This window comes from Syngnathoides biaculeatus, chromosome 6 (genome assembly GCF_019802595.1).
Source record: "Syngnathoides biaculeatus isolate LvHL_M chromosome 6, ASM1980259v1, whole genome shotgun sequence".
Lineage (NCBI taxonomy): Eukaryota > Metazoa > Chordata > Actinopteri > Syngnathiformes > Syngnathidae > Syngnathoides > Syngnathoides biaculeatus.
In genome coordinates this window covers 17,909,665-17,970,612 of record NC_084645.1, presented here as the reverse complement: position 1 = coordinate 17,970,612, position 60,948 = coordinate 17,909,665, and the positions used below count along the sequence as shown (strand labels likewise).

Below are 60,948 nucleotides of genomic sequence, written 5' to 3'. Positions count from 1 at the left end.
AACAGACCAAAGAGTCACTGATGGTTTTCACCTTTATGATCATGGTTTCTTAATGATTTTGTCCTACAGGATGACCTTGGCGAGAGGTTTGAGGAAGTATTTTGAGAGGAACCGCGCCCCCTGTGGCGCAGGGACAAACGGGGAAAAAAATTACTGTATAGGTGAGCACAGGTTTAAGGCTGCATGTGCTTAGATACAAAATAGACGAAACGGTCGTGCTGGTACGTGTTCGCCCGCGCCGGATCTTGTTTTCGGGGTGTAAGATGCATTTGAGCACTCTTTATCGCTCACACCTTTACGCAAACCTGAACTTCTGCCGCTCCTCCTCTTCTCTCTCCTCCTCTTCCTCCCCTCCCCCCAGCTCCCACTAACCGAGCTGCAACGGGACACTTTGAGCTCATCCAGTTTGCGGGCGCATCCTGCTGCCGTGTGCTCGCCTCGTCCGCGCGTCATGCGCCGATAGCGGACGGCTGGATGCGTCCATCCGTCGGCACGCTCTAGTTTTGGGGGGGGGTGAGCGACCGCGGGGATTGAGGAACGACACGAGGACGTTCGGAGCCCCGGGATGGTAAGTTAGGCTGATGTTTTCGGCAGTGTCACAGTGGAAGTTGGAATGTGTTCGCCGCACTTCAATGCGAGACGGTGCTTTTTATTTTTTGGGGGTTATCCTGCAATGTGCCATCATCTCAAATCTACTAAAATTTACGTTCATATCAGATGAATTAGGAATCTTTTTAAAGCTTCGATTAACTTCCTTCCTGGTTCGATGTCCACGACTGTTTTAGATCCCTCCCATTAAGAAACATTGTGTGTGCATGCACCGTTCTATGAAACGATCATTACTGCTTGATATTTTACTTTATTATGATAGCTGCATTAGGATTAATCTTTCCCCTCCCGTACTTAGATCCGGGTATTTGTCAATTAATGCATCCCAAACAGGACTGGCGTTTAAAGAGGACAATGTGGCAAAATACAAGGCAGCGACTGTCTGCAATACAGTGGACCCTCCAAAATTGAACTTAATCTCGTCAGGAAGATTCCTTGACTCTGACTTGAATTTTAAATGACGATATTATCTGTACCGTCTGTTAGAGTCAAATTGTTCTAAATTCCACAGGCAACAGTTAACCCAACATTTAACATTTTAAAACACTAAGTCTGCAGAGGGAATGATGCATGTCACCTCACATGCATATTACACACTCCCCTTTGCAGTGTTCAATTTGTTCATTGATTAGCGATATCAAAATATTGCTAATTTATCCATATTTTGATGTACATAAATTATTAGTCTTGTGGCTGATTTGCATAAGAGACTGAGGCATTTGCTGAGGGAACAGCTTTCACTCAAAGTCAACCAGAACAGGCCCCAAGACCCCATGATCCTGTACACCGAAGCGCTCTTTAAAAAAAAAAAACAAGAACAATAACGGAAGAAAGGAATGTACAATGAGTAGCCAGACACACATGTCCCACTTTCCTGTGTTTTGCATCCATTTCCGGTTCTGTCATCCTATCGGTCATGAACACGTTGAGTCTTCTCTATTGCGATAATTCAATCAATCAATAAGCATTCAACAAAAGCCCCCCTAAAAAAGCAAATCGGCTATTTTCACTAAACTGAAGTCTCCAGCGATATGTTAAAAATGTAACACATTAAAGTCTTTTTTCAGGTATTACCTCATTAGTGTTTTTATCATGTGATAGTGTGGTCTCAGGTCAGTGATTAAATGATGCAATATGGCCGTTCACATTACTATACAGATGTGCATGTGTGGAAGAGAGAAGGGGAAGTATGACTCTTAACTTGTGTTGTTTCTCTCATTTTCCATGGTGCTTTATTTAGTTTGAATTGGTTGAACTCTGTCAAGGTTTCAGAGGGTTCATGATTGATCCTATATTAACGGCCTGTGGTCAAAGTTGTTTGTGCCAGCGTGTTGTCAAAACCGCCATCATCAATTAACCTCCCTCAAGGAAATACCAGGATATCCACAGAGAATTCAAATTGATGTCTAAATAGTTGATCACGCTCTCCGTGAGGTGGTAATGAAACACCAACATTGTGACAGACGTGATTGATTGCTTTCCCCGAGAGTGAGTTGCTCTCCTGGATCTGAAAAAGTATGGAGTAACTTCTCCATGTCTGCTCTGCCCGGTTGCACATTCAGTACATAGATACACGCAAACTTGGGTAATTGGAGTGCATCGGATTGTACTGTGCGCTACTGGCTGCTTTTCCAGCCAAATTGGACTGTGTCGGTCATACAATAGAACTGCATACCATGGAGATATGGAAAACCCATACTTACATGATATGACATCTGGATGCATCAATCCATTTTCCAAACCGCTTATCCTCACTAGGGCCGCGGGTGTTCTGGGCTCTATTGCAGCTATCTTCAGGAAAGAGCTGGGTTCCACCTTGAACTGGTCACCAGCCAATCGCAGGACATATAGAAATATACTGTACAACTATTTTCTCTCAAATTCACACTTAAGGATAATTTAGATAATTGAATCGAGCTACGCGGCACGGTGGCCCAGCTGGTAAAGCGTTGGCCACACAGTTCTGATGACCAGGGTTCAAATCCGGGTCCTGCCTTTGAGGAGTTTGCTTGTTCTCCCCGTGCCTGCGTGGGTTTTCTCCGGGCACTCCAGTTTCCTTCCACATCCCAAAAACGTTCAACATTAATTGGCCACTCTAAATTGCCCCTAGCTGTGATTGTGAGTGTGGCTGTTTGTCTTGATGTGCCCTGCGATTGGCTAGCAACCAACCAGTTCATGATGTACCCCCCCACCTGCCCGTTGACAGCTGGGATAGGCTCCAGCACTCCCCGCGACCATCGTGAGGATAAGCGGCAAAGAAAATGGATGGATGGAATCAAGGTCCCACACATGTTTTCGTGATGTGGGAGGAAACCTGATTACCCGCAGAAAACCCACACAGGCACAGAGAGAACAAGCAAACTCCTCAAAGGCGGGATCAGGATTTGAACCCTGGTCCTCAGAACTGTGAGGCAGATGTGCTAATGCCAGTAGATCATAACATAAAATATACTTAAGCCACAGAAAATTGCTGTATTTTTTTAACACTGTCATTGGATTATTTTCACCTTTGAAGCTCGTCTCCATTTCTTAAATATTGTGGCGGCTTTTATCACCGATGCGTCAATGGATGAATGTCCATCCATTATCTCAGATGCTTATCCTCACAAGGGTCGGCAGAGTGCTGGAGCCTATCCCAGCTATCTTTGGGCAGGAGGCAGGGTACACCCTCAACTGGTTGCCAGCCAATAGCAGTCGATGAATGTGAGCTTCAAAATGTACAAATGGATTTGGTATTAGCACAATGATAAGTAAATTTAGCATGTACTTCATTCCTTTGAAGATGACCAGGGTAAACTTCTTATTTTGTTTTTTCGATTGAATGATAAAGATTGCAAAAACCTTGTTTCATCACGTCAGACGAGAAAAATGTCTGTTCACAAGGTGTTTTTATGTCCACTTTGATTTGTGGCTAGCTAGGGAGAAGGCGGAAACTATAATGAGAAAACAGAGTTGATAACTGTTCGGGCCTTGATACAGGGCAAGAACCATTCTGAGCCACTGCATTCACGATGTGTGCCAATAATTTTCAGAGCAATCATACTGCCAAGAAACACATTTTGAGCCTCGACTGCATTCACTCTGGGTGTGAATTACACCATTAAACCTGAATGTTCTCTTTTCCTCCTGTTCCTTAGTTTTTAAAAAGTGCCCATAATGAAACCAGTGGGATGAATGTTCGTTCTTTTTGCTGTTGTGCAAGTCCTGTATTGATCAAGGTGACATTGTTTTTTTCCCCCTTTGTTTGAACTATTCACCTAAACTGTCATTAGCCATTCAGGAAGTTTTGTGTAGAAATCAGGTCCAGTTTATTTGTAAATACCTTCATTATGAATATGCTTTACAGTTGACAAAGATTGACAACGTCCCTCGATCTATACCTCCCAAGTGGCCAAGGAAAAAACTCAATTTCGGGAGGAATAGGAAACCTTGAAAAGGAGTCACAGATGGTGGGATCCCCCTTTCAGGATGGACCAGGCTGCAGACTGCAGTGGATGCCAAGTTGTCAACATTTATCACATAGTAGGGAGCTGTACCATTTTAATTAAGGTGGCACAAGGGTGCATTAAAGAAATAAAGCGCTGCAGGTGGTACCTTCCTGAAAGTGGGCTTATCTCATGACCAACCGCAGTTGGTCAGAGCAGAATCCTCCAAAACGATGCCTTTCAGGGAAGTGGTCCTCCTCAGATCTGTTAGAAATTACTGGATGCACACTATCACAACACTGCATAAAGTTTTTGATAAATCCAGATATCTTTATAAACATTTGATTGGATGACACTAGTCACATCGACACAACAAATGCACACTATATCAACATAGGGTCCGTTGGGAAGTTCACTCCAGGCATCCTCACTATAAGTAGCCGTGTGTGTGCCACTCGGTGGAAAAAAATTTGACACATTCAACATGGTGGATGTTGTGATGCATCCCGAGCAACAGCAAACGTGTTCAGTATTAAAGTAATAGAGAGTGGAACACACTGTGCCTCTGAGCGCCGAGAATGGAACATCGGACTGAATTTCTGAACGGACCCCAAACCCTAGGCTGGAGCTAGGATTGGTCGCTGACTGCATGATGTCACGAAAGAAAGCAGTTTTGTCCATAAAAGAAACAGACAAGAACTTCTGCAGTGTCTTTTCCATGGGCATTGTTCTGAACCAACTGGAGATGAGCCCAATGTGGAACCATTTCCAATCGTATTGTTCGACTTTGCAGTTTCAAAGAAATTCTTGAACTTTTCATCTGGCCTAATCATTGAAATTTTATCTTGACCAGAATAAAAGAACCGGCCTGGGTCATAGAAATTTGTACGACCGACAGTCTTGTCATGTCTTTTCTTAACTTCTAATAGATCTTGTCCAATTCAGAGGTAGCCCTATTCCTCCAGACACAGCTTCAGATTCGGTCGTGGTCATCTAACCCTCTCTCCGAGGAGGCGGAGGTGTGGGGGACTATTGGCAGTGAAACAGGCCTTTATTTAAATGACAAAGTGTAAAAAAGTATTCTCACCTCAAGATTTAGCCATTTCTACCAAGGCAGCCGGTCTTATAACTGCAAGTAGTCCCGGAGCCCAAATAGAAAATGGTCTCAGAGTAACCAAAAGAGCAGTGTGTTGCCAACGTAGGCTTCGGGATAGAACATATGGTGCCATTAAGTCAGCGAGATGGGAAGGTGCTTATAATGTAATATTCAATGTTAATATTTCATGAGTAAGCTACAAAACCTTAAAATCACATTGATAATTACAGCAAACAAATATTAAAAACAAAACAACATTATTTTGATTGTCATTCATTGTTATCAGTGTTGCAACAATTACATTCCATTGCTGACAGCGAGCAAAATATTTACTTGGTTGTTCCATTTCACACTTGATGGGTTGTCAGGCACTTCAGCCAGGTTTTTTTTTTTTTTAATTAATATATCCTCCTACCAACATAGTTCAAAATGTGTGTGCCCTCAACTGAGTGCTATTCAATTTAGTTATTAAGATCAAGCTATGCTGAATTAATGAGAATAAATCGTGACTGTTTGTAAATCCAAATGGTAAGGTGCTTGTAATTAGTGTTGCAAAAGCCATCCCATTCCCTTTAGGTCGTCAAGATCATGAGAGTATGTATTATTGTATAATTTCGAGGCAAAAATAGTGGACAAAGAACGACAGTAATAAAAAAAAAGTTGGTTCGAGGTTGGTCCTCCTTATACTAATAGGGTAATCACTAGAACATTATTATGATAAAATTACAACGGTGAAATAAAATAAAACGCCAATTATTTGTTGTCCAATGCTGTTTCATATTTGTATTCGTATTTGTATCTCTTTTCTTGTCTGTCTGTCTCCGGTCCTCCACGATGCCACCTCAGGCCCTCACTAATCCTGCCTCGGCCTCCGAGGATCCCCATCCTTCCCTGGACACATCAGCCCCACATTTGGCTCTTTGACGTATTCTGCTCATTTTCTGCAGTTGTCAGCCAGAGCTCCATCTAAACGCACTCTTGCCTCACTCCAAGATTACCCACCGATTTGCTCCCGGCTGCTGTTAAAGCAGGTAAGTCCATTTTATCCTCTGATGGTGACATCAAAAGTCATTCAAATGTGACAACAGGCTGCCTTACACGCTCCCTCCTCCAATTTAGGGGTTTTACTTGATTAGCGTGAAGCCAAAGGACAGCCATCTTCTGCCACTGAAAAGGAGATGCCGTGAAGAGCTCTGAGGTCAAAGAGACCTTGACAAAAGCTCAAGGCTGGAATTTGCTCAACTTGTTGACCTCTGACCTGGACAAGACGATGGAGTGGGCAGGGCTGTTGTGACTCCCTCCCACACCTCAAAAAATAAACCTGGTAAAGAACCCTGTTTATCCACCTAAATTCAGCTAAGCTGCGTACGTTTTGGATGCTGCCATGCCCATCATCAGCAATGCTAACCATGACTTCAGCAACCTGTCTGTCAGTGATGACAGCAGTCTCGACCGCATCTTCACTGAAATTCCCGAGACTGAAACCATCAAGGTATGAAAAATCTGGTGTGATTATCACTGCCAATGCGGTTTAAAAAAAAAAAATTCAGACACATGCACACAAACTCAAGCAGTATTCGCAAATAGTGAGTCTGATTTTCAAAAACATTTGAAACTATTTCAAAGTTGAAGTCAACCTATCTAAAATGTGTTCTTGGAGAGCTTCTGCAGAAAACAATCTAATCCAACACTACCCAATTTAACAGGGTACAAATTGTTATTCTGTAGTATAGTTAATGGTATGTTGTCCACGTAAGAAATGAGACAGCATTACTGTAAGTGATTAATGTTTGTGTGATTAAAAAGTTTGTGAGAAAAATGCCAAAAGGTGAGGCTAAAAAAACAAATGCAGCACCCAAACCAATTACAGGCACTGCTGCAGGATATAGAAACAAATAAAAACATTATTTAGGAGAAAAAGAGAGAAGAATAAAACACAAAGACATTCCTTTTACAACGTGTCCAAAGAAAGCCAATTGCATTCATTTGAAAGGGAGAAAAAAGTATAGTTAATTTTCTTATTGACAGACAATTTACTGGAGAGGAATACACATTTTTGTTTGAATACCATTACTGGAACCACATGTGTAATCTCTGATTCTCTAGTTCTGGCCAACCAGGAGACAGTCTGTGATAAAAGATTCAAACTTCCCTCGAGAACTGCGTATTGGCACACATTAACATGCAATTAATTGTGAATAATTATGTATGGCGTTGCTCATAAACATTTTGGGAATACGCCCTTGTTTTTTGATTCTATTGTGCATGGAGAGCTTGCACCTGCCATGCTTTGAAAATTCCAATTGTTGCGATCAATGGTGCAGTGAGCGCATGCTGGTGATTGTTTGACACTGATGCGTGGGAAGCGGTGTCATCAATCTGGTGCCATGGCATGTCCTTGGATTCCTTATGGGCCATTATTATATTGCATCTACAGTAACTCCTTGTTTCAGGTGCATACCCGTGAATCTGTTATGAAGACATGTGGATATGCGAGTTGTGTGCCTCACTGGTGAAGTGCGTTACCAAATTGAAAATTGGCTCGGTGACTTACAGATGAGTGTGACATTGATGGAGTTGTAGAAGTAATGGTTCAGAGACTGGAAAGGTGTTTGTGAAGGTGTCTTAGTACGCACCTCCTAAGGGTTGGTTCTACCGATGGTGCATGACACACCAGCTAGGTGTCAACGCCTATCGTGACCTTCAGCATCTGGTTGGTGCACACTGCATACAACTGGTCTCATTCCCTTACAAAGGCAATTTAAAATGGACACAAATTAAATTAAATTGAATATTCTGCTAAATAGTCTCAGGAAAACATGCAGTAGGCCTACATGAGGGGTCACTGCCACATTCATCTTTAAAAATGATCAAGCGTGATGGTTTGTTCATGAGACCCAAGGTCAAGTTAGATCCATATTGAGAACTGCATATTTTGGGGGGTATTTGTAATGGATTTGAGTTACACAAGCATTGAACTTTTCCCCAGGGTGTCTATTACCAAAGGGCTCAGTTCATCCGTCAGCCAGAGGACCTGGTCTCCGTAGACCACCGCTTGCTGGCAGTGATCAACGTTGGGGGGAACCGTTACACCTTCCCTTGGACTACACTGCAGCAGTTCCCTCTCACTCGACTCGGCCGCCTGTGTGGCTGCAGATCACCTGAGGACATCGCCAGCGTCTGTGACGACTACGATGAAGCCCGGAAGGAATTCTTCTTTGATCGCTCGCCATCCGCCTTCAGGGTCATCCTCAACTTCCTGGCTGCAGGTAAACTTCGGTTGCTGCGGGAGATGTGCATCCTGTCCCTGCACGACGAGCTCACCTACTGGGGTGTGGAGATGGCGTACATGGAGCGCTGCTGCAAGAGGAAGATGTACACACGAATCGAGGAGGTGCACGAGCAAGAACGGCAGGAGGAGGAGCGCAGGCAAAGGAACGCCATGCAGCGTGTTCCCGTGGAGGAGACGACGTATCGAAAAGTGATGAACTGGCTCAGAGATATGGTGGAGAATCCGCAGTCTGGCTTACCGGGGAAGATCTTCGCCTGCCTGTCAGTCATCATGGTAGCGGTGACTGTGGTGAGCTTGTGTATCAGCACCATGCCTGACCTCAGAGAAGAAGAGGACAGGGTGAGTTTGCCAGACCACATTACCGTGCAGTAAATTTCCAGTCCTGTGTAAAACTCTTAGGTCACCTCTAGATTTCTCTTAGCAATGCTCTAATGACCATAAATACTCAAAATGTCACTAAGTCAAACACTTCACTGCGAACAAAAGCTGTGTTTGTGTGTTTGCGTGTGAGTACTGTCCATGAATATCCTGTGAACAGTCAACCCATAACAGCGTGGCTAACGAAGCCTCATGCTCACTGAGGCCTGTCCAGTATCTGTCAGTAAACACTGGAGAAATAATGAAATGGCTTCACTGTGTCACTGCGGCTCAGCAAAAGAACAAGCACGCATGCAAATGTGCTCATTAGCAGACACACTAAGTCACATAAAGAGCAAGTAATAAACACTCATGCGCATACAAATAGCATTTCAACAGTCCATTATTTTTTAGTTGAATTAAGTCTCTTGTTCTTTTTGATAAGATTTTACATTTTTAAAAACATGAGAGTTGAACACTTTTATAAGGTTGGCCCAGTTTTAAATACAAATTAAAAACACTAAATAAGCATTTACTCAAGATGGTGACGAAGCTTGGAGATTGTAAACGTTCTTCAATACTATTAGTGAGCAGATGTCAAATATAAAAGATGCACATTTATCATGAAATGCAAAATATGGATTGAGTGGAGTTGCATAAGTGATTTGCCTCATAGTTCTGAGATTGAGAGTTGAAATCCTTCCTGTGTGGAGTTTGCATGTTCTCCCCTTGTTTGTGCGAGCTCTCTCCAGGCACTCGAGCTTCTTTCCACATTCCAAAAGCGTCTATCGTCGTAGATCGACTTTAAATAGCCCTTGCCCAAAGATAGCTGGGATAGGCTCCACCATGCCTGCAACCCTAGTGAGGATAAGCAGTATGGGAAATGTTTGGATGGATGTTTGTCTCTGTTCTGTAAGCAAAGGGCACCCTGCCTCTCAAAGTCAGCTGGGACAGGCTCAATGCATGTTTATCCCCACGATCACAAAGAGACTCAATAATGTCGCAGTAGAAATTCTTCATGTGTCTATAAACTGGACATCGGCTCAGAAGTGTTCGACGGCATAGATTTTGGTACGAGCAGACACCAAAGCCCAAAGGGCTGAGAGCAGCAGGGTATAATGCAGAATAATTTAAAGGGACTGTGGAGCTCCTTATTATCCAAAAGCTTGAAAGAATTTTGAGTGTGGTACCAGGAGGAGCTGAATGGCTGGTCAGGAAAACAGATGAAGAAGCTCAGACAAAAAAAAAAAAAAAAAATGGATCAGATCCATAAGCCTGATTGCGGGGATCCTGGGAATCTTTGCATGATGTTGTCAGCAAGATGGAATGAATCTACATTTATTTGCAAAGTGTTGCATTGTGGTAGATGATTTTTGTGGACAAGATTGAAAAGGAGATAAAGGGGCAAGCAGGAAATCATTCCTAAAAAAAAAAAACCCCTTTTGTACACTTGCATGATGAAAATTACAATCTGTTGAGAGGAAGTGGAATTTTGTGTTTGTTGTGTCGTCTCAGGTAAACACAGCAGACGTGATTAAGACACCCTGGGAGGAATCCAGCTGTCCTCAGGGACCACTGGGCTCCACTGAGAACAGAACACCTCCCCAAACCCAACCCTTGTATACACACCGCTGTATTGATTCCTGGCAAGCTACCCAGTGTGTTAGGAGATGATTGATACCGCTGTATCTTCATACAGTTGCCTTGTAAGGATGTTGTAGATTGTGACTTGCCAATTGTTTGGAACATGAGACAGATCCGTGGATGGAGTTTTCAATGATTAATGTATTTATCTTTGTCCCTAAACTACAGCCATTTATCTGCTTACATGTTTTTTTCCGACATTCACTCAGTCCTTATATTATCCAGCCTGTCCAACTAAAGCCCGGTGGTAGCAGTGAGATTTGTGTCATCTTGACTTCGAACGGTCCATCTCTGTGCTTCTCCCTGCTGGAGGGCCCCAAATTCCCTCATACGCTCACCATTCACTTGCCTGAGTCTGTTTGTGCAAAGGGAGGAAGGAATAAAATAAAGTCCAACATGGAGGAAGACGAGAGTGAAAATGGGATACGCCCAAGAGACTGAAACAGAACTATATGAACTAAGTATGGTGCTTTAGAAAGACTGCATCATAGAAGTGAACCCCCCCCCCCCCTCCCCTCATACTGTTCCTGTACAGCCATTGTTAGCTCATCACTTCAATCACTTCATAAACTTGTGTTTTGTATTTTAGTTTTGGTAGCAGCCTTCAGTACATCCCCTGTCTGCCGTTTCTCCTGAGTGCTCCCAAAGTACACCTCTTTTGTCTGATTGCCAACATTCTATGTCCCGTAAATGAAAAGAGACACATCAAAGACTAATACCTGTCAGAAAGTCTAAACACTGCACAGAAAGTGATCATCAAGTCAAAGTAGAAAAGAAGATGGGAGAAAAATAGCTTGATGATGAGGTTTTGGAGGTCTACATTTTGTATGAAAAAACAACTTCAAGATTACTATTAATAGCATTAAAGGTTTGAAGCGTCCTTGTATGTAAAGTCACCGGCGAAAAAAAAAAAAAAAACATTTCTGCAACTTCTACCAGTGCCTTGTAAAAAATATTCAACCCAATGGCTTTTTTTAAATATACATTCTTGGGATTTCAGGATCATTCTAATTTACATTGTTTGATTTTTGGAATCTGAATTTGTGGAGGCTACATGAGATTTTTAAGTGAGATGAGATTTTTTTTTCATATAAAACTGGAAAGTTGCACGTGCCCCCTGTCACCGTTTTTGTTATGAATCCCCCAAAGTTCTGATGCAACCAGTTACCTTCAAAAGTCCTATAATTAGTGAAATGAAGTCTACCTGTGTGCAAAGTGTTACATGATTTTACAGTACATACAAACACAATTTTTGATCGGTCCCAAAGGCTGCAACACCAAAGCAAGAGGGGGCTCCCTCCCCTCTCATGTCTCACGGTTGCTCTCTGGGTTCCCACCCTCATCGTTCTTTGGTTGAGTCCCCCTATGTGCCCCCCTCTCCCAACAAATAAGGGACATTCTCACATCCTTGGGCTGGACTGGGACTGGCCCCATCATGGGCCCTGGGGTTTGTGGGTTGGACCCCTAGGATTTTCTTTTACTGGGTGTGGGATTATTCACTTATTACAACATATAACTTGTGCATATACGAAGTGCTTATGTATCCCCCACGTAAATTCTGGTTCTATAGATTTGTATAAAGCACTTAGTCATTCCCACCAGATTCCTGTTGTGTAGCCGGGTTCACGGTCCTTGTCTTCCATGCATATTCTCCTGTCCTTCTCCTCTCCTACCTGGTCCTATTCGTCCTTCACAGTCTCATGCAACAACCATATTATTCTTCTTTGTAGATATGGAATGATTTACTTTTCTCATTGTATTTACAGTTAGTGCTTTGTCTTTTTTTTCTCTCACGCCTCTACAAATTCTGTTCTATTCGAGTGATTGGCTCGGATCATCAGTAAAACTTCAATTAAAATACAAACAAATTACAGAGGAAGCCCAAAAACGTTCAGCATAAAGGTGATGCACATTCTGCATTTTGCCTGATCTGACAGACGAACAGGGCAAGCGGGCACACATGCACACACACACACACACGCACAAGCACACGCACACGCACACAAACACAAAGAAAGAGGTATCGCTAATGGCTGGATCAGACCAAACTTTTAGCCCCGATAGTAGCCCGATTAGCTATTGTGGTTGATTTTCCAGATCGGGCTCGAACTATTTTGTTAGGAACAACAAACCTCTTCTAGTTTGACATAATCCATGTCCAATGATTTGGCCCTACGACACTAAAATCCAGACACCAAAGTCTAGCATCTTTAACTTTTGGGGGGATAGCTTCCATATTAGTGTGACGTAATAACAGCAACTCTTGTTCAGTGGACCTGCAGTAGAAGTCGACCAATGGGATGCCATATTGTGACCGTGCTAGGCGTTGTCAACATGCTTGGTCACTCTTGTTAATATTTATTGATATGCACGAACCAGTTTTTACCGAAGTTTGAGAGCATAATTTTATCCTTGAAAGGATAACCCAAAACGTAATCACTTGAGTTCCTCTGATACAGTGCGTTTTTGTTTTTCCATCCAAGATTGGTGCAGCAATCAATTGTTTGACAACTTGTTGTCACCATGGCTGCCAACGGTTTCATCCGATTGGAATGATTTTCTGGTAACACTTGTTTTGTCCTGTTAAGCTGTTAGGTCAAACACCTAGGAGGATCTATACATCTTTTATGTCGGAAAAGTTTTTGACGAGATAATGCCCAGAGATCGTACAAGAAAGGGTACGGTGGTATCGGAATACACGTCTTGCCGCCGGCTGACCAAAATACAGAAATAATTTTTGACATAGGTGTGACAAAGTCCAATTGCGAAAGACCAGATCTATGTTGTAGTCTTATTCAGGCATAACTGGACACAGCCATGAAGACCAAGGCACTCTACAAACAAGTCAGGCACATCGTTTTTGAGAAGTTCAAGTCAGGGTTGTGTAAAAACAATAAAAATCCAACTCTTTGATGATCCTCACGAGCACTATCAAATCCATCGTAATCAACTGAAAAAAATATGGCACTGAAACGAACCTGCCAGGATCTTTTTGGCCATTGAAGAAAACTGTCAAGTGCACACCAAGTTTGAGTGAAAAGGGACACAATACTTTACCAGGAAACTTAAAAATGAAGCAAAATAGTGTTTATTCACAAATGGGAAAAATGTGTTTAGTTAAGAATCACGAGTCAATCTCAAACAAAAATCATGAATGCTGAATAGACCCCTTGTAGAAGAGTTAAAGAGTGAATTACAAAATGATTGTCTTCATAATTACCGAAACTGTCATTTTAAATACAGGCCCAATAAGTTTCCAACTCGATAAAAGAGTACCTGTATATAAAAAATGGAGAAGGGTATTAAGGTATTTTTCTGAGAGGAACACATGAAAGGGCAGCTGTAGCCAAAAGCAGCTTCTCCTTCTGCACCAGCAGTTCTCTGTCTGAAGGTTACATCAGCATCAGGATGGAACAACCCTCAGAATGAATCTACTTTCAGTCTAGGTCATAATAACTCAGTCTGCTGTGAAACGCTACCATAAATGAAAGTTTTAAACGTCCATAAGCGCTCCTGGTGGAGCACACATTTTGTTTTTAGACTGTGCAACTGGGATGAAGGTCAATGAACTGCTACCCAGTGATGTGTTGCGCTTGAGCCATTTTACTATTATTTTATTACTGTTTCTCCTTGATACATTGGGCATTTTCCATTTGAAGCACAATATTTGACTGATTTCTGTCTCCTTCTTCTGCCTGATGAATGTGTCAGGGTGTGTCTATCTGGATTGTAATTTATTTGATGTAGTGCAGCAGTTTCTCTAGCAGTGTCACAGATCATCGAAACAATATGTTGCCAACAGATCACAACCCTGTCCTCTTTCCAAATGTTTATCTTTTCATCAAAGGTAAATATAAATGAAAATAAAATTTCCGCGTGTGCTTGATTGGAGCATTGATTTTAACGTCTACTCTGTGTCTCAAAACTTTTCTTACATAGCCAATGAGCATCCAACTTCCTCTCAAACTAGTGTGCGTGACGCCAATATTAATGAGGTACATTTTAACTGTGACTGCTGGGCTTAACCGAGCACTGACCCCATTAATCTCTTCTAGAAAAATATCAGACACGATGTCTACACGAGATTGGAAAGAAAGAAAGTTAAACTGTCCTATGAAAGTCACAAATGGATGACCTACTTCCATACAGTGAAATCCGATGTTCTTTGTGAACATTCCATACGGTTGAGAGATGGCTGCCTAGTCGTTCCTCTCCCGAGTACTGATTGCATGTGCTAGTCTCCTGGTGAGTTCTGCTCTAATTCATGTCTTTAATATTCTCACCCCAGTGACGGAGTGTTTTAAAACAGCCCAATCACATTTGCTCTTGTTTAGGTAATTTGGTGGTATTCTGTCCCGGGGAGTAATTGAAGTGGCCATTTAAGTCCCGAATGCTGTCAAGTGAAGCGGGATTTTTTGTTCAGAAATTATGGCCCAGCATGAGAGTCAAGGACTTAGAGTATCATCCAGAGAAAACCAAGATAGGACAATAGCTGACTGTTTAAGAAAATACAGTAAATAAATGGGAGTATTAGCAAGTTCAGTCTTTATAGACAGTACAGTTCAGATTTTGGAGGGACTAATGCCTGCACCCCAAAACCTTGACTGATTTCTTCTTGTGACAGATTGAAAAAGGACCATGAGCACAGGAATAAATTCAACAAATGAGCACAGAAAAAGGGAGGATGTTAACATTAAAACACCCATGAACCCTCCTTCCTTTCTTTCTCATCTCTTCACCTAGGGAATCTGTTAAAATTTTAAAGACAGTCTGACAGTGATGACAGCAGTAAAGGTCTGAGGCAACACGCACATGACAGACTTCACACATGCCTTATATGTACTCTACATTGCTGCGGAGGTAAAATAATCAAGCCCAAGAAAGGTCAATTTCAGTCTCAACATATTTCCCCTCAGATATTGTCTACATCCGTGCAGAACTCTGATAGCACAACGCTCCCAAAAAAAATTCTGCCAAACAAGACTACGGTAAATACATGAAAACTAAATAAAACTACCAATCGCTGGAAACTCCGTTTTTAAAAAAAAAGTACCTCTCCTTTCAAAGTATTATCTGCGTTGCTACTCTACAAAGTAAGATTGTGTTGCCTGAGTACACAACATAAAGAAGCTTATCAGAGAGTCTTTATCTGCCAGGTTTGTTTTCCCCTCCTCATAATTGCTTCATTAGATTGATATGTGAGGGGTTCCACTTTGATTGTTCAGGCAAGACTGATGTGAGCAGACTGCAAATCCAAGAAATAAAATATGATGGGCACATTTTTGGCAGCTTCAAGAGAAGAAAGCTGAATGAGAAACTTATGTGCTGTCACTGAGGCATTAGTAGCCACAGTAATTTACAGTCAGAGTAACCTGACCTGTTTGTTGCTTGTTTTCAAATCAATGTCATAAACACGCTGGTTGTGTACGATTTGTATCACTTTATAAAGTGTTCCAATGCTAAGTAAATGTTTGAAAAAAAAAAACCCCACATCCTTAACTAGTATCTGAAAATATTGATGAATACTGTGATCAGTGGCACTTTGGCCGACTGATTAGCACATCTGCCTCACAGTTCTGAGGACCTGTGTTCAAATCCGGTCTTGTCTGTGTGGAGTTTGCATGTACCCTTTGTGCCTATGTGAGTTTTTTCTGGGTTCAAACATGCATGGTGGGTTAATTGGGCATTCTAAATTGTTTTTTTGGTGTAAATGGTTTGTTTGGTCCTATGTGCCCTACGATTGGCTGGCGACCAGTTCAGGGTGTATGCCGGCTCTGCCGGAGATAGTGAGGCTAGGCTCCAGCACACCCCACGACCCTTGTGAGTAGAAGTGGGATAGGAAATGGATTTATAGATGGAATACTAATATCCAGACTGTATCATATAGGGTGGAAACTCAGGACCTCCCTGTGTCTTTGATGATGTGTATAATTTCATTTTACAGTTTCAGTGTGGAACAGATTTCATGCCTATAATAGCTTACGTGGTTATGAGCCATATTCTTTCCATTCATTGCTGCATGGCTGCCAAGTGGGATTATGAGAGAGAACAGCAAAGTATGAGGTGTTTATCTTGTCTGTGCCAGAATAGCATTGGACAGTTAACCCGGCCGGCACAGATGTACAACACAATGACAGTCTTAGATCTGAATATGAAGGCAGGTGTTTTTATTTAATACTGTACATTGTGAACTCAATCACGTTTAACAAGGAAAAACTCTACTTGTGTTATGTATTTCTACTGACGTGTTTCAAAAACATGCATGGGTCATTTAAGAGTAAAAAAAAAAAACAAAACAAAAGGTATAACGTTTGTTGCCTGTTTCCAAGGCCTTGTTCATGCAGGCAGCGTGAAATCCCATTTTTGTCAGATCCACATTGATGACAAAAATCACATCAAATCAGATTTTAGCAAGAGGGATCCTGGGTGGCTGTTTGATATCCAATGCAAATCGGATTTCTGCTTATTCATCTTCAGTGCGCTCTAGTCTCTTAAAATTTAATATGTGAGCACCGTTTGCATTACTTGGACACCATCATGGAGACAGAGGAACAGAGGCCCAATTTATACACGGTGATTAACAACAACAATATTTTTACCTCCAGGATGTCAGCTCCACCTCTCATGGAACACTGAAGACCATATACAAAATGTGTTAAGTGTTCTGTAAGGGCGTTGCAAATCTCCTACCTACAGGAGAAATTAAAAGCATGCTAGTCTATTTACATAATAAAACTTAAAGCTAAGACCAGCAGTCAAAAAGCATTGAGCCCAATTGACTGTACCTTCTAATATGTTTTTGTAGTTTGCATATTTGTTTGATTTTTTTTCTTTTTTTTTCACGCTTTGTTTAAGTCCCCTCTGTCTTCTTCCTGTCAGCCGTTTTGGAAATAATGTTACTGTTTGTTGTCCATTACAAGCAGAGAGCTGTGACTGAATTTCTTGCTTTTGAAGGCGATTGCCCAGTAAACATTTTCAAAACATTACAAAATGTGTTTGAGGAATCTACAACAGGCTAGAGCACGGTAAAAAGTGGGTGCGCAGGATCAAATGAAAAGAAGAAGAACCTGCTTCATAAGTGATCAGAACCTTTGGTTGGACAAAGATAACCTAGGCACCATACTCACCTGATCTGGCAACATCTGCGAATCATTTTTTTTTACCCTTGAAAAGACGACGTTAGACAAACAGGTTAAGCAAGCTGTGAAAAAAAGGTGAAAATTTCAGTCAACTGAATTTTACAAGGCTGGCATAGACGCCCATTTTCATTGATGGAGAGTCCGGATAATATTTTCAAAGGTAGTGATGAAATCATCACATTTTCAGGTTTATTTAAATGTGTGTATTCTATTGCTATAAATAAAGTTGGACAAAAATTGGGCTCATTACTTATCGACTGCCCCTTGTAAAATTGAGAATGAGTTACCCAAAGCTCAAGTAAACTAAGAAAAGTGAACTCTAAGCAAAACCTAATGATTACAAGAGAACAACTTTGTATTATTGCACCATCATCACCACTCTTTACAAAATGGTGAATAAAATACAGTAGTATGCAGAACCTATACTAATTTAAATCATGGTTGTTTGTGAAATAGGCTGTATTCACACTGTTGTTAAATTCAACTGTGGTGCAGCTGCTCTGATAGTGCAAGTTTGGTTGTGTGAACAAATAAGTGGCCCGAGATGGCTTAAAGAGTTGGTGAGCATGTAAGCAAACTCTGTTGTGGTGTCGTTCACTTCCACTCAATTTTGATCACTTCAATTACTTACGAGATAGACTCGCATTCAACTGACAAAAAACATCACAGGAAATGGCGACTATTTTTTTTCTAAATCTGTAAAAATACAACATACAGAATGATACAGAATATACTGTATGCTGAAGGTGTTTACGTACGTTTGTGGGATTGTTGGGTTAGTTGAAGACTACAGTTTTTGGTATCAGTGTACTACAGTTAGTAGGTTATATGTGCCCTGTGATTGACTGGCGACCATTCCAGGATATACTATGTCTCTCTTCCAAAGTTAGCTGGAATAGACTCCAGCTCACCTGTGACCTCATGAGGAAGCGAAATTGGATGGATGATGTCATTCACAGAGGCACATCTTCCACGCAGTTGCAACTACACAGGAGGCCAGCCTGCAGGTGACGGATGGAGATGTCACATAATACAAGCCCTTTAGTAACCCATGACGTATGGACACAGTGCTTCTTCTTCTTCTTTGTCAATGTCATTGTTTTTTTTTCTTTTGCCTTTTTACTGGCTTAGAATGAAAATCCAAGGTGCGTATAGCAGGCTACAGCATCAGGTTCAGTGAAGTATGGTCAAGGTCCACTGCAAGGTAAAGCTGATTGATGGCCTAAATATCTTGTTCCCATGCCCCAAACCTTTGAACACAGTGGTATAACAGGATCGTGATTAATCATCTCTTTTTTTTGTGATGATTGCAATCTGGAACATGAAATAACAAGATAATAGCGAATGGTAGTTGAGCAGTATTTCAGAAGAACCATGTCAATAATATGAAACCCAAGGAAATTAGCATCTTCAAGGAACTGAACATGAATACTTTTTTAGGGAATGTGAAAGGGAAGTGGAATAGAGCACATAGGTACAGGGAGAACATGCAAAGTCCACAGGCCAGAGCCCAGATTTCAACTTGCAACCTCAGAACTGTGAGGGAGAGGCACTAAGCAGTTGGCCACTGAACCGCTCCACTTCACATTCATAGTTATTTAGGGTTTTCCGCAGCCGAGCGATGTAGTTTCTCCAGTGTCCTGGGGCATCTCCGGAGTCTGGTCCAAGTGCGACGTTCCTGGAACACCTCAATAGGGAGCTGTCTTGGAGGCATCGGAATCTTATGCCCAAGTCACTTCAACTGTGTCCTCTCCATGAGGAGGAGCAGCAGCTCGACTCTGAGCCCCTCTTGGATGACAGTTTCTAGAGCCCAGACATCTTGCGAAGGAAACACTTGTATTTGGGATCTTGTTCTTTCGGTCACAACCCACAGCTTGTGACCATAGGTGAGGGTGGGAATGTCATCCACAGCCTTTCGGAACTCTGGGCAAATCTCATCTACCCCCTTGCCACCGAGGAGCTTTCAAAATACCTCTGTGACCTCAACCCCAGAGATAGGAGAGACCGCCTCAGAGAACCCAAACTCTGCTTCCTCCTGGGAAGGTGTATTGGTGGAATTGAGGCGCTCGTCAAAGTATTCTTCCCAGTGACTCACAACGTCCCTTGTTGAGGCCAGCAGGGCTCTATTCAAAATATATGATCATACTCTGTTCCCCCTCCTGAGATGTAGGATGGTTGACCAGAATTTCCTCTAAGCCATCTGGAAGTCTTTCTCAATGGCCTCACCAAACTCCTCCGGTGCCCGAGTTTTTGCCTCAGAGATCACCAAATCTGCATTCCGCTGGGCCAGCTGGTATTCATCTGCTGCCTCAGGAGTTCCACAGGCCAAAAGGCCCGATAGGAGTCTTTCTTCAGCTTGACGTGATCCTTCACCGCTGGTGTCCACCACCAGGTTGGGGGATTGCTACCACGAGAGGCACTGACTACCTCACATTACCCTTTCGGGCTGTGCCCAGCAGGGCCCATTGGGTGCAGACCCGGCAACCAGGTGCTTGCCTTCGACCCCCACCTCCTGGCCCGGCTCCAGAGGGGGGCTCTGATGACCTGCATCTGGGCAAAGGAAACCTAAATCTAATTGTATTACTCATCATAAAAGGTTTGTGGAGCTGTGCTTTGTCCGGTCCCTCACCTAGGACCTGTTTGCCATGGGTAACCTTACCAGGGGCATGAAGCCTGGGCCAATTTAGCTCCTAAAATCTTTGGGACACAAAATCCCCTCCAGCATAATAAGGCTCAAATAGAGGTATTAGTAGTAGTAGTAGTAATAATAGTAGTAGTATCAGGTAGCCTGGTGAGCAATTGGTTAGCTCATCTTGGTGTTTGCATGTTCTCGCATTGCATGTGTGGGGTTTCTCCAGGTACCTTGGTTTCCTTTTTGGGATGTACCTAAAAACATGCATGGTAGGTTAACTGAAAACTCTAAATTGCCCACAGGTGTGAATGTGAGTGTGAATGGTTGGTTGTTTATAGTTAACTTGTGATTGGCTGGCGACCTGTTCAGGTGTACCACGTCTCTCAGCCAGAGTCAGCTGGGATCTGCTCCAGGATGAGGATAAGCAATATTGAAAATGTATGTATTAAAAATTGAAGTATTATTATTATTATTATTTGAGGATGTGGCCAGCAAAATGATTGGATGTTTTTTCATCATGCAGCTACATATTTCATAAATATGGTAGTCACATACAGTAAGAGTCATCAAAGACATCACACACTAAAGAAGTTGAACTGATGCACAAGTTTAAAGACATCAATAATTCAACACAAAGGAAGCTTCTTGTCTGAACAGAAAAAGACATTTACACTTCAAACCCTGTGTGCACACTGATGAGGCGGCTGTGTGAAACTCCCACTGTGAAGTGATGGTCCTCCATCTGATGAGTAGATGGCAGTGGACAACAATGTAAAATTTAAAGCTGAATAGAACACGACGGCCAGTAACTGCCATGGTATACTTCAGTGTGCGTGTGTGTGTGTGTGTGTGTGTGTGTGTGTGTGTGTGTGTGTGTGTGTGTGAGCATCTATGTGTGTTTGGCTCAAAAAACAAAAAGCACAAATCTCTTGCAGTGTCTTGGCTAATGTCTATAGGACTACAGTGTAATGGACAGACAGATGTTTATGACAGAGCAATAAACTATATTCAATCACTTCTAGTTCCCTGACCATCTGTGCAATCCTTAGCACTCACACCCACATCAAAGTGTAGCACATTCCAAAAAAAGCTGGGACAGGTGGCAAAAAAAGACTGACAAAGTTGAGGAATTGTGCCAATATCACCCCAAAAGCAGTGTGAAGGGACTATTGCCCCACCTTATCTTGAATGTACAATATGTTATTCCTCTGTGCTCTTAACAGACGAAAAAGTTATATTTCACTACTAACAGCCTCTTCTCAGTAAAGCTGCAGCTCATAACCTTTTTTGTTAAAGTCCTCTTCACCCAAGCCACTTCTAGAGGAGATACACAATACAACACTATCACGATCTCGAACATCATTTTTCAGTGTTTGCTCTTTTGCAGTTTGTGTTTTCACATCCATTTTGTGTTTCTGGAGTAGAACATGTACATTCAGTAAAGACCTGCTGAAAAAGGAGTTCTTCCCCCCTGCTTCAAAATAGAATAAAAACATTCTACGTCAAAATGGCACCTCTGTTGTTGTAATGCAGAAATTCAGCCTTGGGGGCGACCGACGCTGCACACTGCAACTTGAAAGGGGTGTCTGCCCAAACTTCCAGCTCAACTTTCAAATGTATTTTGCGGCCCCAATTAGAATCTTGAAGACAAGGCTACAGAATGAGTGAAAATGAGTTTCGAGTCAGTGTGGACCACTTTTGGTGCAATTGTGACTTACTTGATTTAATTTCACCGAATTGTTTTGCTTACTCTTAAAATGGAGGCTTACAGTATTGTGATTGTCTCTTCAAGCATCCCATATCGCAGTAATAAGATTCTAAAGTTCATCTTACAATTACTGTTTGCTCTCTGGCATCAAATGACATGTTCACTTTTTATGACTGCTGCTCAGATCGTTTCAACAAATTATTATTAATCACAAGCCAAATTAAATGTGGTTGCTTATGTGTTCCAGTTGCACAACGAGTCTATGTATGAGGATCAAGTTTGTTCTTGTGTTCTTTTTTCCCCCAGTTACAACAGCTTTCTCCTGTAGGCGTATTCCAAAAACATGCAGGTTATGTTTATTAAAGAATAAATTGTCCATCGGTGAAAATGTGAATGTAAGTGGTTATTGGTATTTATGTGCCTTGTGATTAATTGGCAACCAGTCAAGTTGTCGCACCAAAAGTCAGCTGTGATAGGTTCCATCTTACCCGTGACCATAGTGAAAATATATGGATGGACTATGTGAAGGACGACACTACCAATTGAACTGAAAGAGAAAATATGTAATCAAGAATAAGTGGTTTCACATGCAAAATAGTTCATGTCGCTCTTGCTCCAAAAATCTCCAATGTATTGACTTTCGTTACCAGTGCGGTCTTCGCCTTCATTTGACAATGACACGTTTTTAATCTGAATGAAAATTGTAAACCCAAGGTCATCTGTTTTGTTTGTGCAAAAATGAGCTGTCACAAAGTTCTAGAAAGAATCACGCAGAGGAGATAAGGTCGGCGAGGCGTTGTGGCTGTTTGACGTGACAGAAGTAGAAATCCTGTAGCTGTAACAAATGGCCTTTCATACCGAGGGGGGAGAACAGCATTGCAAAGCCCAAATGGGACTAATGTCAGCGCACAAGACAGAAGGAGCAAAGAGGAGGGAAATAAATGAAAGGTAAAAAGTGCGCATTGGGGACAAAACGTGAGCTGAGAGGACAAAGTATCTGAAAGATTGATGCGGGAATGGCAGCCCTGTATTCCCACAATGCTTTAAAGGCTGCATGTCACACACAGTCAGTGTGAGGATTGCTGGTGTGATTAAGGAGGAGGACAGGTGGAGAAGCTGATATTTAGTTAGATCTACCAGATGCTATTCTTAGATAGTGTGCCTGGATGGAGTTTGCATGTTCTCCATGTGTCTGTGTGGGTTTTCTTCAGGTACTCTGATTTCCTCCCACATCACAAAAACATCCAATAATTGAAGACTCCTATTTGCTCATAGGTGGGATTGTGAGTGTGGCTGTTTGTCTTTACGGTACGTGCCCTGCGATTGGCTGATGATCACTTCAGGGTGTAACCTGCCTATCGCCCAAAGATTGTTGGGATAGGCTTCAGCACTCCCCGACCCTTAGGAGGATAAGTGGCTCAGATAATGGATGGATGGTTACTCTTAGATTAAAAAAACGATTAAAAAAAAACATAATGATACTTGCCCCTCCTTATATCCTGCATGCAGTATGTATACATGCCTGCTTGAAGCCTCTGAAAATACCACGGCATATTTAGATGATAACATTTGTAATCCAATTTTTATTTTCTGGGCTGCAGTTGTGTTTGATTGGTTCTAAATGAATAATAGTCATTTTTGAATCTTTGTTTAGTCACTATATGAAAGTCAAACTGCTCGTGATACCGTTGCCAATAACAACCCTGTAAGATTAGAATACATCCATTGTTCATAATATTGACTCCTTATTGAAGATGAGCTGGTCTATTTTATTCCAAAGCTGTTTGATGGGGTCCAGTTCTCATGTTTGTCAGGACCAGACTCATCCAACCATGATGGAACAGTCTTTGTGCACTGAGGTGTGGTCTTGCTGAAACAGAAATAGATTGTTCAGATTGTTCCCGTTAAATTGGAGGCATAGAATTGTCAAAATGTGGTAACGTAAGGAGTTAAAATCAGAGGAACTCACTGAGTTGGGATTTTTGGAGGTCCATTCATCCATTTTCTGCTGTCTTTCCTGGTCAATTAATGTTAACAAGGATGAATGACGAACAATGATTTGCTGACCTTTTATCTATGTAAAAAGTAGGGGAAATAGTCCTGATTTATGTTTCTAAATCAGTGTAGAACATCAAGAGCCCGTGTGGAGGAAGGAGAGTGGAAAAAGTTTGGGTCACTCAGGATGCTGATGGTGCAATTTTCAGCCGCAACAGAAATTTCACACAAAACCTCTTAATGCACTAAACTAGAACTAAATGGAAGGATGACACTGCCTGAGGAGATAATAAAAATAGTTTGTTGTGCTTGCAGAAAATGTCAAAACTCTTATTTGCAACTAAATAGGAGCAGCGTGCACATCGGGGTGCTGGTGAACCTCACTGTCAGATTGTTATGAAGGATGCAGTGAGGAAAGGAGTCATAAATGTGACCAAGAGGAACAGGACACGTGTGTCGTGCATAGAGAAACAACAGAGTGAGTTGTCTTTCACTTGAGAGAACTGAAACGAATGAAGACTTTAAAGGAGAAAGGGTGAGCCACGAGGGGGGACGACTGGCAAATGAAGGATGAGAGGGTGGGAGTCCGAGAGGGTGATGAAGGAGGAACTGGAATGAATAATGAGGAGGAGGAGAAGATGAGAGGAAGAGGGTTGCAGGGTGAGAAAAGAGTAATGGAAGAGAATGGAAATACATGAGTCACACAGCGAGCAGAGACCAAATCACAAATGGAACAGAGAGAAGCCGTTCGTACAAGCTGATGAAGGCCAAATAATTTATTTCCTTTCGTCATTTTAGGCATGTAATTCAGTTGTGAAAGCGACAAGATGGAAAACTGAAAACATGCACTCTGTGGGGGTAAAAGAGATCTAGATTCTGTGTCTGTTTCACACTAATCATTTGCTGCGGCATTGCGCTGAGTCAGCTGCTCAATGAATCCCGATAGTGAGGCAATTTCTCCCGTCATTCCAAGATCATAGTAGAAATATATCCACCTTTGTCTGTGTTCTTTGTCATTTGGATTGAGTTAGAGCTATACCAGCTGACTTTGGTGGAGAGGGGGTGCACACTGGACACTCAATCGCGACAACATTCCCACTCACCTACACCTAACGTGCATGTTTTTGCTGTGGGAGGACCCTGGAATAGCCAGTGAAAACCCATGGAAGCACAGCGAGGAGATGCACAGTCCACATCGGGAGTGTGCCGAGCGGCAATATAATTGTATTGGATAGTATTTCAGTTATCACTTTTTGTGAGTTGCACTTTGTTTTGCATTAAAATTACTGCATCACTGCACGTTATCCAAACTTTCTTATAGCTGTTGATAAACCTAGCATGCCTCCCACTGCTATGTGGCTTTTAGATGTAATCCTTGTAATTTGTGTAAATATCTTTATAAGTAGTGGAGAAACCCTATGTATAGATTTACTGGCCAGTGTTTCCCAATCTTTATAGCACCCATTTTACATAAGAAAAACCGAAACACAAAACAAATACAGGCATGTCATAATGATGATAGTGTCTTGATTTATTCACAAATGGTGTGACTCAGTGTGAAACCTGTGCCTGTTGAATTGAACACAAAGCTGAAGGAAGCAGTTACTTGAGCTGCTCTGAATGGCAACAGGTGGATATACAGATTTATGTACCATCTGCCAATCAAATGGCATTTAATTGTTCTCCCTTTGGCAATACATCCCTGGGATATATAGATGAATAAAGATGTGAGTAATTACTGAGTATTTTTCATTCAATTTCCACAGCAGGGCTTCTTCAAAATGAAGACATTTTAGGGTGTGATGGAGACTTCATTTTCAATTGTTCAATTACTTTGGCCAATTGCAAGGCAGTCACTGTGACAATAGAATATTTTCCATTCTATTTATATCTCATTTATATGAGCTGGGAGACTTGATTGAAAACAATTTTAATAATGCAAATATAATTCTAATTCACAAAAATGCCTGTGTGCATTTTCTCCCCGTACTCCAGTTTCCTCCCCATTCCCAAAAACATGGACGATAGATGAATTAAACATTAAATTGCCTGTACTTGTGAATTTCTGTGCAAATGGTTGTTACAGTATATGTGCCTTGAAATTGGCTGGCAACCAGGTCAGGGTGTACACACCCATCGCAAAACGATAGCTGGGGAGAGCATGGCTGTGACCCGAGAGAGGATAAGCAGTACAGAAAATGGATGGATGGATATTTTATTTTTTTTGGAGTTGTATTTTCTTTGCATGCTTAGAAAGACAAAACCTCTGAAGAAGTCCCATGAGGCACACATGGGCTGCAACTGCTCTTTCTGTAATCGGTGGTTTTTCACGGGAGTAGGTGATTGGCCTACCTTAAAACCCCAGACCATTGTATTCCTAGGTGGTCTTCCATCCGAGTACTAACCAGAACCTACCCACCTTAGCTTCCGAGATCGGACGAGATTGGGCTTTCTCAGGGTACCTTAGGGGGTTCTTGTATTGCAACACTGTTTTATTACAAAGGTCATCTCAACATTGAGAGGTTATCAAAGTCATTGTTTCCGCCACTTCTCTCAGCCAATTTTTTGAAAGCTACTGTCATCAAATAAGTGATTTGTTGTGCAACATATCGATCACTCGATCCAGTGCAGGTTCAGGAGTTTGTGACTGTACATTTGATTTATAAGGGGAAACAAAGCCTGACTGTATGAGCTAAGTGTTGATGTCTTGTCCCCTTGATCTCACCTTTCCTCCTCATGCTCTCTGTCAAACCTTTTGTCTTCCTCAGGGCGAGTGCTCCTCCAAATGCTTCAACATGTTCATCATTGAGACAGTGTGTGTGGCCTGGTTCTCGTTGGAGTTCATCCTGCGATTCATTCAGGCACGCAGCAAGCTGGACTTCCTCCGTGGGCCGCTCAACATCATCGACGCCATGGCCATCTTGCCTTACTATGTGTCCTTGGTGGTAAAAGAGGAGGACCCAAACATGGACAGCGATCGGCCAGGAGGAGGTAAAGGCTACTTGGACAAGCTGGGTCTGGTGCTGAGGATCCTTCGGGCGTTGAGGATTCTTTATGTGATGCGACTGGCTCGCCACTCTCTAGGCTTGCAGACGCTCGGACTGACGGTGAGGCGCAGCACACGCGAGTTTGGGCTGCTCTTGCTTTTCCTGTGCGTTGCTGTCACCCTCTTCTCACCACTGGTCCACCTTGCTGAAAGCGAGCTCACGGGCCCTCACGATTTCAGCAGCATCCCCGCCTCCTACTGGTGGGCTATTATCTCCATGACAACAGTGGGCTATGGTGACATGGTGCCTAGATCCATCCCCGGGCAGGTTGTAGCGCTGAGCAGCATCCTGAGTGGGATCCTCATCATGGCCTTCCCCGCGACCTCCATCTTCCACATGTTCTCCCGCTCCTACCAAGAGCTCAAGATGGAGCATGATCGTCTGTTCAAAGAGGAGTGCGCTGCCGCTGCAGCTGCCGCCGCCTCCACTAGCGGCATTGAGGAGCTGCAGGAGGCAGGAGTGGATGGAGGAGAACGAGTTGATGTGAAACTGGAGGATTCAACTGCTATTGGACAAGCTTTCCACCTGGATAAGGGCAATATGCAGCCACTCGAGTCTCTTGCTCTGTTCGGGAAAGGAGATGATGCTGCAGCAAATAATCACAGCCTCCCAGCCGCAGCTTTCTGAAAGAACATTATGTGCTATCAATCCAAACCTTCTAATCTCCATGTAATATAAAAAAATGGACTATCTCCCCGCAGGTCTTCATTTCCATGTGTATCTTAAATACATTAAAAATAAGGACATGACCTCTTCTGCATTTGTTTTGATTTTTCAGGTAACTAATGTGGGTGGGACCTGACAGTCTCTGTGTGTGTAAACTCTGCCCTGACACTGAATGAAAGACTCTTTAAAACCCTTTAAAGCCTATGGTACAGGCTGTTTACTGAAAGCCCTTGCTGCAATATTAGTGATGCTTTGCTTCCATAATCATGCAATATCAATCCAAAGTTACTTTCCCCCTCCTCCACTGTGAAAACACCTTGCAACTTTAAGTGCAGTACTTACAACTCTACAGTGTCAATTTCTCAAATGACTCATATACTCGTTGTAATCTTCATAAGGCATACATGTGCATTTAATCCACAACAAGGCATCTTTCAATCACTGCAAAAATAAACACTGTTGAATGAATAACTTTCTAACACTGTCGATCCAAATTATATAATGGTACAGTTTTGAACATACATGGAATATCCTAGGTCAAACACCCCCAAACCGATCAACTGTGGAGCCAAACTTTTCTGACAAAATATGTTGAGAATACAAAGCAAAATTTCAAATCGACATCATGCATTATGTCATCTGAGACATGAACAAATGACTACCTAAGTACAATCCAAGTAATGTACTCCTCTTGGTTCATTTCTGAGATGTCTGATGCCAGATAATTTGATTTGGTTACTGCATGTATGACCAACCATTCCTTGTATTTTTTTTACAAAATATGTTGGATATTTATTGATCATGAGTATGAAAGTGTAAGATAATACCTAGTTTGAGTTATGAGGCAAACATTTAAAATAAATCAAACAAGATCCTTTTTTAAACAGCTAGACAGGAATGGCTAAATGAAGGCATGTTTTTGTGACTGGTAGAGAATGAGCGCTAACAGCCATGAAATGTATTTTGCAACGCTCCAAATAAAAGCTCTTACAATCATCAGTGGCAAATCCAATTTCTGCATTTGTCGGTGTTCAGTGTATGAGTGAGTGATTTGCAGATTCACCCTGCTGAACATTTTTCAGAAGAGAGAGCGAGAGAGACATATCTTATCCACCAGCCTCACAGATAAGGATTCCACAAACAACAATGCTCATCTGTTTGTAGTCACACGCACAATTACACCAAAAATGGATGAGTGCCATGTCTCTGTGAATCTCTTGGCTATGATATTGTGTGAGTAGGTAACATCTCCAAGTTCTGGATAAACCCCTCTCCATTATTCTAAGAAGAGTAGGAAGGCCCCCGGTGGAAGCACACAAGGACATGCCAGATGTGTACTTAATCTAGATTAAAGTTAGGATTATGAGGCCCTTAGGCGAATTGCCAGAAACTCAACGCTGACCCGCAATTTGAAATGTAATGTACGAGATAGTTTTTTCTCTCTAAAGAATCCCAGTGATTGGTTTCTTTTGACCATACGGTGTCCCATTTCATTTCAGTGGGCTTTATGGTCAATGGGACCATCTGTAGCAACATATGGTTAAGGTCATATCTATTTGAATTCAGTAAACCTGTTTAATACAAGTAGGTGTGATAGATTAAATAGCATTTGAAACCATTATCCATCTGGATAAAAATTACCTGAAGACACACTAGTAGTGGAAGAGCTCAGTGAAAAGCTGAGATCAGGGCAGGTCATATATCTTGCGTGACATCGAGCATGTACCTAAATGTCAGGGGATCCTTCCCAGAAACTGCCCAAACCAGCACACACTGACTTGGGCCCCGCAGCAATATGAGTTGATCAAACCTCTTCTAGACGTTACATGGGTGCTCTTTGGGTCATGGTTAATAGTCAGGTGCCCTAGCGGAGACAAAAATGGTAAATGTATACTGTATGCAGTCACAAACTTTACTTTGGAAGTTCTTATCCTGTCAAATGTCTTTCAAATCCACAGGACTATTCAAGGATTGTCCTAACTTTTTCATCCTGAGAGTGGTAGGTTCTCAAAACAGACTTGAAACACAGCAAAATGATGATGATGCCTCTAAAAATAAATGACTTTTATTCATGGGGCACTACAAAGATAAATGTTACTATTTTAGTTTCCTTGCATAACAGGAAAAGCGCGATATAAACTATATATATAACAGACGGCGTACTGCAGGCAATTTAAACCTTGGCAACTTTTTGGTGTCAACCTACAGGACTCCCTTTGTCTCTCCTTCAGTAGACCAAGCGGTCTTCTGGGAGATCAGATGTAAGACCACTAACCGTAGCCCTGACGGGTACAAAAAATCATGTTCATTTCACGCAGAGAGCAAGAGGTACACTTCTTTTTCAAGTAGCCAGATGGGCCTGCCAACAGGCAGAAAACTTGGGTGAGTTGCAGCAGATTTTTCACAGTACATTACACTCATTTTACTTCAAACCCTAAGTCTACCGATATTTAATGAGGGATGGTTCTTAAAGTGTTGTTTTGATGGCCCTTAATGTCACACAATTGTCATTTTTTCACAAATCCCTACAAAGATAAAACATACCACAAAACTCGTTCACCAAAACACCAGCACATTCTAGGGCATGGAAAGAGTCCCTCGGTGTGACAGCCTTTCCATTTAGATTAGTTCTGCCTCGTATGGTTGTATTTTCTATGCATTTCTGTTGTTGTATTTAATTTTATAGAGTTGTATATGCGTTTGTCTTGACATATAGAGTATCATATATACATTTTTGTCATTATTGGTGAGAAGAGTAATGATTACGATCTACTACGCCTCTTTGCTGTTCAATAAATAAATACCCCAAGACACTATATGATGAAATATAATTTAAATGTTTTTTTTATTAGAAATAGGTTCTGGATTTCCTGCTTGAGGATTCATGATTTGTCTCTTCATTTCCTACTCTTCCCTTGCAGTCCTAAATTTAACCTTTCATTTAACTTGAGACTTATTCTTTGCCAACTCAATTACCACAATTCTTTTTTCCAAGTCCAAAAATTCAGCAACACAGACTAACAATAGAATAGGAATGATGTTCATGTCCCAAAAAATATAAATGAGCATCTCACAAAAACTACTTTTGTGAAGCAGTCATAAATTTCTTGCATAATATACCAATAGAACTGTAAAATTAGATTTAACTTGCAAATGTGAGTTGCCTCTGAGCAAGTCTGCAGACGCACCAGATAGTTTTTGTTGTTGCCATGTTTTCATTTTTTTCAGTTTAGTACTTTGGCATTTAAACACCTTCAGCACTTTCATTTTTTTCTGATTGCACAATTGACATTACAATAAATAAATTATGGGTAATAAATCCTTTATTTGACCTCTGGACTCCAGAAGGTGGGAAAATGTATGAAAATGCATGAGCACTTTCATTATGTCTGTATATGACCAAAACGTCAAGCAGATAAGTATCATGGGTTATTCTGAGCCAGAGATTTCCACTTGACTATTGGACGACGACTCGTGGATCAATCATGATTTTAGTGAGACGCTTCACTGGTCTGCTTTATCTCACAATATGCGCATATCTTTGTTTGCCAGGCTTCACTATAGTTGAAAGTGTGAGAGTTTAAGACAGTAGTGAGAACAGATAATGCCAAATACGCAATTCACAATAATAAGAATTTGCCTACCGTAGTTCTCCAGCAATGCCACACACCAATTAATCCTATATTACATTAGCGGCAAAGGGTTTTTTATTTTATCATCCTATTATTTGTAAAAGGTCAGAAAAAGAAGGACCGTCAGTTATTGCCAAACAATTTCTGCTCTCATAATTTGCTCTTTGCAGATTATTTGACTGTAATCACACACCACGTGACATCTGAGAAGAAATGAGATCCAATTAAACCAATCAGTTTATCAAAAGGAAATCCCCCTCCACACACACACACACACACACACACAGAGGCCTTATTCCCCCCATCGACTACCTCGAAAGCACACAGGAAACAATTTAAATTGTAATCTGGCCAATCGGGCCAAAGCGAATACTGGATGCATCTCGGCCCGTAAGTGCGACTCGAGAAATGGAAATAGGATAACAATATGTGCCACAATCTGCCAAGCACTGCGTGGACATGGGAAGCAATTTATACAGATTTGAATGTATGTACTGGAACTCGAAAATCCTTTTTCATAGTCGACTGCCTTTCTCAAAAGAGAAAGAGCAAAGTGGTGGTCGCCAAAGAGACCCACTGTTCACTTGCTATTTACAAACTAAACACAACTCGGATTTGTTTAAGCAAACCGATCTGTCTGGGGTAAAATGAGCTCCTCCACCAAGATGCAAGGAGGCTGACTCTTGCAAGTAAAATTCGGAGCAATACAATTCAATGCAAAGCTATAGCAACACAACTGTACACACAAAGCACAGAAACACAAAAACAATGACTATATCTGCCCTTCAAAGTCCTACAGAATTTTGAATCAAATTCTCCCATCGAAATTTCAAATAATTTGTTCCACAGTTACACTGTTGCCATTATAAAAGGTTGTGACGAGTAGAATAGTGGTTACCATGCCTTACAGTCACAACATCTGGGTTTGAATTTTGGTCGGAACAACTCATAACATTGTTTCCTGTCAATACAAAAACATGTTCAGTGTTGTGTATTTAAAATATTACAACTTAAGAATGAACTCTAATGCCGTGCAATACAATGATTTATGCGCAGAGGGAGGATCATTATGCTCACCTGGAGGATATTTTTTCTTTTGCATTGTATATTTGTTAATGTACTCCCATTTTTGTCATGTTGAATTCAGCAACAAGGAACAATATTTACAAACGTCTTCTGCAACATGTCGGCTCGACAGATATCAAGCATTTACTCCCTGTAACTGGCAAAAGAACAATAGGGATTTTTTTTTAATCTTCTGGATGTGAAAATGATGCCATAGTTTCGCCAAAGATCCTGAAACTCTAGATAACTTTGAGCATGAGGTCGCAGTAATGTGCCCACTCTGACTGTGCCTGCAAAGCCACAGCAAAAAAATGAGCAAATTGTTTTTCCTCTGAGATGATGGTTTCTTAAACATCAAATTAGGGGTACAAGAGGGTTGATTTTTTTTTTCCAGGTCACTTTCCTCCTGCACTACTGTCAGGTCATACTGACAGTTTTGACAAATAAGACAGTCATTTATGAAACTCTCCTATAAAATGGGGAAAAAGCAAGAAAGGATGAAAAAAAAATTCAAACTTGAATCCTGCCTTTGCAAAGTTACAGTGATCTGTTTTGGCTGATGGATCATTTTGTAATATTTTGGGAAATGGCAGGATGGTGCAATGCAATTTGACCGATATTTAATGGACCAATTTGTATTGAATTCATTTTCTGCCTGTGATTATCTTCAGACGGATCTCATATTGGAAAAGTATTGGCCGCTAGCAAGGAAATGTTCCCTCGCCCACATATTCGTAGAAATGTAAGTGATTAAAGTTTGTCTTTGAGTTTAAGAGCGAAAAAAGGGTCGTGCATGTCTGGTGGATGACCTGCGCGTGTGTGCGTGAGCTTGTTGGCTGCTTCTCCTCAGCATCAGCAGTGTGGCCATCTGGGTAATCCCACACACACCTGCGCTTTCTGGGAGGGTGCCATCAGAGGTCATGCGAAAGGCTGGTTCCCTGAAACAGAGGTAGAGGGTGGGAGGCAAGACTCTGGATGCCATTGCTGATACAAAGAAGAGACTGATGTGGCGTGAAACTGTCATTTCAAAAATATATTGTTTAAAAATATATGTTTAAATATTTGTATTTTATGACTAAAAGCCACAACACTGGATACTGCAGAAAAACATTTAAATCAATTAGTTAATAAAACCTTTCTTTATATGTAAAAATCATTAACCCTCTCAAGAGCATCGAAAAATAAGGCTGATCCAATTTTCTCCAATTTCTTCGTGACAATTGTGCTCATTTTTAACTTTGGTTTTCCTCCCAAAGGGTGCTGGTGAGCTGGAGCCTATCAACGATAACTTTGGCTGAGAGGTTAGGGTACAACCTGGACTGATCATCGATCAATCATAGACAGGCCTCACCCTTACATAACCTAACTCTTCAAAGAAAGCCCAGAGCCGAGATTCAAACCCCAAACCTGTGAACGGCAACTCACACATGATAACAGGAATGGAGGGACTCAAATCAATTGAATTGACTCGCTTCGACTCAAGTCGCCTTCATATTACACAACAGATGTTAGATCTACAAAAGGGTCTTCAAGATTCTTCAACAGTACTCACGTGGGTACTTTCACAAATGTTCTTGATGACACGCTTCAACAGCTTGTAGAAATAACAGTGTAATATTGAGGGGGTCCACTTGGCAGGGGTGGGGTGGAGAGACCAGCTCCATATTTTCCAATTTTGGGCAAGTATCATGACCAGGTGTCCTATTACATTTGTACATATAGGCAGAGGAAATTCATTGAAAAGGTACTAGGTTATTTTGGGATACTCAAGTTCAGATTCCTTCACATATGGATGAACACTTTATGGGAGTGAAGATTAAAGATGTTTTGTAATTTCGAACGGGGTATGACACGGTCCATCTTTGTATTCATTCATTCATTTACGTTGCCTGCGATTGGCTGGCGACCAGTTCAGAGTGTACCCTGGATATGCTCCAGCAGTCCTGCGACACTAGTGAGGATAAAAGGTAAGAAAATTGGATGGGAGGTGGATGACACACCTGTTGTCATGCCCACTTGGGCACAGTCAAGACAGATTCATGAATTATTACTTATTCACATCAAAAGGTCAGCGTTTCTTCCCCAGAGGCATGCTGTGAGTGCTGGCTTACTTTGTGTGTGTCTGCAGAAATTTGACAAGGAATGCCAGACACCAACTGGAGTCACTCCCTCTTTTATTGCCAGCATAACGTAACTTTCCACTGAAGAGTTGAGCGTTCACTGCAGTGGGTGCTTCAGAATTCATGCAGAGGGCTGCAAGGACGTCTATAAGCTGCCCTGCTGGGACACTACATAGTTATTACTAACTTTGGTCATTCCACACAAGCCAAAAAAAAGAAGACCAGAGCCCAGTTTTGCCCAATGCCACCATCTTAACAATGAAGCCGAGAGGATTCCACATAAAGAGATAATGTTGCCCACACTGATGAATCTTTCTTAAGCAAGAACTGCAACACAGCTTCTATTGATGATTGAAAAAAAATGTGTATGAGTAATTATTGCACTTGACATTACAACTAAAGGTAAATGTCATGGCTCTTAGCACTGTCTACTTTCCTGCAAAAACAGATTCCACTCTTGCTGGCACACTTTCTACAATATGTTGGTGTGTGTGGGGGAATGTCTGTCCATTCACCCGGAAGAACACTTGTGAGGTCAGATGTAACTGATGTTGGTTCACACTCTCTGTTCTAGTTCATCCCAAAGGAGTTTGACGGGGTGGAGCGCAGAGCTCTCGTATTTGTCCACACCAACCTTACCCAATGTTGTTTTAATGGACATTGCTTGTTCACTGTGTCACATCCCATCTGGTTGTTTTCCAAAGATTTCCCACAGAAATGGGAGGATGGAGGTGTCCAAACATTTGGGGTCTGTTGAACTATTTAAGTTTTGAGAACTTTATCATTATCATGATTATTGATTATTTCATTAAGGGTGTATTTGGCTAGCAACCAGTTCAGGGTGTACCCCGCTTCCTGCCCGAAGGTAGCTGGGATAGGCTGCAGCAATCCCGTGACCTTTATGAGGATAAGCGGCTCAGATAATGGATGGATGTATGTCATTAAGGTGTGTGACTCCATACTCATTGTCTGACTAAGTGGCAATAAAAAATAAGAATAATTACCTCAGTCAAGTGTGAAGATGACATTGTTTGTGTCTGTGTTATTTATTTTCGCTGGTGTGAGTTTGAGACAGAAGGAAAGTACAGAAACCACACACACAACTAATGTCTCTGTAATAATTGTTCATATATATATATATATATATATATATATATATATATAGAGAGAGAGAGAGAGAGAGAGAGAGAGAGAGAGAGAGAGAGAGAGAGAGACCCCTCCTTATAAGCCCTCACCTTATAATGGTGGAGGGGTTTGCGTGTCCCAATGAGCCTAGGAACTAAGTTGTCGAGGGGTTTAAGTCCCTGGTGGGATCACCCATGACAAACAGATCCTAGGTGAGGGACCAGACTATGTAAAAATTATATATATGGATCAAGGTTTCCCTTGCCCAGATGTGGGTCACCGAGGCCCCACTCTAGAACCAGACCTGGAGCTCAAATGTCCCTGCTCAGTGGCTGCGCTGGCAATCGATTGTCCCAGCTGGGCACTGCCTTAAACATGTGTTCCCCTTCCCATGGGTTTACTGCCTGTGGGAGGGGCCAGAAGAACCAGGTGCAATGTGAGCTGGCTGGTGGTCAAAGACAGGGACCTTGGCAATCTGATGCCCAGCTTCAGAAACTGGCTCTAAGAACGTGGAACATTACACTACTGGCAGGGGATGTCACGTCCCATCGGAACGAGAGTAGGACCCAAATGCAGGACTCGGAAGATGCAAGGTAGTTCAAGGAGACACGTTTATTATATGCAGAGGTAGGGGATCGAGCAGCCAGTCCCGTGCAGCAGCGGTAGTTGGGACGTCGGGCGAAGAGAGCAGGTGAGCGGACAGGCAGGAGTCGGTACACAGGAGAACAATCAAAGCAGGCAGAAGTAACGAAGGACTCAGGCTTACAAGGTTGGTCGCAGAACGGACGAAGGTCGGTACACACAGGTTCAATCAGGGATACCGGAGCACACGAACGGGACATGAAGATCAACGAACTGGTGCCGGCCAGTTGTCATCGCGGTCATATAAATCCACAGCATAATCAGGCTGCATGAGGCGCAGGTGTGCACCTTCCAATCAGCGCACCTGCGCGGACACCCGCACAGCTCGTGCTGGAGCGGCAGGATCATGACAGGGGATGAACCTGAGTAGACATAGTCAGGCTCGCCTCCATAAACAGCTTGGGCCTTGCTGTTAGTCCTATTGAGAGGTGTTGGACTCTCTCCTAACCTGGAGTTGGCCTAGGTAAGAGATGCCAAGCAGGTATGGGTATACTTATTGCCTTCCCCCCTCGGCACCTGTATGTTGGGGTTCACCCCGGTGGATGCGAGGGTAGCTTCTCCCTACCTTCGGGTAGTGGGACAAATGCTATCTGTTGTTTGTTCCTATGTACCAAACAGCAGTTCTGAGTACCCACCGTTTTTGGAGTCTTGGAGGAGGTGCTGGAGAGCATTCCCTCTGGTGACCCTTTCGTTCTGCTGGGAGACTTCAATGGTCATTTGGGAAATGACAGTGAGACCTGGAAGGGCGTGACACCACAGTTCCTATAGACTCTGGATGTCGTGGGGCTGTCCTAGACGACATGCCTTTGCAACGTTGCGTGGACACCAGGGACAGTGCCTCTGGATTGGCAAACTGGGGTGGTGGTCCCCCTTTTTAAGAAGCAGTACCGGAGCCTCCCTGGTAAGTCCATTCAGGAGTCCAAGAGAGGAGGGTCTGTCAGGAAATCAGATTCAGGAGGACCAGTGTTTTTTTTCGTCCTGGCCGTGGACCAGTAGACCAGTTCTACACCCTTGGCAGGGTCCTCAAGGGCGCAAGGGAGTTTGCCCAATCAGTCTCCATGTGTTTTGTAGAGTTTGAGAACGCATTTGACTGTGTCCCTCATGAAAACTTGTGGTGGGTCCTTCAGGAGTATAGGGTACCGAACTCCCTGATAGGGACTGTCCGGTCCCTATACAACCAGTGCCAGAGTTTGGTTTCCATTGGCGGCAGTAAATTAGATTCGTTTCCAGTGAGGGTTGAATTGAAGGATTCGGTTTATAACTTTTATGGACCGAATATCTCGGCGCAGGCGAGGCAAATAGGTTGTCTGGTTTGGTGGCCTCAATGTTGCATCTCTGCTTTTTGAAGAGGATGTGGTTTATCTTGGCTTCATAAAGGTGTGATCTTCAGCTCTCACTGGAGCAGTTTGCACTAAACTTTGAAGTGGTTGGAATGAAAATCAGCAACTCCAAATCTGAGAACCTGATCCTCAGTTGCAACTGGGTGGGGTGCCCTCTCGGGGTGAGGGTAGATTTTAACCTGGGTCCTCATAACTATGAGGCAGATGTGCGACACCATTGGTCAACCGGATGTCCCTCAGTGAAGACAATAAACTTCACATGCAGTTTGCAATTTAAAGTATAATGCATGGTTTATAGTCTATTTCTAGAGAAATAAATGCGCTTCAATGGACTATAAAAGTATGTCGTGCCATCATGACCATGGAAAAATTAAAGTGAGACCAGTTCACAAGCTCTGGTTTGTGTGGTCATAATTATTGTCAATGACATTGACTGTGTCTCTCAATTACGTCTCTCTCGGGGCATCTACAAAGCCTGAGCCATTATAAACACTTCAGCAGCCACTTTTCCAAATGAGAAAACAATTATGATTTTGTTGATGAGGTGTGTTGTTGTGGTCCTGTGTGCATGTGTCCCCCCTCCGCGGGAGCTAAGATAAAAACTAGATTTAACAAAACAAATATGCAGAGAAGAAGCCAGGGCAACAGTGGGAGAAGGTCAGTCAGTGCTGGTGGTCTTCATCTCTGAATGATTAGCTCAACAGTGTATTTTCACAATGACCTTGGCTCACAATCATGAACGACTGTACACATTTACGCACACACGAGACTGCCTTGTTAGATTTTATGGTAATTACATTGGCGCATGTGCAAGTGGCTGTTGGGTGCATTCAGGGCTCATCAGTAATCAAAGATATTCTAGTTTTTCTGCCACCAATCTGAGCTGTTTGTATTTACAGATCTGTTCAACTTTCAATGCAAATGTTACATCTCAGCATTCCACTGTGCTGCCTAAACAACTTTGGGGCACGTTTTTGCTGGTCAGAACAGAAGCAAATATGTGATACAACTGTGTTTTCCAGTACATAAATGTCTGCTGCTGTAACTCCATGACCTCATTTTAAATCAGACATGCATTCATTGAGTTGTTTAGCTACATTGCAATTGTTGAACTGAGATGGAACAGATACAGAGGTCACCTTTACATAAATGTGAGGTGTGCCAGAAATGTTCCAAGGCTTGTATAACAAAACATGTATTTCAAATCTGAACAACGAACTATGAGTTTTCCCCTTCAACATGGGCAGATGGTAATCCTTGCATGTCTACAAAGTGACCCTGCAACATTTGCTTCATTCAGTTCATGATAAGAGCCGAGATTTGTAGCAGGACAATTCCAGGCTGCTGAGCATCTGAGAGTTCTTAGCCAAGAAGAAAATTGCCATGTGGATCCAACCTCCTTACTTGACCAACCTGACTCGGTGTGATTTTTTTTTTTTTTAATCTTTCCCAAGCTCAAGGGGGTCTTCAAGGTGAGCCATTTTGAAGACGTCAACTATGTCAAGCTGACAATGGCAATCGAAAGTCCTGCCAGTAGTGCATGAAGGCATGGCGGAGAAGACTGGATATCTTGGTAGAACGTTACTGCCATACGTCTCACGCTATCGGAGTACAGTGGTGCCTCTACTTACAAAAGTTTCTAGGAATGAAAAATTCAGGTTACGAAACGCTGCCTTGGAAAAATATTCATTCGAGTTACAAAGGAAAATTCAGTTTATTAATCTTTCTTCACCATGGGCCCCAACAAATTTTAGTGAAATTAAGTTGTGTGCGTGCATACATTCGTACGTATGGTTCAGTAGGGAGTGTCGGGGATCTTGGCACGGATTAGGATATTTACATGTAAAAAGCACTTCTACTTACGAAAAAGTCACATTACTAAACGACTTCTAGAACAAATTAATTTCATAAGGAGAGGTACTACTATACTGATCTAATAGACTGACTAATCCGAGTGCTGCATCCAAAAGAGGGAAAATGGTGTCAGTTTACCACATTTGAATCATGAGCAACTGAAAATGTACTTTTTTCAGTGGATTTGGCTGGTTCAAGTTACCGAGACATTTTTACAGTAGTTAAGTTACACTGCTATGTTATACAGTTACACTATGCTGTTATACTGCACTAGTTATATTATATTGCATTACCTTATGTTGCATGTTATGTTACATGTTGTTTTAAGTTACGCTACATTACTTAATGCTGCTTTATTATTTCATGTTGTGTTGCATTACATTATATTATATTACTAGACTTTACACAAATTTTATCGACCTGAATGGAATCACCCAATAATTGAATTTTTTGCTGATTGGGTTTGATGTCATAATTCGCTGGTCTGATCAAAGATGTCATCGATTGGTTCCACAAAAGATACTCTCTTTTGACATGGTGCACAGTATATCAGAATCCAAAAGCTACTTCATTTTTATATAGTATAATTTATAGGGGGGCAGCACGGTGATTCAGCTGGTAAAGCGTTGGCCTCACAGTTCTGAGGTCCTGGGTTCAATCCCGGCCCCGCCTGCGTGGAGTTTGCATGTTCCCCCTGTGCCCGCGTCGGTTTTCTCCGGGCACTCCGGTTTCCTCCCACATCCCAAAAACATGCAACATTAATTGGACGCTCTAAATTGCCCCTAGGTGTCATTGTGAGTGTGGTTGTTTGTCTCTATGTGCCCTGCGGTTGGCTGGCAACCAGTTCAGGGTGCACCCTGCCTCCTGCCTCCAGCTGAGATAGGCTCCAGCATTCCCCGCAACCCTCGTGAGGATAAGCTGAGAAGAAAATGGATGGATGGATAATTTATAGGGTTTTTTTCATGCCTTATGACAACTACTGTAAATGTCTGATGGGCAATACAGTTATTTAAAAAAACCCGCCATCGAACAGACAAGATGGCTGAGATGAGATGACATGCAATGCGCGGATCAGACGGCACTATGTCAGACTACTGCAATAAAATCATGTGGGCTTTGATCACCTCAAATAGGACTGGATACACTCGTTACCGTGGTAATGACATCACGAGTTAATCGCGGCAATTGTAACTTGAGAAAATGGGAGGAAAAAATGTGAGTTGGTGTTTACTGGTGCTCAGGACAGGGAAGGACAACCATGTCATGCTTGCTTGAGGTATGTTCAAGTAATTTCAAAACAATATGGCTCACAAGAAGGCAACAAAACATTACGTAGCCAAGCAACCTCGTGCGAGTGCTCTTGGTTGTGTGTAAACATGCTGCTGTTTTGTTGAACTCAAGATCTGACCAGGGCAGCAAAGTCCAACATTTATGGAGCCAAAGCACATGCAAATGAAAAATCTAAAAATCTCAACAACAAACAAAAATGTCACAAAAAGTCGATACATTAATTACTCTGTGCATTTACTGCCGTCTGATAGGTGATCTTTAATTTCTTGGCTGTCAGTAAGCCTCACAGAAATAAATAGATGAACAAAGATACATTATCTATCCATCCATTTTCTTAGCCACATATCCTTACGAGGGTCGCGGGGAGTGCTGTCAACGACCAGGAGGCAGGTTACACCCTGATCTGGTTGCCAGCCAATCGCAGTGCACATCGAGATAAACAACCACACTCACAATCACACCTTAGGGCAATTTAGAGTGTCCAACTAATGTCACATGTTTTTGGGATGTGGGAGGAAACCGGAGTGCCCGGAGAAAACCCTGGCAGGTACGGGGAGAACATGCAAACTCCACACAGGCGGGGTTCGGGATTGAACTGTGAGGCCAATGCTTACCAGCTGGATGTATGGGCCCCAAAAATCCTGATCGTGTGAAGCCTATATATTACATTGTTGCATTGTCATTATATTGTGTTGCATATTGCTGTTACTTTATGGGACATTGTGCTACAACAGGTTGTGGTACGTTGCGTTGTGCTTCGATACAGTATGCTATGTTGTGGTAGATGTAGTATTTTGTGATATGTTACGCTGTGCAATGTGGTATGGGCTACTCTACTTCATGCCACTCCATTATATTTTGCTCCATTACATTTTGTTAGGTTATAATTTTCTATTGTTATATACTGTGCTACCTTACAATGTGTTCCATTGCATTTTGTTACACTATCTTACAGCCAAATTTTCATTATGTATCCAATATTTTGGTCAGTGACAGTACATTGTTAATTCATTACAGTCCAATGTTTTTAGGAAATGAATTTGGAAATCAGAAATTACTTCAAAGACCACATCATATTAGAAATCCTGGTTCTTGGAGGAATGTTTTGAGGTTTTGACAGTTCAGTCAATAAAACACAAATTATTGATGATGGTTGAACAGAAATCAGGAAATTAAAAAAAAAAAATACACATTTTGGAAACACGAGTGTTTTCGTCAAATTCAGGTTCAGTGCATCAATGACCTCATATTTTTGTTAATGCACCCGACCACCTGTTTGTTCATAGAACTGTATGTGTTTTTATGTTCCTATCAAGTCAAGCATGAAAAACACTCTGAGGGCAAAGACAGTGACGTGTGCAGAAGACGCAAGACAGTGGAGCAGTGGCGTATACTGTGTCACTCCTTCTCTGCTTATATTTATAATTCAGAGGGTGTTCCTCACCATCTTTACCACTGCTGCCGCCTTCCCAGTCATCCCCACCACAGATTTATAATTTATCAGTCATGCCTATAAATCTTTAATTGTTTTTAGAGCATCCGTTCTGGGTGTACTGTATAATTTAATATTCTGGAGTTCATGTAAGCCTATTGAGAAAGTGTACACATTTTTATGATTATTATTATTGATTGCAAAGTAGAGAATTTTCCACCCCTTATACAGCCCACACACAATATGTAAGACCCATCCATCCATCCATCCATCCATTTTCCACATCGCCTGTCCTCACTCGGCTCTCGAGCGGGATGGAGCCTAAACCATCTGATTCTGGGCGAGAGGCGGGGTACACTCTGAACTGGTTGCCAGCCAGTCGCAGGTACTGCAATCCACCATTTTTTTTAATTATATTTAACTAAACATTTTTGTTATCCAGTTATCCGTTTTAAATAATTCCACATGCATTTTAGTTTCCCGAAGATGAGGCTGTGAAGGTCATACTGGAGCAGTTATCGCAATCCTTATGGGAAGGTTCATCAGAACAACCGCCTTGGGGCAAATTCACTCCTTGTGATTCCACCAGAGGTTTCATTCGCCTCCAGTTAGAATTCATCTTGTTATATAACATGCAGCAAACTTTCTGGGAAATAAAACAAGGTTTGCTTTATATACAGAGACATAGGATAAGAACTATACAGTTAGTTGTTTGTCTCCACCAAAGATTATGTATGTGTTCAGTTTTACAAATTGTACATAGGAGAAAATGAGTTCTCCAGACGAGGAATCATGCCAACTCGAATGTATTTGTTAAGGTTAAGCATTGTGCTGAGATCACCAAATGCTCCAGTGTGATTAGAAGGCCATAAACTGAAAATTGTTGTCCTATTAAAGATACACGATTACTCTTGCTGGCGCCACTGCTGCTGTTGATTCTGCTGAGTCAGGTGCCTGCAGAGATTTGGCCTAAATAAACTGCACATGGCTGTTTGAGGCCAGTAACGATCTGCCCCACCCCAAACTTCAGGGTCTGTTCCTTCACTCAATTAGTAGTTTGGGAAAGTTTGTTGGCATTCTTATCAAAGGGAAGATCGAGGTAGTTAAGTGGATTTGCTGATAGACTTGTTTCAGATGTATAACAATAAAGACAATCAAAACCTTCAAAATGAGTCAAGGACGCATCGGTATTTGTTTATATACATTGACCTTTTGTTCTTGGTGTTTGTTTTATGATCTGCTAAATATCGATCCTCAAATGTGCATATTGCCTATGTAGCATTTGTATTGAGAGCAGAATCCTTGAAAAAACTATTAAAAGTACTCTGATGTCCTTTGGCCAGCTGTAAGATTTTTATTGTCTCTCATACACAATTTATTGGTCTTCCAGCATCATGATGGCCTACTTTTTATATTGTGTGTTACTTGGACTTCATACAGTATCTCTAGTCATTTAGTTGCCAAATGCTAACTTAAGATTCAATATCAACCTAGATTTCCTCTAGGCGGTAGACTTTTAAGTATATATTTATATTTATAGCATCAAGTGGAGAATTTGAGTCAATTTATCCAGATACATAAAGCGGTATGCATAGATACATAAAGCGGACATAATTTTGGTAAATCCCTTAAAATATACAGTGAAAAAAATAAGTATTTGAACACCCTGCTATATTGCAAGAAAAATCCAGAAATCACAATGTATGATTTTAGATGATTTATTTGTGTGATACAGCTAAAAATGAGCATTTGAACACCTATCAGCTGACGCTCAAAGACCTGTTAGTCAGCCTTTAAGTCTCCAACTCCACTCCATGTATTACCCTGAATCAGATGAACCTGTGTGAGGTCGTTAGCTGCATAAAGACACCGGTCCACCCCATGCAATCAGTAAGACTCAAACTTGTAACATCGCCAAGACCAAAAAGCTGTCCAAAGACACCAGAGACAAATTTGTACAACTCCACACGTCTGGAAAGGGCTACAGAGAAATTGCCAAGCAGCTTGGTAAAAAGGCCCACTGTTGGAGCAATCATTAGAAAATGGAAGAAGCTAAACATGACTCTCAGTCTCAATCGGAGTGGAGCCCCAATCAAGATGGTCTCAATGATCATTAGAAAGGTGAGGAATCAGCCCAGGACTACACGACAGGACTTGGTCAATAACCTAGCCGAAGCCGTGCCTCGTCTGCCGCGATCACGGCTTCGGCCAGGGTGGCCCAGCCTGGTGCCGAGCCTGGATGGCTCGTCTCAGCGCCGGGGCATGGTGGCTCATCTCCGCCACACTGAGGTGGATCGGATGGGGAGGTGGTTTGGCCGCAGCGTCGTCGTCACTCACGCACAGCATTGTTTTTATCACCGCCACGCGGAGGTGGATCGGACGGGGGGTTGGTTTGGCCACATGTGGTTTGGCTGTGATTCAGACAACATCTAAATATGGCTCGAAACGTTTGTGTAATATTGCCCCGGTCACGTCACTCTGTTGTGAGATGTTCCATTCTTCGAAAAGAGCTTTCATGTCTGAAGGGACGTGTCCCATAGTAGGGGCCACAGCATGTTTTCAATGGCGAATGTCCCAGTGTGAAGTCACAGACAGAAGATGCAGCCAATATGGCGACCACTTGGATGTCGAATGAGATTTCCGCAATTTTGCGCATAGATGACGCACTCTCCGCTCATATTTATTTTTTCATATAGACATTGAAGTGAATAATGTTATATGTATTTTTCATTACAATATCTATTTTAGAATGTTTATAGGATGACACTTGGGTTTTAATATTCAAACAATTACCCAAGTGGTGTTTGAGAGTAGTGCAACCCGGAATGTTTTTTTAATGCCCATTTTGGTATTTCACTAAATCTGTAGAACTATTCCAAATGTATGCCTTGATGTCAGTGTGTCAATTTTACAGGTGGAGCTGCAAGACTGACAAATGTGTCTTGATTAGAAGCCCAAACAGCATGAAATGTATTTCAACAATAAACAGTTGATTTGCCAAGACTAAAGTTTAAACAATCATTCTCTATGTTTGATCTATGAGTGAGCGTTCAAAGTTGGGATTATTTTATTTTATATGATCTTCTTTCAGGCGGCATGGTGGAGCAACTGATTAGAATGTTGGGCTCACAGTTCTGAGGACCAGGGTTCAAATCCCAGCTTCACCTGTGTGGAGTTTGCATGTTCTCCCGGTGTCTGCGTGAGTTTTCTCCGGGCACTCTGGTTTCCTCCCACATCCCAAAAACATGCACCATTAATTGGACACTCTAAATTGTCCCGAGGTGTGATTGTGAGTGCGGCTGTTTTTCTCTATGTGCCCTACGATTGGCTAGCAACCAGTTCAGGGTGTACCCTGCCTCCTACCCAATGACAGCTGAGATGGGCACCAGCATTCCCCGTAACTCTCGTGAGGACAAGCGGCCAAGAAAATGGATGGATGGTCTTCCTTCAGTCTACTCTATCCTCTTAGACACGCGTCAGGGGTATTTAAACTCTGACTCTTGCCTCTCCCACTCTTTTTCATCTCTGTCTTTTTTGTTGTGACCTCGGCACAGCTCGGCTCTCCCTCTTATCTCCTTTCTTTTATTCAAACACACAGCTTGCCAAAGGTGCGCCTTGGGGATAGAGATGCACCTTCCTAGCCTCCGTGGTTTACCACTGTTACGCATCAAGAAAAGCCGCTGCTGAGGTGCCACATACAGTCACAGACTAACGCGAGTTTTCTGAACTCGCTAGCAGAACCCGAACACACACACACACACACTGCCCAAAGATAGCTGGGATACGCTCTAGCACTCCCGCGACCCTTGTGAGGCTAAGTGGCTCAGATAATGGATCGATGGATGCATACTAGCTTCACACAAAATCCCAACTTTGCACTCTTTCTCGTCCAGACCAAACGCATTAAACACTCAAGTTTTCAACTTTATTCCACTAACATGGTGTTCTATTTCCTTTTTTGTGCCTATTTCCTTTTTTGTGCCAGTCTTCTGTCATTTGCCAGTATTAGTTATTTACTTCCTGTAGTTAGATGTTATGAAAGATATAAAATTCCACTCCTTGTGTTTTGAGTTTAAAAAGGAAGCCTGTGTCATTTAAATCTCATATTTCATAAACTGTCACAACCTTTAGAATATGAGTGTGTTCACTGGCTTGTCATCACTTTTCCCAAGTTTTATACATACAAAATGTGACATGATGCCTTTTGCGAGATACAAATAGCTTGATTTATCATGTTGAATGTCAAATAATGCGTATGTTGCTGATTTGACAAAGTATTTTATTGAATAAATTATGTTTTGTACAAAAACAATATATGAGTAAACCACACTACTGTGGGGGAAAAAAAAGCCAAAAGGACATTTGCACAGCAGGCTACTTTAGGGTAAAAAAAAATGGCAATACCATTTTCACGCTGAGGTGAACCTGAGGCTTTTAATATCATTCAAGATGTTTAGCAAACAGACTGAAAGACTGTGATAATAACTTAGTCCTTGGATTTTAAAATGTCTAAAGACTACATCCTTCTGACAAAAACTACAATGACAAACCAGTTTGATCCCATTCTAATCTGTATGCGGTCCTTCAGCCAGATTCATTTGTTTGTGGCCCAAAATGTCGGCACTTGGCCGGCAAATGAGTATTGATCCTCTAATTGATTGCCCTACGAGAAAACAAAACAAGGCCACACAAATGGTCAAATGTTGCCGTCAACAAACAATAAGTGTCTGTTTGTACAGACACTTTTCATGTTTGTCCTAAAGAGACTGATGATTGTTTTGCTATTCTCCGTCATGCAGGTGCACCGGCTGAAACCCACAATTCAGTGCCGCCGATGGCTCGGTGTGCAGGGCTACAATTGCCATCCAAATCACAGTGGTGGCGGGCGTCCTGGCTGAATACCTTGGCCTGCTCAGATCTCCATATAGAGATCACATGGAGCATACTGGAGACGAGTGGTTCTCAAAATTTTTCCACCAATTATCACCTAAAACAAAATGCTGAGTTCTCCCAAATATCACTATAATGCCCAACATTAAAACAGAGTTACAGGTATTTAGAAAAAACAAGGCAATGGTTTTCTTTGTATACAGTTTGAACATTGATATTGAATACGACATGTTTAAAAAACTCCTTAAATTACGATTACTAATACATTAAAAAACTAAAGTCCTTACAGGTTAAGTAAAAATTGGACCTAAATAAGTGCTGAAAATGTACAGTACTTTTCTTCTAAATTAAATGCAACTGTATTGTACTTAGTTAAGTACAACTAAACTGTTATTCTGTCTTAACGCATGTTTAGAACATCCACAAGGAGGGCCTTTTCTACATTTGAACCCTAAAACTCAGAACCTTGACACAGACATGCTAACTACGAGCCACCATGCTGCCCCCCATCCTAAAAAAATTCCTGAAAATAAATGGTGTACTCTTTATATCCAACATTTCAAATTGCTTGGAATTAATGTTATTAAAAATCCAGACTAAAATCTAAGTGTCCAAAATAGACTTTAAAAGAGTTATTGGTGAAAATTATGAGGCATAATGCCATTATAATGGAATAACAATTGCTTAAACTAAATCTTTATTTCAGTTCATTAGATTAGAATGCATACTTAAAAATATTGACAACATCTGACCTACCTAGACTTAGTACCTTGTTTTTCTGGCCCACAGTATTTAGGTATTACCTTTGTATCATTAAAACAAGTTTAATATGGACTAATTGTCTAATGTGTTGCTCATAAAGTCCGTTTATTATACTCAACTCAAGTTTGGGTCAAAACCACAAGACTACAATCATTGACATTTAAAACCATCTCTCAGCAAAGCAAATTGCATCAGCAACAGCACATTTTTCTCGCTTATTTCCTCCTTTCATGGTGACATCGAATAGCGAGCCGTTTTTAGATCTCAGGGTTGGCCACTTGATTAGGGATAGTAAGGAGACCCACAGCACGACTTGTCACCTTGATGGTATTACAAACGAAACATTCTGACAGCTCGTGTCCCAGATTTAAAGATGCTTTCGTGGTTTGTTATTGGAAGAAGCAAGCAAACATCTGACAGAGGTTAAGAAAACAAATCCATCATGCTGATAGTTTGGTGAAAGCCAGTGACCACATTAAAAACATGGATTTTTTTTTTTAACTCACAAGTGCAAAAGAAAAAAAACACAGTACATAAGGGGATAGTGTATTGTGTAGAGCTCATAGAATGATACTTGTGTACTGTTCGACCGTACAAACTCACTGACCCCACTGACCGACCACGTGACAGTCGCTATTTTTGTAATAATTCAGCACAATGTGAATTGTTTTTATGTAGGATTGTAAAAGTGCCTCTTCACTGTTATTTCATTGCTTAAAAAGGGGAAATCCACTGGTTTGCATTAACAATGTATCCAATAGGTCACGTAATATGTACTTTATTTTGACTATGTGATGTTAAATCCTCTCTCATTTAGTCGTGCTTTGAGAAGATTTTTATCAAGAATTACGAATTTTCAGGGGCACTGCCATTTTTGCAAGTCACATGATCTACGTGTGTGGATGTGACGTGTACCGTGCCGTTCCAAACGCTCGATTACATGGGACACCATTTATGCCCAGCGCTGATTTCTCGCATTTATCCTCATCTAATGAAGAAATAACAGTTTTGTTTGATCGGGAAGAGGGAGGAATACTTACATACACAGCCGTGACCGGCACAGCCGTGCACTTAGGTCATGTGACTCGTGAAAATGGCAGCGCCACTGAAAATTCATAATTGTCAATAAAAATCTTCTCAAAACTCTATCAAATGAGAGAGGATTTAACCTCACATTGTCAAAATAGAGTACATATTACATGACCTATTGAATACATTGTTAATGCAAACCAGTGGATTTCCCCTTCGTGAGCACCAATCCCGTGAAGGGCTACATAGCCTGTTTGCTGCAAACTTCCAAAATACTTTATACTATACGACATTATTTTAAAATTGTCGTTAATGTAAGCAAGCTAAATACAAAATTTAAAGCAGAATAATAATCATAATAATTTGTCACCTGTGGTATTCTTAGAACATGCCTCGCGGGCACCTTAAGTGGTTCTCGCGGGCAACCATGCGACTGTGGGCACCGCATTGGTGACCTCTGCTCCATTGCGTCAAAGAAAATGACTTCCAAAAATGCATAATTTTGTACGCTGCTTAAAGCTGAAACTGACCTTGACTACAGTTAAGTGCTAATTAAAGTGTTATAGCTACAAACACCGCCTGGTGCCTTATTTATAACTTTACACCGACATGTACTCCAATGTATTTACTGTAGCTTTTAATACTGTGAATTCCCACTGCTTTGATGCGCATGGAGGTGATGTTGAGGGATGCATCAAAGCATATTAATTATGTCTGACTCACAAGAGGAAGGCACCGCCATTACCACGTTGAGATCAAATGAATCTCGTTGCAGTCCTCCGTGGCTTATCTCGAAGTCGCTCTTCTTATCGATCAGTCTGCCGGTGAATAAAGATCATACGATAACGGGTTATTGTGTATTCCAGTCTGGAATCGGTGTCATGGTCTGCCACGACAAAGTACTCACAATCGCTCCTTTTTCAGGATTCTTTATTGACGAGATGAGTGATTATGAGATGAATTTCCCTGTGGCGGGTGTGCTAACCCTTTGCATCATTCCATTCGTCCCTTTTCTGTGATGCTTATCCTCACAAGGGTTGCAGGAGTGTTGTAGCCTATCCTGGCTACCTTTGAGCAGGAATCAAGGTAAACCCTCAACTGGTTGCCAGCCAATCGCAGCGCACGTAGAAATGAACAACCATTTGCACTCACAATCACATTTAAGGGCAATTTAGAAACCAGCTAAATCCATCGAGTTCTTTTGTGGTCAATCTCAGTTTTTTTTACTGGACAGGTGTACAAAGTGGTTCATGTACCCTATTTCAGTACTCATGGAAGCTGATGAATCATGGAATAAAATGAGATTTCCAGAATTGATACTTTATTAATGCCATCAATTTCCCCCAAAATATATCATTTTAGGGGCAAAATCAGCTAATTCCCATCTCCGTTTTCTCCGTTTCTCCAAATTGTCTGACAAATAGCAACAACTTGTCGAAAAGAAAAAAATGGTCCTGTTCCATCAAATTAGGGTAAACCATCTACTGAACACATGAATTATGTTCTTCAAGACCTTCACAGAATGTGAAACATACCTTATAGACCTTTAAAGTTCAGCGGAAAAAAAAAATCTCCAAAAAAATGATGTCCAGTTGAGTTGTGTCTAGAAAAGTTGTGCAAGCTCCTTAAATCAAAAGAAAACAAACTGGTGTTTTTGTTCATTGGCAAAGGTTATTTTTCTTCATCACTCTCCTCAAGATCCTGAATGACCCCATGCTCCTCCGCAGTGACCCAGGCACCTTTGCAGTATTCTTTGACTTGGTGTGGAAGAGCAAGTTCATTCAGAAGTTTCGTGACATCGTTCTTCTTGGCTTCTTTGACACAGTCCAGGTCAGGAAGAGGAAGAGGCGACTGTGACCACTTTCTTTCGCGCTTTAGAATCGACTGCTCATCCCACCGGCTGGCAGAACTATGGGGTGATAATCTGTGATTTTCTCCCCAGCCAACTTTACATCATCTGCCTGTGGAGGTCTGCTTGCAGTCATCAATATTGAACTGCTTCGACTTCCCAGATTCGGGAAAATCAGTTTCTTCTTCCGTCATGTTAGATTGTCAGTGTGCATCCTGCACTTAAAAGGAATGATTGGATTCAAGCCTCTTGGATTGGACAGGATTGCATTCAACAGTGACAACCCTCTTTTAAATATATATGTGGTATATATATTGGTGTGAAATTTCCAACAGTGGGTCCGACCTACCTCATTGCAGAGTTGCACCATGTGCTGAATCACAAAAATAGAGCTCTTAGACTCAAAACGCAGTGAGATAATCTCTGGCTTTTTGGCAAAATCATGCAAAATACACTGATGGTGACACCTACAATAACACAAAATGAAACCGAGAAGTCTTCAGTAATTAACTGAACTACAAAGTTGTCCAAAATATTGTGAATATATGAAAAATTACAATTCCAGATTCTGGAAATAAAGGCATGCAGCCCAACAGATGATGGATTCATTTCTTGTAACCCAATGAGGGAAATCTTGCCGAATGGATTGGATCAATCAATTTGAGGAAATCACCTCGGATAGGTACACTACATTATAAAATATTTGCAGCTGCTGTCAGTATGATGCAGTGCAATTATACACCACTGTAATGGATCCATCCCTGTTCTATAGGACCTGCCCTCACTTGGTTCACGGGTTTTGGACCCTATCGCATCTGACTTTGGGCGAGAGGTGGGGTACACCCTTGAACGGTCGCCAGTCAATCGCAGGGAACAGAAAGGGTTGCTGGTCTATGTTCACGTGAAAGCTTCTGCAAGAAAGAAAGAAAGACCATAAGGAATAGAACGAGAACAGAGTGAGAGGGACTTTAAAAGGTGGCAGATGGCAGGTGTGTGCTCACTGCATTTCACCAAGATCTTGTATTGGTTTATGCTGAACACGTTTAAGAGGGTGTGGGCGCATTTGTGTGACCACATTATCTCAGTTATTTCCCCTCCCAGAAGGATTTGTTTAAATTGAGTTGTTGAGGTTATAGCTTGCCTTATATTATCCATCCATCCATCCATTTCTGAGTCGCTTATGCTCACAAGGGTCACGGGAGTGCTGAAGCCAATCTCAACCGTTATCGGGCAGGAGGCGGCATACACCCTGAAGTCAATCGCTGGACACATAGAGACAGACAACGGTCACACTCACAACCACACCTAGGGGCAATTTAGAGTCTCCAATTTATTTTACATTAGTGGTTAAAAGTATTTACAGTGAAGAAAATAAGTATTTCAAAACCCTGCTATGTTGCAAGTTCTCCCACTTAGAAAACATTGAGGAGTCTGAAATTTTCAACATAGGCACATGTCCACTGTGAGAGAGATAATCTAAAGAGAAAAAAACAGAAACCACAATGTATGATTTTTTTAATGATTCACTTGTGTGATACAGCTGCAAATAAGTATTTGAACACATGAGAAACCAATGTTAATATTTGCTACAGTAGCCTTTGTTTGCAATTACAGGGGTCAAAGTTCCCTGTAGTTGTTCACCAGGTTTGCACACACTGCAGAAAGGATTTTGGCCCACTCCTCCACACAGATCTTCTCGAGATCAGACAGGTTTCTGGGCTGTCGCTGAGAGCCATGGAGTTTCAGCTCCCTCCAAATATTTTCAATTGGGTTTAGGTCTGGAGACTGGCTAGGCCGCAGCAGAACCTTGATATGCTTCTTAGAGAGCCACTCCTTGGTTTTCCTGGCTGTGTGGTTCAGGTCATTGTCATGTTGAAAGACCCAGCCACGACCCATCTTCAATGCTCTGACTGAGGGAAAGAGGTTATTCCCCAAAATCTCACGATACATGGCCACGGTCATCCTCTCCTTAAGACAGTGCAGTTGTCCTGTACCATGAGCAGAAAAACACTCCCAAAGCATGATGCTACGACCCCCATGTTTCACAGTAGGGATGGTGTTCTTGGGATGGAAGTCATCAATCGTCTTCCTACAAACACGGTTAGTGGAATTATGAACAAAAAGTTCCATTTTGACCACAAAACTTTGTCCCATGACTCCTCTGTATCATCCAAATGGTCATTGGCAAACTTAAGACGGGCCTTGGCATGTGCTGGTTTAAGCGGGGGAACCTTCCGTGCCATGCATGATTTCAAACCATGACATCTTAGTGTATTACCAACAGTCACCATGGAAACGGTGGCCCCAGCTCTTTTCAGGTCATTGACCAAGTCGTGTTGTGTAGTCTGGGCTGATTCCTCACCTCTCTAAGGATCATTGAGACCCCGTGAGCTTATATCTTGCATGGGGCTCCACTCCGATTGAGATTGATCGTCACGTTTAGCTTCTTCCATTTTCTTATGATTCCTCCAATAGTGGACCTTTTTTCACCAAGCTTGCTTGGCAATTTCTCCGTAGCCTTTTCTAGCCATGTGGAGTTGTCCAATTTTGTCTCTGGTGTCTTTGGACAGCTCTTTGGTCTTGCCCATGTTACAAGTTTGAGACTTACTGATTGTATGGTGTGGACAGGTGTCTTTATGCAGCTAACGACCTCACACAGGTGCATCTGATTCAGGATAATACATGGAGTGGAGGTGGACTTTTAAAGGTGAACTAACAGGTCTTTGAGGGTCAGAATTCTAGGAGTGGGCCAAAATCCTTTCTGCAGTGTGTGCAAACCTGGTGAACAACTACAGGGAACTTTGACCCCTGTAATTGCAAACAAAGGCTACTGTACCAGATATTAACATTGGTTTTCTCAGGTGTTGAAATACTTATTTGCAGCTGTATCACACAAATAAATTGTGAAAAAAACATCCATTATGATTTCTGGATTTTTCTTTTAAGATTATCTCTCTCACAGTGGACATGCACCTACGGTGAAAATTTCAGACCCCTCCATGATTTGACAGTGGGAGAACTTGCAATATAGCAGGGTGTTCAAATACTTTCTTTTTTCACTGTATCTTGGCCTTATTTTTTGTATCACAATAAAAAACAAAAAGGCATTTGAACAGGGGTGTATACACTTTATCGATCCACTGTATATAAAATCCCTGTTGTGACTTTTCCAAATACTGCATTAGTATTGTATGAACAGATTAGTAGTGACATGAACATTTTTCGAAAGATATCTTTGGCCAGTGCATTGCAAAAAATGATTGTGGCACACTGGTGGGAGTGTTTTTTGGTGTGTTACCCTTTTTAATATCTTTAAACAATTTCACGTTGTAAGGTGACAGGGTACGTGTAGGATTTATCAATTACAAAATGTGATTAATACCACCTTATTACACTGGATCCTTGAAGTCTACACGAGTTTCAGGTAATTCAGTATTTTAGACGCACTATGTTACAAGAGTGAAAATGAGTCTCGGGCGTCCTCTAGTGAAATACTGCAAATATTGCACCAGCAGTCTTCTCAAGTTCAGTGATTTTTAATCATAAGCAAATTTGTATGTGCCTCTTTTGTGCCAAGAGGAAAATACGCAGACATACAAATTGAACAGATGCAACTTCATAAATTATTGCTGTAACACTGAAAATGGAAATAATGGTTGTCTTTTACTGATGCAATCATGCAACAAACAGAAAATCCAAATCCAAGATGATTTTTCCCTTCACTGACATCCTAAATTACAACAGCACCGTAGGTTGGAAGCACTTCAGTGAATTATTTTCTCACATGCCGGCTGGAACGGAGCAAGAAGCGCTTTTCATCATTTTTTTTCCGAAGCAGAATGTTTGGTATGTGCAACCATCGAGAAAATTAACTTTGATAATCCTGAATAAACAAAAGGCCCCAATCCAGACAGTCTCATGCAAATGCAGGCGTTTAAACAAACAGCTCACCCTGCGTAAATCTGCAATGGCAAAATCTTCACTGAAGTTTACAAATACTGTTCCCACTCGTCTACCTCTGAGTCACCCTTTTCTCTTTACTGTATGTATAAACAGTACAAGCGACACACACAAAGAAACAGAAAATATTGTGCTGTACAAAATACCCTCAGAAGCATTTGTTGTGTGCTATGAAATCAGCATACGCTGTATCAAAGCAATTGTACATCAAAACACACACACACACTCAAGTTCAACTGGAATAAGATGACACTCATTACTAGTAAGGAAAGCAGCAATTTGTAGTGTGTCGGAGCAGTTCCTCCAGCAGTGAACCTGTAATCTGCTGTCTCAAGGTCCCCGCGTGGAAATTGAGCTTTCAAAAGCATTCATTTTGCACAAGAAAACAGGGATAGGTGAAGTAGGACATAACATTTGTTGGCATTCAAAAACTCGTATAAAGAATATGCGTCGATATCCAGAGTTGGTGTGCACTGCAACGAGCTGGCATTAAATTTTGCCTTCGCCTCCATCTGTATGGATAACAATGGATGAATAAAAGAAACACTCACCTAAATAATTATTGTTTTATGTAAAAAAAAAAAAAATAGCTATCAGTTTACCTGTTTTTGTGGCGTTCCACAAGTACTTGTTTTTAGGATTACTGTATAAGATTAACCAATTATCAATGTTGTGTCCTTACGAGCACACTCGAGTTCCAACATCTGCAAATGTTGGCTCACAAAATAATTGACCAAAGTAATTCTTTTATTTGTTTCATTATTTGCTAGTTATGCTCTTCTGTTTACTGTGGTGTGAAAATGTTAGTTTCGATGCGACACCGTGAGTGTGTACAACATCGCCAGTCATGAGATGGCTATACAGGCAGTGCAATGTAAGCTTCTTCGGCTTATAGATGTGAACTGCAATTGTTTCTCACTGCTTCTTGAGTGCCATCATATGGTAGCTTACATGCATGCTAAAACACATGCTGGTGTAGTGCCGGAGAAAAGGAGTCGGAGGCGGAGTGTCGGACACAGGAACAGAACTTGCTTTATTGTTCGACATCAAAACACTACTCGCATAACGGCGGGAACTCTGTTAACCTTTCCTCCGGAAGCGCAACAACAAAAACAGCACACCACACAAGCCCCCCCAGAATTCACCCATAGTCAAAATCCTTGTGACGTGGAGGGATGATGACCCGACCCCGGCGGGTGTGCACTGTAGGGGCCGAGGGGGGCGGGGCCGCACTGTCCATTGAGTCACGGGACAAGGGCTCAGGCGGGGTCAAGGGTACCCCGGCGGGCGCAGGGGCACAGGGCAAAGGGGGACGACCCCGGCGCGGGGGGAGGGCCAACCCCAAAGGCTGGGCAATGTCCAGGTGCGCGGGTTTGACCCTGTCCACGGAAACAGTCTCGGGTCTGCCGCCAATGTCCACGAGCAGGCTCTTATCCCCGTGCTCCAGGACCCTGAACGGCCCGTCGTATGGGGGGCGGAGAGGTCCACAGTGGGCGTCATGACGAACAAACACAAAATCCGCAGAGCGCAGGTGACGGGGCAGCCGGGCAGCTGGGGTGCCATGTTGCGACGTGGGAACCGGCGCGAACCCTTTTGCGGCCTCCAGCAGGGAGGACCGTTGCCTGGCTGCGGACCAGGGCGCTGTGGCGTCCGGGATGAATTCGCCGGGGACCCGCAGTGGCTGGCCGTAGACGAGTTCGGCGGATGAGGACAACAGGTCCTCCTTGGGGGCGCACCTGAGGCCGAGCATGACCCACGGGAGCTTATCCAACCAGTTGCCGTCCGTCAAGCCGGCACGCAGGGCTGCTTTCATGGAGCAGTGGAACCGCTCGCAAAGACCGTTCGCCTGGGGGTGATAGGCGGTAGTGCGGTGCAGCTTGACCCCCAAACTCTCAGCGACTGCGTTCCAGAGTTCAGAGGTAAACTGAGGGCCACGATCTGAAGAAAGGTCGCACGGTGTCCCGAAGCATGCAACCCACGTGCCGATGAACGCCCGGGCCACGTCTGACGACGTTGTCGAGGAGAGGGGAACGGCTTCAGGCCAGCGGGTCGTCCTGTCCACCATGGTGAGCAAGTAGGTGAATCCGTGCGAGGGAGGAAGTGGACCTACCAAGTCGACGTTGACGTGGTCAAACCTCCTCTCGGGGACAGCGAAGGGCTCCAAGGGGGCTTTTGTGTGGCGATGCACCTTAGCCCCCTGACAGGCCACGCACGAGTCGACCCAGGCCTGCACATCTTTCTTGAGACCGCGCCACACGAACTTCTGGGCCACCAGCCTCATGGACGGTTTCCTTCCGGGGTGGGAGAGGTTGTGGACCGCCTCGAAAACAGCTCTTCGCCAGTTTGCAGGGACCAGCAGCCGAGGCTGGTCAGCCGAGAGGTCGCACAGCAACCTGACGCCCGAGTCACCAACCGCGACTTCCTCCAGGCGCAAACCCGTGTCAGAAGTCTTGAGGGCCTGCACCCCGTGGTCTGAGGCCTGGTCTGCGCTCATGCGGGAGTAGTCGAGACCCAGATGCACAGTGCCGACGATCGCCCTGGAGAGGCAGTCCCCGACCACATTGGATTTGCCGGCGATGTGTTGGATGTCCGTAGTGTACTCAGAGATGAACAACAGTTGGCGTTGCTGGCGGGCGGACCACGGCTCGGCCACCTTGGACATGGCGAAAGTGAGGGGTTTATGGTCCACATATGCCGTGAACTCACGGCCTTCCAATAGGGAGCGGAAGTGGCGGATCGCCAGCCAGAGGCCGAGGAGCTCTCTATCGAACGTGCTGTATTTGCGCTCCCTGGGGACCAGCTGACGGCTGAAAAAGGCAAGCGGTTGCCAGGCGCCGCCGACCCACTGTTAGAATACGGCTCCAACAGCGTAGTCCGATGCATCGGTAGTGAGAGCGACAGGGGCCCCGTGGGTCGGGTGAGCCAGCATAGCGGCACGACTCAGTGCGGCCTTCGTAGCCTCGAAGGCTTCCATCCTCTCGGCCGTCCATTCAACGTCCCGGTTGGGGGCCTTGTCTTTAAGAGCCTCATAGAGCGGGCGCATGATGTGGGCCGCCCGGCGGATGAACCGGTGGTAGAAAGTCACCATCCCCAGGAACTCCCGGAGGCCCCGAGCCCAGCGAGGTCGGGGAAAAGCGGAGACGGCCTCCACCTTTGCCGGAAGGGGGGCGGCGCCGTTCTTGTCTATGAGGTGCCCGAGGAACTGGATAGAGGGCACCCCGAAAACACACTTCGCCGGGTTGATGATCAGGTCATGCTGCTCAAGTCTTGCGAAGAGGTCGCGGAGGTGCATCAGATGTTCATCCTCCGAGGAGCTGGCGACGAGGATGTCATCCAAATAGACGAACACAAATGGCAAGTCCCTGAGCACAGAATCCATTAAACGCTGGAAAGATTGTGCCGCGTTTTTAAGACCAAACGGCATCCTCAGAAACTCGAACAGTCCAAACGGAGTGATTACAGTTGTCTTGGGAACGTCTGAGGGGTGCAGGGGAACCTGGTGATACCCGCGCACCAGGTCGACCTTGGAGAACAAGATTTTGCCTGCCAGGTGGGCTGAGAAGTCCTGAATGTGTGGAACAGGGTAGCGGTCGGGCGTAGTGGCGTCGTTAAGGCGGCGGTAGTCACCACACGGTCGCCACCCAACACTCGGTTTAGGGACGATGTGTAGTGGCGAGGCCCACGGGCTATCCGAGCGGCGGACGATGCCCAGGCGCTCCATGTTGGCAAAGTCGGACTTAGCAACTGCTAGCTTCTCGGGGTCAAGCCGTCGGCCCCTCGCGTGAATCGGGAGGCCCTTGGTCTCAATGTGGTGCTCGATCCCATGTTTAGTCGTGGCAGAGGAGAAAGTGGGCCGTGTCAAGCCAGGGAACTCACCAAGGAGGAGCTGGTACTTGGTCCCGTCCGAGAGCGAACTGGAGAGACCGCCATAAGTCGCGTCATTGCGGACGCAGGCGACCGTGGAGAAAGTCAGTGCATCCACCAGACGGCCCCTCTTAACATCCACCAGCAGCCCGTGGGCACAAAAAAAATCAGCGCCGAGGAGAGGGAATGAGACATCCGCAGTGACAAAGTCCCATGTGAAGCGCTGACTCCCGAAACACAAGTCCACAGTCCTCATGCCATAAGAGCGGATAGGGGAGCCATTAGCGGACAGTAGGGGTGGCCCATGAGTCCCGCCAGCGGCGTCCTCCGCAGTGGCCGTCAGGACGCTCCTCTGGGCGCCGGTGTCGCAAAGGAATTTGCACCCGGAAACGTTGTCCTTGACGAACAGCAGCCGGCTCTTCGCGCCCACGCTCACGGCCGCTGCGAAGCGTGGGCTTTGGCGTTTCCCGACGCGTCGTAGTTGCAAGGGGCGCGGCACCTCTTCGCTTTCGCACCGAAACGGGCATGGAAGTAGCACAAGCCTGTGCCAGCACGGCCGAAGGGGCCCCTGCTGGATGCCACCCCCGCGCCCGAAGGTGAGTAACTGCGCGTCGCGGCCAGCGTCTCAGGGGAGAAGCGCTGGGTTGCCAGGAAGAAACGGTCGGCCTCCTCGGCCAGGGCCCGGGGCTCAGTGACAGTACTGTTCGCGAGCGGCGTCTGAACATGCGGTGGCATTTGCCTGAGAAACAGTTCCATGAAAATGAAATTGGGCTCGGAAGGTTTGCTGTCCCCCAGTCCATTAATAGCCAACAGACGTCGGGCACGTTCCGGCCGTGAAAGCTCAAAAACCTTGAGAAGGTGAGCCTTGATCCCAGCATACTTATCTCGGGCCGGGGGAGAGGTGATGAAGTTCACTGCTCTGGCCGCCGTTGAGCTCCCGAGTGCTGAGACAACGTAGTAGTAACGCGTGGAATCATCTGAGATCCCGCGGAGGGCGAACTGAGCCTCAGTCTGTGCGAACCACGCTGCCGCGGACGTCTCCCAAAACTCCGGCAATTTGAGGATGGCGGTTGCCATGTTCGTTTCAGTCTCGAAAACGCCGGGACTGACGTCGGGGTCACCAGTGTAGCGCCGGAGAAAAGGAGTCGGAGGCGGAGTGTCGGACACAGGAACAGAACTTGCTTTATTGTTCGACATCAAAACACTACTCGCATAACGGCGGGAACTCTGTTAACCTTTCCTCCGGAAGCGCAACAACAAAAACAGTCCGTGCGGAACCCCGCACCCCAACTCGAGGTCCCGCGGGTGAATTATGTAAACACGACACTGGCATACATGCTGACAGGGTAACCAGTGTGTTTACGTGTACTTCTTTGGACAAGTCACACAACAACTGTGCACATAAAGGTATGCTGTCCATTTTGAAAAAAAATAAAGAGTTTTAAGTGTACCCTCTGGTATGTGACGACTGTGTCCATTATTCACGGAATTTCATTATTCATTGGGGTGTAAGGACTGTAAACCCCACAAATAACGGGGAAAACACTGTACTCCCTCTGCTTGTTTAAAATTTTTAGTGTTTTTTTTTCAATCTGATATTTATTGAGGGGGGCAGGGTGGAGCAGCTGGAAAGTGTTGGCCTCACAGTTCTGAGGACCCAGATTCAATCACAGCACTCCCTGTGTGGAGTTTGCATATTTTCCCCGTGCCTGCGTGGGTTTTCTTCGGGCATTCCGGGTTCTTCCCACATCCCAAAAACATGCAACATTAATTGAACACCCTAAATTGTCCCTAGGTATGATTGTGAGTGTGGATGTTTTCCGTCTCTATGTGCCCTGCGATTGGCTGGCGTCCAGTTCAGGGTGTACCCTGCCTCCTGCCTGTTGATAGCTGGGATAGACTCCAGCACTCCCGTGTCCCACAGTTTGGACAATGAGAACCACAGCAGAACAATAGTGAGTCAGCCTAGATCAGAGATCAGCAAGCCGCCCCTATCGAGCCACATGCAGCTCTTTAGCACCACCCTTGGGGTTCCCTGGAGCTTTGTCAAATATGTATGAAAATGGAAAAAGGTGAGGGATAAAAAAATAAATTTTTGGTTTTAATAATGGTTTCTGCAAGGGGAGGAACACAACAACATCATTCTTCGTGTTTTCCAATGCTGTCAAAATGTGTGGGATAAATGTTACAATTCAACATTTCTTCACAATGAAGATTTGCGTCACAGCCTGCATCAGCATGGCAGGTGGCTGTCGCAAACCAACCGCCGGGTGTGTGATGGGCCAAGGATCGGAAAGGGAAAAAGAGAAGAAAGCTGAAGAGAACAGATGAATCAACAAGTCTTAGACCGAATCATTTGATTTTTTTTGCCCGTGCGGAATGTTTGCCTACATGTACTGCTAACAAGGTGTCAAATCACAAAAAGAGTCATGTGGAAAGTTATTTCCAGTGACAGCATACTACATTTGCAGTTGGGAGTGAAAA

At 43.1% G+C, this 60,948-nt stretch overlaps 1 protein-coding gene across 2 annotated transcripts; it reads left to right on the top strand.

The window, feature by feature from the left end:
• Positions 1–357: 357 nt before the first annotated feature.
• On the top strand, positions 358–28,576 carry kcng4a (potassium voltage-gated channel, subfamily G, member 4a). 2 transcript variants are annotated; one of them, XM_061823070.1, is made up of 6 exons: positions 358–568; positions 5,977–6,161; positions 6,250–6,622; positions 8,120–8,761; positions 26,666–26,888; positions 26,982–28,576. In XM_061823070.1, exons 3-6 carry the CDS (start codon positions 6,515–6,517, stop codon positions 27,569–27,571), a joined length of 1,563 nt encoding a protein of 520 aa, XP_061679054.1. In that variant the 5' UTR covers positions 358–568; positions 5,977–6,161; positions 6,250–6,514; the 3' UTR covers positions 27,572–28,576. The 2 variants fall into 2 exon arrangements, with proteins under 2 accessions (XP_061679054.1, XP_061679053.1); XM_061823069.1 differs by having other exon boundaries at positions 26,666–28,576.
• The last annotated feature ends 32,372 nt before the right edge of the window (positions 28,577–60,948 follow it).

Bases quoted from the DNA above. Each gene is read 5' to 3' on its own strand.
- kcng4a (XM_061823069.1), top strand. From the start codon at position 6,515: ATGCCCATCATCAGCAATGCTAACCATGACTTCAGCAACCTGTCTGTC. The intron at 6,623-8,119 runs GTATGAAAAATC...ACTTTTCCCCAG, and splicing joins CCGAGACTGAAACCATCAAG to GGTGTCTATTACCAAAGGGC. The intron at 8,762-26,665 runs GTGAGTTTGCCA...TGTCTTCCTCAG, and splicing joins TCAGAGAAGAAGAGGACAGG to GGCGAGTGCTCCTCCAAATG.